The 72,089-nt window shown below is 36.8% G+C and overlaps 1 long non-coding RNA gene across 1 annotated transcript; it reads left to right on the plus strand.

Annotated features, from left to right (window-relative positions):
- Nucleotides 1-30,097: 30,097 nt before the first annotated feature.
- Nucleotides 30,098-48,706, plus strand: LOC144580018 (uncharacterized). Its single transcript, XR_013528889.1, has 3 exons — nt 30,098-30,271; nt 36,401-36,530; nt 48,588-48,706. It is a non-coding gene; the product is annotated as an uncharacterized LOC144580018 (long non-coding RNA).
- Nucleotides 48,707-72,089: the final 23,383 nt, after the last annotated feature.

Raw genomic sequence — 72,089 nt, forward strand, 5'->3', positions numbered from 1 at the left:
AGCTGTGCAGTTCTGGGTTGGTTTCTGAATTCTGAGTTCTAACTTGATTGCACTATGGTCTGAGAGGCTGTTTGTTATGATTTCAGTTGTTTTGCATTTGCTGAGCAGTGCTTTACTTCCAATTATGTGATCAATTTTAGAGTAGGTGTGATGTGGTGCTGAGAAGAATGTATATTCTGTGGATTTGGGGTGTAGAGTTCTGTAAATATCTATCAGGTTTGCTTGCTCCAGGTCTGAGTTCAAGCCCTGGATATCCTTGTTGATTTTCTGTCTGGTTGATCTGTCTAATATTGACAGTGGAGTGTTAAAGTCTCCCACTATTATTGTGTGGGAGTCTAAGTCTCTTTGTAAGTCATTAAGAACTTGCCTTATGTATCTGGGTGCTCCTGTATTGGGTCCATATATGTTTAGGATCGTTAGCTCTTCTTGTTGTATCGATCCTTTTACCATTATGTAATGGCCTTCTTTGTCTCTTTTGATCGTTGTTGCTTTAAAGTCTATTTTATCAGAGATGAGAATTGCAACTCCTGCTTTTTTTTGCTCTCCATTTGCTTGGTAAATCTTCCTCCATCCCTTTATTTTGAGCCTTTGTGTATCCTTACATGTGAGATGGGTTTCCTGGCTACAGCACACTGATGGGTTCTGGATTTTTATCCAATTTTCCAGTCTGTGTCTTTTGATTGGTGCATTTAGTCCATTTACATTAGGGTTGATATTGTTATGTGTGAATTTGATACTGCTATTTTGATGCTAGCTGGCTGTTTTGCTTATTAGTTCTTGTAGATTCTTCATTATGTTGATGATCTTTAGCATTTGGTGTGACTTTGGAATGGCTGGTACTGGTTGTTCTTTCTATGTGTAGTTACTCTTTCAGGAGGTCTTGCAAAGCAGGCCTGGTGGTGACAAAATCTCTGAGTACTTGCTTGTTCACAAAGGATTTTATTTTTTCTTCACTTATGAAGCTCAGTTTGGCTGGATATGAAATTCTGGGTTGAAAGTTCTTTTCTTTAAGGATGTTGAATATTGGTCCCCACTCTCTTCTGGCTTGTAGTGCTTCTGTCGAGAGATCTGCTGTGAGTCTGTTGGGCTTCCCTTTGTGGGTGACCCGACCTTTCTCTCTGGCTGCCCTTAGTATTTTCTCCTTTATTTCAACCTTGTTGAATCTGACGATTATGTGCCTTGGGGTTGCTCTTCTTGCAGAATATCTTTGTGGTGTTCTCTGTATTTCCTGCAATTGAGTGTTGGCGTGTCTTGCTAGGTGGGGGAAATTTTCCTGGATAATGTTCTGAAGAGTATTTTCAAGCTTGGATTTATTCTCTTTGTCACATTCTTGTACACCTATCAAACGTAGGTTAGGTCTTTTCACATAGTCCCGCATTTCTTGGAGACTTTGTTCATTCCTTTTTGCGCTTTTTTCTCTGATCTTGGTATCTCGTTTGATTTCATTGAGTTGATCTTCGACTTCTGATATTCTTTCTTCTGCTTGGTCAATTCAGCTGTTGAAACTTGTGCATGCTTTGTGAAGTTCTTTTATTGTGTTTTTCAGCTCCTTCAATTCATTCATGTTCCTCTCTATGTTACCCATTCTTGTTATCATTTCCTCCAATCTTTTTTCAAATCTTTTTTCAAGGTTCTTAGTTTCTTTGCATTGATTTACAACATGTTCTTTTAGCTCACAAAAGTTTCTCATTATCCACCTTCTGAAGTCTAATTCCGTCATTTCATCACAGTCATTCTCCATCCAGCTTTGTTCCCTTGCTGGTGAGGAGTTTTGGTCCTTTGTACAAGGCGATGTGTTCTGGTTTCGGGTGTTTTCCTCCTTTTTGTGCTGGTTTCTTCCCATCTTTGTGGATTTATCCACCTGTCATCTGCATAGTTGCTGAATTTTTGATTGGGTCTCTGAGTGGACGCCCAGATTGTTGATGATGAAGTATTTCTGTTGCTTGGTTTTCCTTCTACCAGTCTAGCCCCTCCACTGTACAACTGCTGAGGTCCACTCCAGGCCCTGCTTGTCTGGGGTACACCTATAGCAGCTGTGGAACAGTTAGGGATGCTACCAGTTTTTTTTTCTGCTATCTTTGTCCCAGAATGATGCCTGCCAAATGTCAGTCATTTGGATATAGAGGGGTCAGGGAACTGCTTGAGGAGACAGTCTGTACTTTATAGGAGCTCAAGAGCTAAGCTGTGAGCTCTGTTGTTCATTCAGGGCTGTTAGGCTGCTACATTTAATTCTGCTGCAGCAGAACTCATAAAAGAAAAAAAAACCTATTTTTCTCAGATACTCTGTCTCGGGGGGTTGGGCTTTCTTTGTGAGTGTTCGTTGTGCTCTCCTGCCCAGCTAGGAGGCAGTCTAGCCACTATTTGCCTGCCGAGGCTCCACCCTACTCGTGTGAGGTTCGCCCTGTTGCTGCAGGCTCTGCTGTGCTGCTACGGTCTCCGCCTTGCTGCCACGGGCTATGACCTGCGTTGGAGTCTCTCAGTTGTGGCAGGTTGCCTCTGCAACAGCAGGTTGTGTCAGCAATGGGCGTGTACCTCAGTAGGGGTGGATTGCCTCGGTAATGGTGGACCCCCCTCCCCCATGGAGCTGCACCATCCTGGGTTCAGCTGTGCCCGCACCCAAAGCATTTGGAATCGCCGTTTTGTTTGTCCCACTGCGCTACCCCAAATGCTGATTCCCTGGAATCTCCTGGCCTGGCTTACTGTCTAAGTCCCATTCAGTCTCAAGTTCAGCCCTCTCAAGTCTCAGATTGTTGGTTCAACAGGGCACCCGGCCCAGTGCACTTAGTGCGGAGTGCTATGGAGCGCCGCTGTGCTACAGAGCTGGCGGCTGGCTGCACCGGCCAAAACCTCTGCCTGCTGTCCCGCATCTCTTTTATACCTGGGAATTTCTTTGTTCCATGGGCAACAAAGATCCATCTGGAAATGTGGCCCTGACTCACCCTCCACGCATTCACCGAGAGCTTCAATCCTGGTTTGTTCTCACCGCGCCATTCTGAGTCCCTCCACTGATAAATATATTTTAAAGAACAAAAGACGTAATGCTTTCTTCAAGTGACACTGAAAATGCCTCTAAATTTGGCTAATCACAGATGGACTCTAAAGTGTTTAATTTTTCCTTAAACTTCCCTTTTCTCTCTTCAGAAAACATCAATGGGTTACACTAGTGTAACTAGGTCCTATTTGCTATCCATTTCTTCTTTTTGCCACAAATAGAGCATCAAAATATGTTGTTCATTAGAAGGAACACCTCCAAGTTGTTGCCAACTTATGTAGGCATCTAAAAACATTATTCATAGTTTTGTCATAAGAAAAAAAAGAAAAGAGGAAGGTTAAGAAACTAAAAGCTCAGAAACTCTGAAATAAGTCTGCACAACACTCAGGTTTTTTTTCCCCAGTTATTCTGTATGAAATGTTGTTGTAAATGTAAGTTACAGTAACTCATAACTTTAAATTATTGTTCTGAAAGATCAATCCAAAAATATTAAAAGTGTTTTCAACACACTGCACCAATAAATAAATAAATAATAAATGTGCTAGAATCTCTCTTTCCTCTGACTTCAAGTGTTCCAGAGAATCACATCAATGGGACAATGGAAGCAGTTATTTGGATGCATGGTGCAAATCTCCAATCTCCGAGGTTATGATGGACGTCAGCGAAGTTTGTGGCTGGATAACAGTAGTCCTACATCTAGAAGATTTATGGAGAGGATGCATTTAGTATTATTCATGAGCCACTTAACAAGCGTCAGCAAAGGAAACAATATAGCCTTTGTTTATAGTCCCAGGAGGTCTTTAGAGGGCTTTTGAAAATTGAAGAGATATTTTTGATAAATGGTAGAGGATCTTTAGGTGGGTCTGAAAGCTATAAGTGTATTTTCCTGTTAACTTGAAGAGTACTACATTTCATCCTAACTTCCCTGTTTCTGCAATAAAAAATTATCAGATATTCTGCTGCTTTTTTATTTTTCTATTGTTCTGCTACATTAAATAACCAAGAGGGACACATTTTTAAGAAAAATGTTCATTTCACTCTCTATTACAGGAAGTTGGAGTGTCTTAACAGGCTATCCAGACTATTTGAACAGAAATGAAGCAACATATGTTCAAAACTGTCTTTCGAATTATATTCTTTACGTTTATGACCCACATCCTTCTCAATGAATTGTTATTTGTGACAACTTATGTGTATAATAGTTTTGGCTTAACCAAGAACTTTAGTTCTGCAGCTAACTGAAAGACTTGGGAATCAGACAATTGCATTGGGTGACTTGGTTGAATTAAGACAGGAAGATTTCATTAGTGTTATTGGTATGAGAGAAAATAGTGACATAGCTGATAGAATTGTTAACTAAGGGTAATCAATGACATATTTAGATAGACTTTTTAACGATTGTTTTGTAAGATTATTGGTTCTGTAAGCAATTTGCAACCAAAGAAAGTACCTTCCGAATGTGACCACGTTAAGGAGCAAGAAATAAATATATTTTTATTTTAATAAAAGTACAGGTTATGATAAGTATTTCAACCTGCCTAATTCTTAAAAATGACTCCAGAAGCTGGGTACAGTGGCTCACGCCTGTAATTCCAGCACTTTGGGAGGATGAGGTGGATGGACCATGAGGCCAGGCGTTTTAGACCAGCCTGACCAATATGGTGAAACCCTGTCTCTACTAAAAATACAAAAATTTGCCAGGTGTGGTGGCACGTCTGTAGTCCCAGCTATTCAGGAGGCTGAGGCAGAACAATTGCTTGAACCCAGGAGGTGGAGGTTTCAGTGAATCGAGATCATGCCACTGCACTCCAGTCTGGTGACAGAGCAAGACTCTGTCTAAAAATAAATAAATAAAACATTCCAGAAACATGTGCATTCAGTCCATTTTATGGCCACTTTGTGTGCATTCTTATTGCACTGAAGTGCTTGAGGCTACAGATTTCAGTTTCAAAAATAGACATATTGTTGGAGTTATAACTCCATTGGAGACTGTGGTTTACAGGATTTATTTCATACCTGATGCCCTTTAGGCAAATTGCTTATGTCTTACCAAGTACTTCATTCTCAAGCCCATCTTTCCTTCTACTTCAATTTTGGACTTCTAGTAAAACCACAGGAGCGAGGACCTTAAATTTCCTGTCCATCAACAGTGTTTAACATGACTCCAATGTGGAAACAACTGGCAAAATCATTCGGTTCAAGTTGATAGATTTTTAGATGCAGTCATGGAAGCCCAGAGACCAAGTGACTCACAAAACATCACATAGATAGTGAGTGACATAAATCTTTCTAAGTTTCTTAATTTATCTCTTAACAACTCCAAGAAATGTTTGAGAATGGTTTAAGAGCCCTCTGACGTGGTTAGCAAAGCTACTAAACCAATGTGCCTATAGAAAATACAAATTTAGAATTATATCATCTGTCATCTGCTTGCAATTTGAACCACAGAAATATTAAAATGTAGAAATTTAAATAAGATGTGGCTTTTGGGGAATAAAAAGTAAAACCATCATAAACAATCTACTAGCTAGATACTGAAAAATATACCACTTTTAATAATTCAGCACCAAAAAAAGCATGCTAAAATAATTTGAAGGTTAATACATAAAAGCTGAGACAGAGAGAAAAGAAAATAGACTTACTAAAAAATTCGATTAATCCTCACTAATGTTCTGTTTTGCCTCCCCTCGGCACCAATTCTTCATGAGAATGCCAAAATGCTAGATGATTTTACCTTGAGTTTCTAAGTGGGGAGCTTCTTTATATAGCATGGTACAGCAATGTGTATGTCTTAAAGGCTAACAAGTTAATAAGGGCTACTGTTTACAAAGCAGAAAGTCAATCTGGAGTTCCTGAAAGGTATTTTGTTCGTACCTCACATAACCAAGTAGCTGGTCAAATAATTAACATGGTCTTCCTTAATTATTGGTATCTGTTGTCATTAATACATAAAATTAGGAATTTTGCTGGGTCAACATTCTAAATGCTAGGACAATCTCTAGGAACATATTAACCTATTAACTCCTATGACAAGCTGGTGACAGCCCTCCCTTGTGCAGAAAACAATGGTTGATTTTTTCTTCACTTTAGTTACTGGCATCTAGTTCTCTACTCTCACATTTTTGAACATCCCATTAGTTTCAAATCTTCAAACTAATAACCTATATTGTGCAAAGCAAGAGTGTTTAAAAGCAAAGCTGCTGACAGTTTGTAGACAGAAGAAGCAAATTTCTTTTTAAAGTCTTTACAGGTGCTTATCTGATTCTGTCAAGGCAGTGATTTTAACACATAAATATAACAGCATTCACTGATAAAGGCAGTGTGATAAAGGCAACAAAAGAATTGTTGCCCTGGCGTAATTAAAGATCATCTCTAGAGATGAAAAGCAGTTGGTCCTTTCTCCCTGCAAATCTTTAGCATCTTCTTTCTCCTTATGAAACAAACGATTTACTTTCCAAATGTAAAGTTTTAAAGTAACAGACTTTTCACATGGAACCAGTTCTAAGATCTTGAACACATATAGGTTTTCATATTTCAATTCATACTGAAATGTACTGGGACATATATTGCTGATGTGAACATCTTCTTATTCTTCTCTTCTATGGGGAAGGACCTATCAATTCAAAAGTTGTGTCTCAGCTTCAGATTTTGGCTGCAGACAGACTGCTGAGCTCATTCTAGGTGGAAGACAAGAAACTAAAGCCAAAAAAAAAGAAGCAGAGAAAAATTCTGACCAATTAACACAAGTTGTCAAATGACGAAACTAACCAGAGCTGTATATGCACTTTTATTCCTTCATTCAGTATTCACTTAAGGCCTAATATTTCTGGATACTGAACACGATTATTCAGAAAAAATTTTTTTAAAGGAAAAAGAAAACCTGGTCTCTGCCTTCAAGGAACTTGCATGGCAAACACTTGCATGCAAATGTCTCTAATAATAATATATTTTTACTATGTTCTATGAACTGTTTTTAGTCCATAAATTAAAAACTCTCTTATCAATCCTGTAGTGTAGATACTATTATGTTCTCCATTTTACATATGAGGAAATGAAGCATAGAGAGATTAAGTGACTTGTCTGAGTTCAAACAGCTAATAAAAGAGAGTCGAGTTTCAGACCCAAAAGTGGGAAGTCTGGCTTCAGCATCCAGGTCCTTACCCATCATACCACACTCAATTATTCTATAATAAGAAGACAAGAAAGGAAGAGATGCAGGTGGGAAGGAAGGAGGAAGGAAGAATTGGAATAGGTGGAAGAGAGGCCAGATGTGTTTAGCTGGATGCAATAGGTGGAAGAGAGGCCAGATGTGTTTCACTGGATGCAATCAAAGAACCATTTCAGAGAAAAAGGAGAATGTGAGGTTTAACTTTGAATTTGACTAATGATCTCTAGAAATAATTAAAGAAGCCTTCTAAACAGTTTGGAAATTTTTCTTTCATTTATTTTCCTTTACTTGTATATATGTGTGTGTTAACCCTCGTCTTTGCATGAGTTTTTCTGCAACCCGAACGTCACACTACATCTCTGAAAAACTAACGCTAATCTGTGATTGATTATAATTCATTTCATCAGGAAAATGTTGTTGTACTCCCCAAAATACATACACAAATTCTATGTAGCAATAATTATTTTGGATGTTAGTTAAATGCTTTGCTAAAATGGGGAAACTGCTTTGTTCCTAGTTATTTGGGTAAATTTAATTTTAAAAAGAAGTTTCTTTTTTATTCTTACTCTCTTCAGTTTGTTCAGAATTGTCTCATAGTCTAAGAGTTCTGGTTTGCATTTCGGTGGTTAGAAAAGTCTGAACTCCTTTTGCTTTCAAAAGCTGGAAAGCACAGAAAGTAAGAGGCAAGGATGTATTTCTTAAGGCATATTTCTAGAAAATTCCATGTAGACAGAGTAAAGGATGGTGTTTGATAGAACACACTATTTAAATTATTATTTTAGAGTGGGGACATTTTAAATTCAGTTACAGGCAAATGTGGCCTCTTTTCCTTTCCTTTCTTCCTCCACCACAAAATTCTACGTTGACTAGAAGCCAACTATTTTGAGAGATGCTATCTTGAATTGTAGGATAGTGAGAAAAGTCATGTAGCTGATATACTGCGACGGGAGCAGCTTAACAGCAGCTCTAACTGATAATTCCTAGTTTTCTGTAGGCTCATTAGCTCAAACAGTGTGGAATTGGTGAGCCACCGTCCTAATCAGTACAGTTGTAGGGTAGGCATTAGACGTTAGGGTTTCCAGAAATTGGACCCCTGATAGCTCTTAGAGCTGGAGTCTATGTCTTATTTCATTGTCCTAAACCACTGAAAAATATAACAGCCACAGCATGTTTAATTTCACTGAGATATAAGTGTTGAGGAAAAAATCTTTTAAAATCACTTTTAGACTTTAATTAATATGTTTAATAATCTCTTGAGAAATCGCTAGCAAAGCAGCCAATGAAAATGTAATGATCGCAAACTCTAGATTTTATAGAGCTATATTTTTGTATGCTTTTTATTCCTATAGCTGCCATGTCACAAGGAAAACATTAATAATTTATGCTCTTGTTTGTCAAATTTCGATAAAAATTATTTTATACGTCTAAATTTTATTTACTAGAAACATAATTATAATTTTCCAATTTTGTGAACTAAATGAAATTTCAGGATACAATCCGACAGTCACCTTATTCTACTTTGAAATAATGAAAATAACATTAAAAAATCCACCAGCTATTCTACAACTCAAAGAGTGTGAAAGTTTAAGTAAGTATTCTGGAGACAGTTTGCAACAAAAATAGAAAGTGGCATACCATTAATCAAGTTATTTGATATGTCATAAAAAGGTGGAATTGGTGGAAAACATAGCTATTTCCACTGCATTCTCAAGACAGTACTGTCTGCAGGTATTCTTCTGAAGACTTCGTGCTGCAGAACTTTTGTCCAAAGCATTTTAAGAAGGTCTCCCGTGAGCCCTTTTCATTAATCACCAGTGTAGTCTACACAGGAGTCTCCTGAAAGGAGTAGAGGAAAGTCTTATGTTGAGAGACCTTCAGAAACAGAAGACAAGAGCACCCCATCCCTGAGACGGGGTCATGTAGAGTGGAAATATGAGCTCCTAACCCTTGACCTCTTTGCCTCTTTATTTTGATTCCTTTAACAATACACAGTTGGCAGGCACAAGCAGTGGCAAGTCCTTCGCTCTTTTGTTAGGCTTGGGAAAAACTCAGGGCAGCTCACTGTGACTCCCACCTAAGGGCTTGCTCAGTTTTTAATTAGAATTACAACACATGTCATATTTTTTTAAAATCATGGTTTTTAAAATGACCCAAGCAATAATATATTTCTAAAATTACTATAGCCAAATGAGCATAACGTTCAAAGGGCCATCATTAGTTTTTCATGAGTTAATGGGGATTTTTTTTTTTTTGGTGGATCTGTTTAGATATTTCAAATTGTATTTGTTTTGTTCCCTACAGTTAATGTCTTTTTGAAGTGATTTCACAAATGTTAGTGGTCACAGATCATGAAAAGATGATAGGAAGGAGTGCCACAGCTTTGAAAGATCAAGATGAATATTGTCCATATGTGTTTTGACAATCTTGGAGAAATAACAATAACAACAAAATCATAACAATTTTTCATAGAACTAGCTATCCAAATAGCCTTATAGTAAAAATCTTTAAATAGTGCTTCTTCTGAAAACACACATTATTCAAATTTAATGCTTAAATGATCTGGTCCATTTACATTCGATAGTTTCTGAGATTCTAAAAGCTTGTGTATTTATTGACCCAAGTAAGTTACCATGAACTTATGTCAAAAGAAGATAATAAACATGGCATGCAAAGAAGCTGTGGAGCAAAGTCACACGGCTTTAGTTCCAAAAATTCAAAAAATATACAGAGAGTTAATAATCACCTAACATTCTGGTACACAATACCAGAAAAAGAAAAAGATGCAGAATTTTCATTTTTTCTAGAGAAATGCTTGTCCCTGGCTCCCTCCCTTTTTCCTGTTTTTCCTCTACCACTTCTTCGTGTTCTCACACAAACAACAATATTAAACTCCATTTTACCTTATTTTTCAGGTTGTCTTATTGTTTAGTAGTCACATCCCATAATCTCTTTAAACTTTTGAAAATATTACTTGGGGTTATTATGGTGCTGGGGCTGGAACATCTAGTATGAGATGCAGCCAAGACATTTGTATTTGTTTGATTTCAGCTCAAGTTCAAAGAAAAGCACCAAAGTTGAATATTTTAATTATATGGTTGAATTTTAACTACTTTACAATAGTGTTTTATGTGGTTGAATTTTAATTACAATAGTGTTGTTCTATTTTTTTGGCTACTCCGTATTGTTAAGTCACTACTTCTTTACTTAGTTATATAGCCAAAAAATAAATCTAATGTGCTATTTTTCTTCTCTTTGGGACTTACGACTGCTTGCCTCAGCCTCCGGGAAGAGCAGAAGACTGACTTACGCAGTTTCTCATTCATGGGAAACAAACCATGACTATCAAAATATTTTAAAACATGCCATGTTATCTTTCATCTCAATTAGTTATAAAAAAATGTAAAAAAGCAGATTTAGGGGAGAGGATTGTGGACTTAAGGGTGAACCATGCAAATGTAGAACTCCTGAAAACAATTTGAAATGAAGGCCTGGAACTAGAGAAATGTAGGCAGTTATCCCTCCCAAACTGAGAGCCAAAGTTAGGAGACAGGACGCTTGCTCAGGAGATATATTAGTGAAGGAAAGAATGTCTAAAACATATGACTATGTATTAATCAAGGGAAGAATTCTCGTAGTGGGCTGGGAAGCAAGGCTCATCTCTCTTTTTCACATTTTTCTGCCTATTTTATATTCACTGGAAGCTGATTAGATTATGCCCACCAGATTAAAGGTGGATCTGCCTTTCCCAGCCCACTGACTCAAATGTTAATCTCTTTTGGCAACACCCACACAGACACACTCAGGATTAATACTTTGTATCCCTCAATCTAATCAAGTTGACATACAGTATTAACAATCACAAGTCCGCCCCTTGTCAACCGGAACCCATCACATCTCCTGTAATCTTCAGATAAAGACAATGATGAGGTCATAATTATAGCGAGCATAATGCAACTATCCTTCATACAACCAGAACTGCAACAATCCCCAATCCAAATACTATTAAGTAAAGTTAACAATACTTAAATGCTGATATTAAGTCAATAAATTTTATGTCACATGATAAAAAGGAAACAAAATGAAGATATTTTCTTAGTACAAGTGTATACATGCACAAACATGTTTTCAACGAAAGGAGAAAGTACTCGTGACAATTACAGTCTTCCTGACTGTGGCTGTGGAAGTGGTTGTAGCTGGTATTGATGACTACCTTCTTCTACTATCCATTATGTATTCCCTTTGCCTTCAGCAAACACCTCAGCAGGTCGTGTTTTTTGTTTGTTTGTTTGTTTTTTCCCTGGTGGAGTGACCCAAACCCTCATTCCTAAAGAGTCTGGGTCATTTGTAGTTTTGCCTGGATTGGGCTGTTGTAGTTTCCCATTGACCTTAATCACAGGACACCGTAATACTAAGAGAAGCTCTAATGGATCTCCTGTATTCTATTCATACTCTCCTTTACCTCCGTTGTGGAGTTGTAGACTGATTTCATTTTGATAGTCAGGGTCAATAACTCCAGCCAACACTGTACCTCATTTCTTAGCCCATTGACTTAAAGGTAGGAGGATCCCAAAGTGTCCAGGTGGCAATCTTAACTTCCAGTTTAATGGGATAATTGTGTCTCCTGGTGGCAGCATTCCTCCCTCTGGAACTAAGACCTCTAGGACAGCAGAACGTAATGTTGTGGGAACAGGAAGCAAAAATTTTGCTAGTGTAGCACTAGGGATGATGATGAGTGGTGCCACTTCCACCTCCTTGATTCCTGGACGTGCGATCCTTGCTATGGGAAAAACAGTACCATATATTAGTCACTGATCAGAGCATACAGGGCCTTGTGGTGAAATTTGCCCCTGCCCTGCAAGGTATTGTCACCTAGTTGGCATGGTAATTGTGATTTCAAAAGGCCATTCCACCATTCTGTCAATCCAGCTTCTTCAGGATGATGGGGAATATGGTAAGACCAGTGAATTCCATGAGCATGAGCCCACTGCTGCACTTCTTTAGCAATAAAGTGAGTGTCTTGGTCAGAGGCAATGCTGAGTGGAACATCATGATGGCGGATAAGGCATTGTGTGAGTCCATGGTTGGTAGTGTTCACAGAAGCATTGCATGCAGGATAGGCAAACCCATATCCGGAGTAAGTGTCTATTCCAGCAAGAACAAACCTGATTAAATTGAAAAACTTTTCTTAAGAAAAACCAAAAATGTCAATAATACCATTTCAGTATTTTTTAAAAGATCTATTTTCCAGTTAAATAAGTTGAATTCAAAATTTCCCTCTTTATCTTACCTGTGCTTTCTATTCCTTCTCTCCTTCCTATCTGACCTCTCATTCTCTCAATCATTACTTCCTTGCCATTTGTCTGCAACTCTTCCTTCTCTCTTTCATCAGAGATGGGGCCCTATGAGCTTGTGAGTGCTCACATCTCTCCAATTGAAAAACAAATAGGCTAGGTGCAATGGTTCACACCTATAATTCCAACACTTTGGGAGGCTGAGGCAGGTGGAACATCTGAGACCAGGAGTTTGAGACCAGCCTGGCCAACATGGTGAAAACAAGTATCTACTAAAAAATAAAGTATCTACTAAAAATACAAAATTAGCCAGGTGCAGTGGCACACTCTTATAGTCCCAGCTACCTGGGAGCCAAAGGCAGGAGAATTGCTTGAACCTGGTGGGGGTTAAGGTTGCAATGAGCCAAGACTGAGCCACTGCACTCCAGACTGAGCAACATAGTTAGACTCTGTCTCAAAAAAAAAAAAAAGAAAAACCAAAACAAAACAAAAACAAACAAAAATAGAATAAGTCCCTTTCTTATTTCATTATTTATCATATTTCTCTTTTTTCCTTCAAGTAAAATTATGGAATTTGGTATCTATATTTCCACACACCACTTCCTTCACACCAATGACAATCAGGCTTCTGTCTTGACAAAGCCATTAAAACTAGCATCACCAGTAACTGGTTGCTAAGTCTAATCTAAACCCAAACCTTACTTACCCCTGTAGCATTCAGCACAGCTGACAACTTCTCTGGCCTCTTTTGATTGCACATCCTCCTGAACTTCCTACTCCTACTTTTTAAAAAAAATTTTACATTTTGAAATAATTTCAAACACAAAAAAGTTGCAAGAATAATACAAATATATCTCTTTACCCAGACTCACCTATTTGTTATATTTTGCTCATTTTGCATGCACACTTCTCTCTCTTTTTCTCTCTTTCCAGGTAGACCAACAGATGGATAAATCAGACAGGTAGATAGAGCTATAGAGGTAGATACAGATTTGCTAACTTTTTTCTGAATCTTTTGAGCCTAGGTTATGTACATTGTTCTTCTTTACCCCATGACACTTAGATATGTATTTCTTTTTTTTTTTTAATTTGCTTGTTATTTTTTTATTTTTTATTTTTTTATAGGAAGGGAGGAAGGCAGGAAGGGAAGAAAGGAGGAAGGGAGAGAGGGAGGAAGGAAGGGAGGAAGAGAGGGAGAGAAGGGAAGGAAGAAAATCAGGCAATGAGAGAGACATTGCTGACCTGGATCTACAGGTCTACAAGTTGATTTCTTTTTTTCTTTTTTTGAGAGAAGGAAAAAAAAAGGAGTGAAGGAGAGGAAGAAAGAGGAAGAAGAAGAGGGAGAGAGAATGGAAATGTTGCTTTATTCTAAAAAATGGGTATTAATAATGGCCAATCAATATTTCATTTAAACCTATGAGTAGGTGTGATGTGGTATTGACAAGAATGTATATTTTGTGTATTTAAAGTGGAGAGCTCTATAAATATTTATTAAGTTTACTTGTTCCGGATCTGAGTTCGAGTCCTTGATATCTTTATTAATTTTCTGTCTCATTGAGTCTAAGTCTCTATGTATCTAGGTGTTAGGATCGTTAGCTCTTGTTGTTGCATTGATCCTTTTACCACTATATCTTTGTTGCTTTAAAATATATTTTATCAGATACGAGAATTGCAACTCCTGCTTTTAATTTATTTGTTTATTTTTGCTCTCCATTTGGTGGGTAAATCTTTCTCCATCCCTTTGTTTTGAGTCTTTGTGTATCCTTGCATGTGAAATGGGTCTGGATGTAGAATACCATTAGGTTTTGGCTGTATCTTTTGATTGGGGGATTTAGTCGATTTAAATTTAGGATTACTGCCATTTGATGTTAACTGGCTCTTTTATCCATTCATTGATGTAAAGTCTTCTTTATGTTGATGCTCTTTACTTTTTGGTATATTTTTAGAAAGGTTGTTTCTTTTTATGTGTAATGCTTCTTTCAGAAGCTCTTGTAAAGCAGGCCTGGTGGTAATAAAATCTCTGAGTACTTGCTTGTTCATAAAAGATTTTATTTTTCCTTCAGTTGTGAAGCTTAGTTTGGCTGGATATGAAATTCTGGGCTAAAAGTTCTGTTCTTTAAGGATGTTGAATATTGGCCCCCACTCTCTTCTGGCTTGTAGAGTTTCTGCTGAGAGATCTGCTGTAAGTCTGATAGGCTTCCCTTTGTGGGTAACCTGACCTTTCTCTCTGGCTGCCTTTAGTATTTTCTCCTTCGTTTCAACCCTGGTAAATCTAATGATTATATACCTTTGGGTTGCGATATATATTTCTTAAGAATAGTCTCTTCCATATTCACAGTACAATTATCAATACATGATAATTAATATTTATATTAGATTATAATCTAATAAAGCACATTTTCCTAATACTTTTATAGCATATTTTTGCTGGGAAAGGATCTCCTGGTATAGTATTGGCTAATACATTTGGTTGTACATCTCTTTTAGTTTATTAATCTGGACCAGTTTCTCAGTCTTTCATTGGTTTACATTCCATTGACTTTTTTTTTTTTTCCGAGACGGAGTTTCACTCTTGTTACCCAGGCTGGAGTGCAATGGCGCAATCTCAGCTCACCGCAACCTCCGCCTCCTGGGTTCAGGCAATTCTCCTGCCTCAGCCTCCTGAGTAGCTGGGATTATAGGAACGCACCACCATGCCCAGCTACTTTTTTTTTTTTTTTTTTTTTTGTATTTTTAGTAGAGACAGGTTTTCACCGTGTTGACCAGGATGGTCTCGATCTCTTGACCTCGTGATCCACCTGCCTCGGCCTCCCAAAGTGCTGGGATTACAGGCGTGAGTCACCGTGCCCGGTCGATATTTTTAAAGAATGAGACAAGTGTTCTTTTGTGATGGAGTCTCACCCTGTTACCCAGGCTGGAATGCAATGGCACCATCTCAACTCACTGCAACCTCTGCCTCCTGGGTTCAAAGGATTCTCTTGCCTCAGCCTCCTGAGTAGCTGGGATTATAGGCACCTGCCATCAAACCAGCTAATTTTTGTATTTTAGTAGAGACAGGGTTTTACCATGTTGACCATGCTGATCTCAAACTCCTGACCTGGTGATCTGCCTGCCTCAGCCTCCTAAATTGCTGAGATAACAGGTGTAAGCCACTGTACCTGGCATATAATGTCCTTTAATTTGGGTTCTCTGGTATTTCCTCAATATTAAATTCAACTTTTAAGTTTTGGGGGCTGGCCGGGTGTGGTGGCTCACGCCTGTAATCCCAGCACTTTGGGAGGCCGAGGCAGGTGGATCATGAGGTCAAGAGATCGAGACCACCCTGGTCGAAATGGTGAAACCCTGTCTCTTCTAAAGTTACAAAAAATTAGCTGGGCATGGTGGTGTGTGCCTGTAATCCCAGCTACTCAGAAGGCTGAGGCAGGAAAATTGCCTGAACCCAGGAGGCGGAGGTTGCAGTGAGCCGAGATCACGCCATTGCACTCCAGCCTGGGTAACTAGCGAAACTCCGTCTCAAAAATAAATAAATATAAAATAAAATAAATATTTTGGGCTGGAATCCTACAAAAGAAGGTTATATGCTTTTCAGGGTATCGAGTCTCGTGGACCAGGATGTTCATTTGCCCCTTATTAGTGATATTAATTTAGATCACTTAGTTAAAGCTGTGTTCAATTTCTCCAGTGTGTATTTATTATTTATCCTTTTGTAATTACACTCAAGTGTCATTTTTCACCATACTTATGTTCTATGTAGCTTCTGTGAATACTGAACTAGCAAATACTAAAGCATTGCTCCCAAAGGAAATAGAGGTCAGGTTATTGCAAATCTCTAATCACAACATTTCCATCAGCCAATCAATGCATAGCTTTGTTCTGTATGTGTTTTTGTTTAAAAATACCTTATTTAATATAATCTACTAATTCACATTAAACTCACAACCAATAGCTTTGTAACTTGTTCCTGAAAGTTTATCTAACACATGTATTTTGACAATAAGGCACATCACAACCTTCTCACACTTAGGAACACAACAAAGAGACTTCATCATTACATTTTGGGGACATTTTAAACAGCAAAATAACCCAAAAAGGCAGAAAAATGCAAAAAATCTGACACTAAATATACCACAGAGTGCTTGTTTACAGTAAGGAGAGTTGAAATAAGACAGAAAACCATCTCGTTCCACTTCAAATGAAAACATGTGCATCAGGCAATTCAAATTTTTCACTGCTTTAGTATATTCATAAGAAATTTCAACAGTCATATTGTTTACAACTAACTTTTTTTGGGATACAGAGTCTCTCTGTCACCCAGGCTGGAGTTCAGTGGCAAGATCTCAGCTCACTGCAACCTCTGCCTCCTGGGTTCAAGCAATTCTCGTGCCTCAGCCTCCCAAATAGCTGGGATTATAGGTGCATGCCACCACACCTGGCTCTCTCTCTCTTTTTTTTTTTTTTTTTTGTATTTTTAGTTAGAGACAGGATTTTACTATGTTGGCCAGACTGGGCATGAACTCAACCTCAAATAATCTGCCTGCATCAGCCTCCCGGAGTACTGGGATTACAAGTGTGAGTCACTGCACCTGACCACAAGTAACTTTTAACAAATAGGTGAATCTGCAAGTGTGGAATCTGTGAATAATAAAAATCAACTATAATAAGTAATCTGTGGGAGATCCTTAATATTATGTAAGTATTCTTAACCTTATTTAACCTCCTGCCCACCCTGGATTTACCATAAATATCTTTCTTTTATCTATTTTTACAATGATGTTGCAAATGTGATTTCAAACTCTATCATTCTTTCTATTTTTATTACTCAGAATTTCACTGCAGGGAAAATATTTATCTTCCCTTCCTGTCTATCTATTTATCTGTTATTACCAATAGGAACTCACGAAGTCTAGCAATATTTAATGAGTTATGAGTATTCCCTTCACAATGTCTCCTGTGTCCTTGTGACATTTCCACATCAGTTTTTTAATACTTCTTTCTGGTAACACAGATACTTCAAGCTCATCTTTTATCATCCCTTTCCTTGAAGTCAGCCATTTTTCCAAGGGACTTTGGTTTATTTTGGAGGGGAATGCTCAGCTTCTTTATAGACTTGTCTTCTTCTGGTAGCAGGAATTTATATGCAGGCATCTTTAAGTATCTGTCCCAGACACCTTCTCTTAGCACTAATAATTTCTAAATAAATTTATCCCTTTCATGGCTTTATCTTTCTCTTAAGTGCCAGAGCTTCCTCACCAACTTCAAAGTGACTTTTGCTGCCCTGGTTACACTTGGAATTAGTATAGCTAGTTCCTGAAATAGCAAAAGTAGTCAATAAATGAACACTTTAATGACAATGGAATAGAGATTAAATCACCCCAAATTGTGCTTTTACTCTGCATATTCTACTTTTGATAGATATTATTTCACCTTCAGTATATCTGACATATATAATAGTTTATCATGTTAGAAAGTGTTCCTATTGTGGTATCTTCTTATTTCTAGATCTGCAGCAGATAAGCCTGACTATTAGAAGAAAAGATAACAAATAGAAAGCAATAACATCAACATCAACAAAAAGGACATCCATGCAAAAACCCCATCCTAAGGTCATCAGCATCAAAGATCAAAGGTAGGTAAATCCATGAAGATGAAGAAAAACCAGCACGAAAATGCCGAAAATTCCAAAAACCAGAATACCTCTTTGTCTCTAAAAGGTCACAACTCCTCACCAGCAGGAAAATAAAACTGGATGGAGAATGAGTTTGATGAATTGACAGAAATAGGCTTCAGAAGATGGGTACTAAAACTCCTCCAAGCTAAAGGAGCATGTTCTAACCCAATGAAAGGAAGCTAAGAACCTTTCTAAAGGTTACAGAAACTGCTAACTAGAACAACAAGTTTAGAGACGAACATAAATGACCTGATGGAGCTGAAAAGCACAGCAAGAGAACTTCATGAAGCACAAACAATTATCAATAGCCAAATTGATCAAGTGAAGAAAGAATATCACAGATTGAAAATCAACTTAATAAAGTGTGAAGACAAGATTAGAAAAAAAAGAATAAAAAGGAATAAACAAAACCTCCAAGAAATACAGGACTATGTAAAAAGACCAAACCTACATTTGATTGGTGTACCTGAAAGTGATGGAAAGAATGAAACCAAGAGAAGAAGATGAAATCTTGAACAGACCAATAACAAGGGCTGAAGTTGAGGCAGCAATTCATAGACTACTAACCAAAAAAGGTCCAGGTCCAGATGGGTTCAAAGCTGAATTCTACCAGACATACAAAGAGGAGCGGATACCATTCCTTCTGAAACTATTCCAAACAATACAAAAAGAGGGAATCCTTCCCACATCATTTTATGAGATGAACATCATCCTGATACCAAAACCTGGCAGAGACTCAAAAAAAGAAGAAAACTTTCTCTCTGGCTGCCCTTAGTATTTATTTCCTTCATTTCAACCCTGGTGAATTGATTATGTGCCTTGGGGTGGCTTTTCTCGAGGAATACCTTTGTGGTGTTCTCTGCATTTCCTGGACTTGAATATTGGCCTGGCTTCCTAGGTTGGGGAAGTTCTCCTGGATAATATCCTGAAGAGTGTTCTCCAGCTTGGATTCATTCTCTCTGTCACATTCAGGTACATCTATCAAACGTAGATTAGGTCTTTTCGCATAATCCCATATTTCTTGGAGGATTTGTTCACTTCTTTTCACTCTTTTTTCTCTACTCATGACTTCTCATTTTATTTCATTGAGTTGATCTTCAATCTCTGATTCCTTTCTTCTGCTTGGTTGATTCCACTATTGAAACTTGTATATTCTTCATAAAGTTCTCATGCTGTGTTTTTCAACTCCATCAAGTCATTTATATTCTCCTCTAAGCTGTTTATTCTAGTTAGCATCTCATCTAACCTTTTTTCTAGGTTCTTAATTCCTTTGCTTTGGGTAAGCACATGTTCTTTTAGCTCTGAGAAGTTTGTTATTACTCACCTTCTGAAGCCTGTTTCTGACAATTCATCAGATTCATTTTCCATTCATCTTTGATCTCTACCTGGTGAGGAGTTGTGATCCTTTGGAGGAGGAGAGGCGTTCTGGGTTTTGGTGTTTCTATCCTTTTTGAGCTGGTTTCTTCCCATCTTGGTGGCTTTATCTACCTGTGGTCTTTGTAGCTGGTGACTTTCAGATGAGGTCTCTGAGTGGATGTCCTTTTTGTTGATGATGAAGTTGTTTCTTTCTGTTTCTTAGTTTTCCTTCTAATAGTCAGGCCCCTCTGCTGCAGGACTGCTGGAAGTCCACTCCAGACCCTGCTTGCCTGGGGATCACCTGCGGGGGCTGCAGAACAGTAAGGGTTGCTGCCAATTTCTTCTTCTGTTATCTTTGTCCCACAGGGGCACCTGCCAGGTGTCGGCCTAAGCTCTCCTTTATGAGGTGTCTCTTTTGGTGTACAGGGTTCGGTGAACTGCTTGAGAAAACAGCCTGTCCCTTATAGGACCTCCAGTGCTGTGCTGGGAGCTCCATTGTTCCATGTAAAGCTGCTGGGCAGGTACTTTTAAGTCTGCTGCAGCAGAACACATAACTGCCTCTTTCCCCAGGTGCTCTGTCCTAGGAAGGTCAGCTTCATTGATAGGTTCCTGTCATGCTGCTACCATTTTTCATAGATGTCCTGTCCCTCACAGAGTAGTCTAGTTACAGTCTGCCAGCAGAGATGTTGCTGAGATGCCACAGGCTCTGCCCAGCTGCTGTGTGAACTGTCTCAGTAGAGGCAGACTACCTCGGTAGTGGTGGTTGCCCTTCCTCCCCCTCCCCCGCCCCCACGAGCTGGACTATCCTGGGTCCAGTTGCTCTTGTTGTGAAACTCTCAATCCAGAGCATTTCAGATTGCTTGTTTTGTGTGGCAGTACCTGCTGAGCCAGATCACCTGGCTCCCTGTCTCTGCCCCCTCCCTTTCAGTTGAATGGGTGGCTCTGTCTCCCAGGCATTCCAGGTGCCAGTTGAAATGGCTGCCCAGATTTGTGTGAGTTTCAGTGTAACAACCGGGCACTGGCTGAAACCGCCATGCTGAAAACTCACGGTGCTTTTTGACTTGTGATTCTCAAAGAAGACAAAGAAGGGCATTACATAATGGTAAAGGGATCAATGCAGCCAGAAGACTCAGTGAGCACTCACCCTCTGCATTGTTCTTGCTGGGACCTGCACTCCGGAGCTGTTCCTATTCGGCCATCTAGAATCCTTCCCCTCAATCCAGAATTTCTTATCCAGCCAAACTAAACTTCATATGTGAAGGAGAAATAAAATCCTTTACAGACAAGCAAATGCTGAGAGATTTTGTCAACACCAGGCCTGCCTTACAAGAGCTCCTGAGGAAGCACTAAATATGGAAAGGAAAAATGGGTACCAGCCACTGAAAAAACAAACCAAAATGTAAAGGGCATTGACACTATGAAGAAACTGTATCAACTAATGTGCAAAATAACCAGCTAGCATCATAATGACAGGATCAAATTCACACATAACAATATTAACCTTAAATGTAAATGGGCTAAATGCTCCAGTTAAAAGAAACAGAATGGTAAATTGGATAGTTAAGTCCAATTCATATGCTGTATTCGGAAGATCCATATCACATGCAAAGACAGATAGGGTCAAATTACAGGGATTGAGGAATATTTACCAAGCAAATGGAAAGCAAAAAAAAAAAAAAAGTAGAGTCTTACAATCCTAATCTCTGACAAAACAGACTTTACACCAACAAAGATCTAAAAAGACAAAGAAGGGCATTACATAATGGTAAAGTGATCAATGCAGCCAGAAGAGCTAACTATCCTAAATATATATATTTACCCAATACAAGAGCACCCAGATTCACAAAGTACTTAGAGGCTTTGACTTCCAAACAATAACAGTGGGAGACTTTAACACCCTACTGTCATTATTAGACAGATCAATGAGACAGAAAATCAACAAGGATATTCAGGACTTGAACTCTGCTCTGGACCAAGAGCTAAAGCACTGTTTAGAGGGAAATGTATAGCATTAAAATGCCTACAGAAGAAAGTGGGAAAGATCTAAAATCTACCCCCTAAGATCACAATTGAAAGAACTGGAGAAGCAAAAGCAAACAAATCCAAAAGCTAGCAGAAGACAAGAAATAACTAAGATCAGAGCAGAACTCAAGGAGATAGAGGCACAAAATACCCTTCAAAAAAAATCAGTGAATCCAGGATCCAGTTTTTGTTTTGAAAAGATTAATAAAATACATAGATCACTAGCCAGACTAATAAAGAAGAAAAGAGAAAAGAATTAAATAGATGCAATAAAGAATGATAAAGGGGATATCACCACTAATCCCACAGAAATACAAACTACCATCAGAGAATACTATAAACACCACTACAAAAATAAACTAAAAAAACTAGAAGCAATGGATAAATTCCTGGACACATACACCCTCCCAAGACTAAACCAGGAGGAATTCAAGTCCCTGAATAGACCAATAACATGTTCTGAAATTGAGTCAGTAATTAATAGCCTATCAACCAAAAAAAGCCCAGACCAGATGATTCATAGCCAGATACTACCAGAGGTACAAAAGGAGCTGGTAACATTCCTCCTGAAACTATTCCAAACATCAGGAAAAGCAGGACTCCTCCATAACTCATTGTATTAGGCCAGCATCACCCTGATACTAAAATCTGTCAGAGACAAACCAAAACAAAAACGTCAAGCCAATATCCTGTTGAACATCAATGCAAAAATCCTCAATAAAATACTGGCAAACTGAGTCCAGCAGCACATCAAAAAGCTCATCCATCACAATAAAGCTGGCTTCATCCCTGGGATGCAAGGCTGGTTCAACATATACAAATCAATAAATGTAATGTATCACATAAGTAGAACCATGACAAAAACCACATACTTATCTCAATAGATGCAGAAGAGGCCTTCAACAAAATTCAACACCCCTTCATGTCAAAAACACTCAATAAGCTAGGTATTGATGAAATATATCTGAAAATAGTAAGAGTTATTTCTTAAAAACCCACAACCAATATCATACTGAATGGGCAAAAGCTGGAAGCATTCCCCTTGAAAACTGGCACAATATAAGAATGCCCTCCCTCACCACTCCTATTCAGCATAGTATTGGAAGTTCTGGCCAGGCAATCAGGCAAGAAAAAGAAATAAAGTGTATTTAAATAAGAAGAGAAGAAGTCAAATCGTCTCTGTCTGCAGATGACATGATTGTATATTTTGAAAACCTCATCATCTCAGTTTAAAAACTCAATAGCAGATAAGCAACTTCAGCAAAGTCTCAGGATACAAAATCAATGTGCAAAATCACTAGCATTCCTATACAGCAATAACAGACAAACAGAGAGCCAAATCATGAGCAAACTCCCATTCACAATTGCTGCAAAGGGAATAAAATACCTAGGAATAAAACATACAAGGGATGTGAATGACCTCTTCAAGGAGAACTACAAACCACTGCTCAAAGAAATAAGAGAGGACACAAACAAATGGAAAAACATTCCATGCTCATGGATAGGAAGAACCAATATTGTAAAAAATGGCCATACTGCCCAAAGCAATTTATAGTTTCAATGGTATTACCGTCAAACTACCATTGACTTTCCTCACAGAATTAGAAAAAAAACTACTTTAATTTCATATGGAACCAAAAAGGAGCCCATATAGCCAAGACAGCTCTAAGCAAAAAGAACAAAGCTGGAGGCATCACACTACCTGATTTCAAACTATACTACAAAACCACAGTAACCAAAATAGCATGGTACTGGTACCAAAACAGATCTATAGACCAATGAAACAGAACAGAGACATCAAAAATAACACCACACTTCTACAACCATCTGATCTTTGACAAACCTGACAAAAACAATCAATGGGGAAATGATTCTCTATTTAATGAATGGTTTTGGGAAAACTGGCTAGCCATATGCAGAAAACTGAAACTGAATCCCTTCCTTACACCTTAAACAAAAATTAACTTCAGATGGATTAAAGATTAAACATAAGATATAACACAATAAAAACTCTAGAAAAAAACCTAGGCAATATCATTCAGGATATAGGCATGGGTAAGGACTTCATGAGCAAAACACCAAAAGCAATGGCAACAAAAGCCAAAATAGACAAATGAGATCTAATTAAACTTAAGAGCTTCTGCACAGCAAAAGAAACTATCAGAGTGAACCAGCAACCTACAGAATGGGAGAAAATTTTTGCAATCTATCCATCTGAGAAAGGGCTAATATCCAGAATCTACAAAGAACTTAAACAAATTTACAAGAAAAAAAAAGCCATCAAAGAGTGGGCAAAGGATATGAAGAGACACTTCTTGACAGAAGACATTTATCTGGCCAACAAACATATGATAAAAAGTTTATCATCACTGGTCATTAGAGAAATGCAAATCAAAACCACAATAAGATATTATCTCATGCCAGTTAGAATGGTGATCATTAAACAATCAGGAAACAACATAGGCTGGAGAGGGTGTGGAGAAATAAGAATGCTTTTACATTGTTGGTGGGAGTGTAAATTAGTTCAACCGTTGTGGAAAACAGTGTTGCGATTCCTCAAGGATCTAAAACCAGAGATGCCATCTGACCCAGCAATCCCATTACTGGGTAATATACTGAAAGGATTATAGGTATATACTGAAAGGATTATAAATTATTCTACTATAAAGACACTTGCACACATATATTTATTGCAGCTCTATTTACAATAGCAAAGACTTGGAACCAACCCAAATGCTTATCAATAATAGACTAAATAAAGAAAATGTAGCATACATACACAATGGAATGCTATGAAGTCATAAACTAGAAAGTTTACATCTTTTGTAGGGACATGCATGAAGCTGATAACCCTCATTCTCAGCAAACTAACACAGGAACAGGAAACCAAACACCACATGTTGTCATTCATAAGTGGGAGTTGAACAATGAGAATACATGGACACAGGAAAGGGAACACCATCACACACTGAGGCCTGTCACAGGGTGGGGGTCAATGGGAGGGATGGCATTAGAAGAAATACCTAATGTGTATGACTAGTTGATGGGTGCAGCAAACCATTGTGGCACATGTATACCTATGTAACAAACCTGCACATTCTGCACATGGATCCCAGAACTTAAAGTAGAATAAAAAAAAAGAAAGAAATCTACTAGACTACTGAATAAATAATGAGTAGACTAAAAAAAAAAAAAAAAAAAGAATTGTCTTATTACCAAGGTATTCATTCCACATAGGGTCTACAAGGCTATTTTACCTGATTTTAGTATAATGCTGAGGACATACTGTTGAATTAAAATTGACTGTCTATAGTTACAAAACATACATGTTGGGCCAGGTGCAGTGGCTCACGCCTGTAATCCCAGCACTTTGGGAGGCCAAGGCAGGTGGATCACGAGGTCCAGAGACCGAGACCATCCTGGTCAACATGGTGAAACCCCGTCTCTACTAAAAATGCAAAAAAAAATTAGCTGGCATGGTGGCGCGTGCCTGTAATCCCAGCTACTCAGGAGGCTGAAGCAGGAGAATTGCCTGAACTCAGAAGGCGGAGGTTGCAGTGAGCCGAGTTCGTGCCATTGTACTCCAGCCTGGGTAACAAGAGCGAAACTCCGTCTCAGAAAAAAACAAAAAACAAACAAAAAATACATGTTAGATCCTGTCCACAGAGCCTAATGTGTCTTTTGACTGATGTGACTTTCATCTCTATAGAAAAACCTGGTCAGAATCCAGTAAATAATAGGATTTGGCACATTTCTTGTAAACACATTCAAAACATAAGATCAATATCAAAACATAAATGCAAGTAAACTTATTTCAATTTTTAATTAATGAAAACATATTCTTCCATTTTTATCTTAATTCTCAATCCTGTGGAAATACCAAATCTCAAAATCTAGGGAATAAATAACTGAGACTGATTCAAGTAGCATTCTCAGAAAAATATAGTTCATCATTCAGAATGTAAGAATTCTTAATATATGCTTTGGCATTTCAAACTAAATACAGCCAAGAAGAGACTATCTCCCAGTAGGTAAGGAAATGACAGGTGTGTTCTACAGATCTGGGACTGAATTTTGGCTGTTTTCTTCCCTGATCATGGGAGATGGATTCTTTTCCACAGGAAATATGGTCTATGAGAGTTAGCCAGAACTTTAGAAATATTCAGTAAGTGTAAACACATGCTTTTGACAATATAGTGCTTTATTGTGTAAATTACAAAAATAATTTAGTTTCTTAAGGTGCAAACATAATTTTCGGTTAAGAAACTTTCTCAAACTTAGTTTCAGAATGTCAACAGTGACAGGAGACCTGCACAGACTTCTTTTTTTGGCATTCTCATTATTAGAGAGATTGCATTGTAGGCATGTGGTTCATATTCAATGTGACAAGTCATGTAGCGATTAAAAATTGGAATGCTTTGACAGCAGGGTGAGCATGAGGATCAGTTGCCAGTGTAACTCCTCATGACAGAGAGAGCCTGGCAAATGACTAGGATCTGGTCAGGGGGGAGTCTTCAGCATCAGTGCACAAGGCAGAGAGGACTGACAAGTCTCACCAAGACAGCACCCAGGGATGGCAGATGCACTGACCAGTTTCACGTCTTGCCAACACTCCCCTTGTGCTGATTTCCTGTAGCAACAAAACGGAAACTGAGTTTTTGCAGCCTCAGGGTGCAGATTTTAGGACTGGTTCTGGATGTCAAATAGAGGCCTGAAATACAGCTTCACATGTACACACACATACATGCACATACACACACAAAGAGAAACACAGACACATATATACACACACGTATATATATATGTACAAACATATTTACAGATATACACACAAAACTGTCTTGCAAAAGGGTATTACATTGTTAAAGCTATAATATCTCTGAGCAAAATTTAAGAGAAGGTCCACAGAAGGTTAATTTCTGTTCATTTTTATTCAACATCATTTATTAAGATTATTATTTTTTCAGTTTTCTGGGTTGAAATTTATTTTTGCTTCCATTTAATGTGTATCTATGTTAATTACATAATGTCATGTTGCTGGTGTGGATTGACTTTCATGTTCATTAGAAAGTATCTTGTTGAAAACTGCAGATTGAAAATTAATGCTATTTATAAGGGAAATAAAGTGTTCCATGAATTGTTTGTGTGCATGTGTTTGTAAAGAAATTGATCTCTAGTTAGCACTCAAATTTTTTTTCAACAGGTCTACTAATTCCTGAGTGATTGAATCCATGGAGTATAAAACAAATAAATCAAAGAAGAAAGTTCAGAGAAGGAAAGAAACATATGAAGAAAATGAAATGAATGTTATTTGCAATGTTAGAATCCATATCATAAACAAAACAAATTTTATTGACTTGTCTTTTAACTGTATACACTGTGAAGAACATTGTCAAATTTATAACCTACAACTTCTTAAATATTTTTGGCTTGGTATAAAATATTTTCAAGTTATGGCTCACTGGGATAGCATTACAAATAAATGCTGCTTAAACTAAATGGAAAATTTCACAAATATAATTTTTTATTAGTTGTTTTATAAATTTTCAGAATAGTAAGCTGGCACCTGAGCAACTGTCAATGGTAACTAATTTTGTGTGTGTGTGTGTGTGTGTGTGTGCATGTGTGCGCGCATGTGTGTGTATGTGTGTTTTAGGAATTATGAGCTCACAGATATATTTTTCCAGCTTTTACATTCAGGGATATATGTGCAGGATGTCCAGGTATGTTACATAAGTAAAATGTGTACCATGGTGGTTTGCTGCATAGATCATCCCATCACCCAGTTATTAAGCCCAGCATTCATCAGCTATTTCTCCTGAGCTTCTCCCTCCTCCCACCCCTGCCCTCCAACAGGCCCCAGTATGTTTTGTACCCCACTGTGTGTCCGTATGTTCTCAGCACTTAGCTCCTGCTTATAAGCAAGACCAGGAGGTATTTAGTTTTCTGTTCCTGCATCTGTTCGCCAAGAATAACAGCTTCCAACTCCATCTATGCTCCTGCAAAGAACATGCTCTCATTCCTTTTTGTGGATTTCATGGTGTATATGTACCACATTTTATTTATCGAGTCTATCATTGATGGGCATGTAGGTTGGCTCCATGTATTTGCTATTGTGAAGAATGCTACAATGAACATAAGCATGCATGTGTCTTTACAATGGAACAATTTGTATTTTGGGGGTATGTATCAAAAAATGGGTTTGCTGGGCCAAGTGGCATTCCTGCCTCTATGTCTTTGAGGAATTGCCACACTGTCTTCCACAATGGTTGAACTAATTTACACTCCCACCGACAGTGTAGAAGTGTTTCTTTTTCTTCACAACCTCACCAGCAACTGTTGTTTTCTGACTTAATAATAATCATTCTGACTGGTACAGGAAATACGCTTTTTAAAAGTACACAGTTCAGTGGATCCCAGTGTATTGACAGAGTTTTCAACTATTGTAATCTAACTCTAGAACAGTTTCAAAACTTTGGAAAGAAACCTGTACTCATTAGCAATCATTCCCCATCTCCCTCTCCCTACTCTCAGTCTAGGCCATGAGTAATTAACTTCCTGTCTCTATAGATTTGCCTATTCTGGACATTTCATATAAATAATATTATGCAATAGATGGTCTTTTGCAACTTGCTTCTTTTACTTAGCATAATGTTTTTGAGGCTTATCTACATTGTAGCATGTATTAGTAATTCTTTCCTTTTTATTGACAAATAATATTCTATTATATGAATATATCATATTTTTTCATTCATTCATCTGTTGATTGCCAATTTGACTCTACTTTTTGGCTATTATAAATAACGCTACTGTCACCATCCATGCACAAGTTATTGTGTTGACATATACTTTCATTTATTTTGGGTACATAACTAGTTGTGAAATTTCTGGGTCATATGGTAACTCTATGATTAATATTTTGAGGATCTACCAAAGACTTTTTTCCAAAGTGGCTGCTCATTTTACATTCCCATCAGCAATGGGTTAAGTTCTCGATTCGTACACATCCATACTAACACTTATTATTGTCTGCTTTATTATTATAGCTACTTTACTGGGTAGAAGTGTATCTCTTTGTGCTTTTAATTTACCTTTCCAAATGACTAATGATATTGAAGGTCATTTTAGGCACTGTTCGATTTTAGACCAATGGGAGCACTTTCAAACTGGCTCCTTAACCTTTTGTCGTATGTTTGCTTAATAATGTTTGAGGGTTTCCTTTCTTCCTGGTATAACCAATGTTCAGTTCTTGTTTGGACATCCCTTAGCTCAGCCCCAGAATCAGTCATTTCTCCAGGTAACTTTGTACCTTGGCTTCTTTTAGTAGCAAATTATATGTAGAGACCACAACCTGGATGCTAGGAATGCTCATTGCTATGGAGTTTTTATGGCTTGTTTTCTAGTGACAGAGCAAGGGAAAACAATACATACACACGCAGACAACACACACATACACACTAAAGACAATTTTTAACTAATACTATTGTTTTAAATTTAAAGTTATAGAAACTTACTTAACTTCCCCGTTTTATAATTTTATCTTTTTTAAACTGAAAAATATATATGACTTCCAATGTTATCAACATAATTATTTTCTTTATTTTAAAATATACATCTAAGTTGAAAATTAAAATATAACTGTATTCTCAGCACTTTGAGAAGCTGAGGCAAGAGAATCACTTGAGACCAGAAGTTCAAGACCAGTCTGGGCAATATAGTAAGACCCCACTTCTACAAAAAATACAAAAATTAACCAGGTGTGGTGGCACAAACCTATAGTCCTAGATACTTGGGAGGCTGAAGTGGGAGGATTGCTTGATCCTAGGATGTCAAGGCTGGAATGAGCCATGATCATGTCACTGCACTAGAGGCTGGGGGACGGGGAGAGACCCTGTCTTAAAATAAATATATACAATAATATTGCCATTAAAATTAAGAATATTGCATAAAGTTTACTTGCTTTTTGTCCTTTGAATATAATATGTCATGGATATCCAGTCAAAGTACAGTATTTCAGAGTATTTTCTCTTTCTGTTTATTCTTCCAGGTGAGATAAAGTTAGGTTTACTTGTTTTAGTCATTGTTAATCTTTTAGGGAAATTTGACATTTACATTTGTATTGCAAGTATGTTAAATAGTTACACAGTTCTATGATAATGTGGACTAACAGAGGTTTTACTTCCATCCCTCTTCCATCCATTCTGGTTTTTTGCTTCCCCTAAAAGTACATATTATTAATTTGGAGGTTATTTTTCTATTATTTATTTTTTAACATAAGCAAGTAGTCCATATGAATATTAATATTTTCACCACTTTCTTAGACTAAAATTGGCATCCTTGTTTTTTTAACTTTACACAGACCCTGGATAAAACTCTACATTATGAGAAAGATAGATAGTTTCCTCATTCATTTTGCATTTGTAACACTCTCAAATATGCAGACACACATTATTCTACTGATAGACATTGGAGCCTATTTCATTCTTTGGTCTAAGAGATCATACCACTATAAATAGTCTTGTCAAGGTTTTATTTTGTATTTTTGCCAGGATATTTTTAGAATAGAGACAGGATTGCTAAATACACCAGGCACAGTTTGTACTCCCTTGAGATCTGCCTTCTTCCCACTTCTGTGCATTCCTCTCTCAGCTCTGTGAGTCTTCCTTTCTAATGGCCTGCAGCTGTAACTGGAAGACTGCCCTAAAGATACTGGAGCAGTTCTCTCTTGCATGCTCAGATTGCTAGAAGTACCTAGGAATTTATATTCTTCCAGGGTAAGTGTAGAAAAAGATGGATGGGTATCAACATGTGAAAGCCCAGTACCTATGCCAGAGGCACCCTTAAGAATCAGGCACAAGCTTCTTCACGAAGACTCTGCCTGAAACTGAGTGCTTGCAAGGCATCTTCTTCCTTAGACTTACTCCCTTAGCTTTGTCTCCTTGGGGCACTTTCTTAATTACCCATTTGTACAATGCTTTGATTCTGAATAGAATTTAAGATAGTGGTAATAGTACTTACCACCAAATTGGGTGTGGAGTGAGAGGGAATGAGAGAAGTTATAAACGATTCTAAAGGCTTTTGGTTTGATCAACTGGTAGAATAGAATTGCCACAAGTAGAATGAGAAAGTTATGATTACAGCAGTTTGGAGGAAGAAGATAAGGATATCAGCTTCCAGCAAAGCCTAAACCCAATATTCACATTAAAATAGTGCGTAGACTCTGAAATTAAAGTTCAAATTTTAGCTTCCTTTAAGTCAGGTACTATGTTAGACAGCTTTTGTAATTCCACAAAATACTTGGTACTGGACACCACACACAGAATATATAAAATAAATATTTGCTAAATGAGTTAAACGGTACTCCGTTCTTCAATCTTTTTCTCTATAGTGAGTGTGAAATACATGAACATAGCTTCTCTCAAATTCATTGCTAAATACTATTCATACTCTAAGGGTTTAAAGTGATAGGAAATATTTTTAAAACTGGTAATAATTGCCAAACTGATCATACTTATTAGGGATTATCTCTTTAATATCGATTTTTAAAAATACTGTACAATGTGTGTATGTGTATATAATTCTACATTTTCTTTTAAAAGACATAGATGTAATTCATTTAAGAATACATTGTTATGAGTGCATTTGAGCAAGAAAAAACAGGTTTTAAATGTATCCTTAGGTTTTATAGCCATGTATTTTACACAGACTTCGTATTCTTCTCTTTCTGAATCAAAATGCACACACCTTTTAAGTAACTATCAATATATGTAAAATAACAAAGAGAGTCATCATAGAATGACTTATTAGAATATCTTATTTTCATATCTCATAACAAAATTTTATATTATGCAGTATTTCTTGAATTTCTTTCTCATATTGTTCTATAACACTATGGAAGGAGTTTGCATATAAATTCCAAGTATTTAAAAGTGAAGTTTATATAAGAAATTATATGGAGCATCATTTCATTTTAATAGATGACAATTAAATCTATGATAATTTGCATTTCCAAAACAATAAGTGCTGTATTATTGAACAATTTATAGATATGTTATGATGTATAAACTTAATGTTAAGATATTTATGCATTTGCTACTTTTCATATAACATCTAAAACTAACCAGTCCTTTAAAAAGAAATGAAAAATTTAGTCCTAGAAAGTTTACTGCAATATTGGCCAATAAAGAAAAAGTTAAATTGAACTTTGGATATATGTTAGTCATAACATAATCTCTTGATATATTAGTGGGTCAATAGTTCAGCCAAGAAAGGGACTCTAACTTGAGCAGACACTAATTAAAAGAATCAATTCTTATCCTACTACATATGTCCAATCATATTAACACATTTCTAGATTTCTTACTCAGTGGACTAGTCAAGATTAAAGGATTTGCTAATATGAAGGAACAGAGTATGCTTCCAAACCGACTGAGCAGATTTATGAACAAATTAGTTCATTTAAAATTGACAGTGAAAGATTGATTTTGCACTGAATGAGTTACCTCAGGTATTCATCATTTCCTCTGCCTCTGCACACAAGACAGAGATCCGTTTCCTTCACTTTCTGATTGTAATAGGGCTGCTTACTGAGCACCTTTATTTTGCAGTCCTGATTGCAGCCTGTCATTCCTTTTAATTCAGACATATTTTAGCCTCTTAGGCAGACCTTCAAAAATAACTTCCTTAAAAGCCTTGGAAAAATGACTCATTACACTTTGCTCAATTCAACCATGCTATAAATTATAATACAGGGAAAAGTTCTAATTGCACAAAAGATCCAATTACTCATAGGCTATGTGACTCCTTATTCAAAAGCAAGTACAAGCAGAAAAGAAAGATACAAAAACAATTTCCAAAGTTGAAGGTCAGTAGTCTACAACCCTAACAACGCCTAAATGTTTGACATTTCATATACATTAGCATATATTAGTGTGTATTTAGTAGATAAAAATTTTAAGTAAAGGGTTAGAAACTATATACAAAAAAATGGAATAAAATGCTGAAATAATTGAAGATTTTGTTTTTTAAGTGTAAGAAAATAAAAGCAAAACGTTGTGGAAGAGGAAAAATAGCATGACAACACAAACACATTTAGAGAACTGTAAGAATGGTGGCTCATGCCTGTAATCCCAGCACTTTTGAAGGCCCAGGCAGGTGGATCACCTGACGTCAGGAGTTTGAGATCAGCCTGGCCAAAATGGCAACACCTGGTCTCTACTGAAAATACAAATAATTGGCCAGGGGTGGTGGCATTCGCCTGTAATCCCAGTTACTCGGGAGGCTGAGTCAGGAGAATTGCTTGAACCTGGGAGGCAGAAGCTGCAGTGAGCCAAGCCTGGCACTCCGGCCTGGGTGGCAGAGTAAAACTGTCTCAAAAAAAAAAAAAAGAAAACAGTAAGGACCAAATTAAAACAAAATTCAAGGAAAAGTATATGCACTTATGTTATTTTTCTACAAAGACATAGATTTTAGACATCTAAAATATAAATTATGATAAAGTGACATATTTAGAAAATAGAATTTTCAGGAGTGGTTAGTCAATCAAACTTGAGATAGTGAAAGAGTGGAGGAGAGGTCTAAATTAAACATTGTGTGGTGAAAAAGTTAAGAAACTTGATCCATGACAGTGTCTGTCTATTCATATATGGTGGAAAAATTAGAGCAGAAACTATTTCAATTTTGAATATCTGTAATATCTATATGAAATCAAGTGATTTCAATAGATCTGTGTTCATAAGTTATAAGCAAATGTAATATTAGCTCTATTTTGCTGATAAAAATCAAGCTTGGAAGGTAAAATTTTCTGCAAGGTATTACAGTTAAAAAATACTGATCTCGGATTATCTAACTTTAGATCAAGTATTTATTTTTAATAATAAGGGCTGTGTGTGTGTGTCTGTGTGTGTGTGTGTGTGTGTGTGTGTGTGAGAGAGAGAGAGAGAGAGAGAGAGAGAGAGAGAGGGAGAGAGAGAGAGAGGGAATCTGTGATCTGTGTGTTTAAAACAATTTCGATTTCAGGTAAAGAAATCCAAAGGATTCCCCAGTGTTTCTGTGTAATCTTGGGGGAATCTCAAGTTCACTTTTGGTTCTAAGTTGCTATTTCCACCGAATTGTCAGTTTAGCTGTATTTTACGGCTCATGTACTCTTTGACTTGCTCCATTTCTGGCGAACAAGAAATTTAGACATGTCCACCAAGTCAATATACCTATATATATCAGGACCCATATATTTTGTTTTTCCTCCTGTTATAGTAGATAAGATTTTTTGTTCCAAGGTCAACTCTACCACACGTAAACTAAAACCTCTCACCTAATTAAGAACCACACTCCTTTAGTTGTCTTTTCTTTTTCCCAAATAATCGCATTTCCTATTAGACTGTTTTTAAATTAGCATAAAAATCAAGAATTAAGAATAATAATCCCTTTATTAATTGCCATAAAAAATAATTTCTAATAATGCCCATCCAAAAAAAAAGGGGGGAACCAAAGCTCTTATTCACCTTGAGCTTGCTTATTGTTGCTTGAACTCACTTCATTTAAGTTTTTGTCTTCACTGCATCCAAATTGCTTTTGTCAAGATCTTTAAAGACCTCTATATGCTAAATCCAGTAGTCAATATTTAGTACTATCCGACCTCTTTGCAGTATTTGGCACAGTTGATTACTTACTCTTTCTCGATATTCTGCCTTTCCTTAGCTTATTGGGCCTCACTCTCCTGCTTCTCCTCCTTCAGAGTTGGCCGCTTTCTCCATTTCACTTGCTGATTTCTACTCATTTCCCCAACTCCTAAATGTCACAGTGTTCCAGGGCACTATCCCCAGAACTCTTTGTCTGTACTCAGTCTCTTGCAGATCTCATGCCTCATGCCTTTAAATCCCATCTATATGCTAATGTTTCCCAAATGTTTCTCAGGAGCTAAGACACTTTCTTTTTTAAACTCCAGATTTCCTTTTTCACCCCAAATACCTGCTCTCATCTCAATTTGTTGACTAAGAGGCACCTCAAATACAATATGCCAAATTAAGCTTTTGGTATTCAAGCTTCCAAAACTGCCTCCTCTCTGACTTTTTATATACATAAATGCCACCCACATTTTCCCAAAACTCAAGCCTTAGTGCTTTTCTTACTTTTTTCTTTTTTTAATATCACACTATCGACAATTCCTATTGATTATTTTTTTTTTTTAAGTTTAAGTTACATCACCCCTAGCTCCTATCCTGTCAAAGCTGAATTATCACTCACTGGATGTGGGTGTAACCTCTGAACTGATCTCACTACTCCCATTCTGGTCCCCCAAAATAGTCTTCACCTTGCAGTCAGAATGACTTTGTAAAACAAATTAGATCATACTACTAATCGCTCAAAAATCCCTCAGTGCCTTGTGGTGTCATGCAGAGTAAAATCTACAGTTTTTAACTATGAGAAATATGAGACCTTAAATGATTTGGCTTTCTGTAAATCTCCTGACTTCATCAGTTGACTCTCCTTCTTGCTTACCCCTTTTTAACATTGTCTTCTTTGCTGTAATTGAAACTTTGTAAGCGTTATTCATTTGAGGGCCTTTGCTTTTGCTATTCCCTTAATGGGAATGCTTTTTGTCCATAAAACTTCATGATTTCTTATTTATTTCAGGCACTGCTCAGATGTTACCTTTATTCAATTGAATATAAATCTAGCTGCTGTTAAAAAAGATCAAAATAATAATAAATTAAACAAGATGAAAGTTTATTTCTCTTTGAATCTGAGCATATTAGTGGTCCAAGGCTATTGTTGCTGCTCCATAGTATCAGAGACTCAGACATCTTCAATCATGTTGCTCAGCCATCCTCAAAACACAGCTTTCATTGTGGGGTCTGGCAGCTACTACATCTCCCATCATGATGTTCACCTTCTGGACACTGGGAAAGAAGAAAAGGCAAGGAGAAAAGTACTCAGTAGCACATGTCACTTCTACTTACATCCTACTGGCTACAGCTTGATCACTAACTCTAAGGAACGTAGGGAAATGTAATCTAGGCTATATGGCTATGTGGCCAGCTGAAACTCAAAATGTCTTATGTCTAAAGGAAAATGAAAACATGGTTATTGAGAGACAATTAGCAGCTTTTGTCTAAGATAACGTGTATCACACATTACTCTATCTTTAATCTCCTTTATTTTTGCTTGTAGGACTTATAATTACTTACATACATGCTTATTTGCTGATTTATTTTTTGGCTCCCAATAGTTTAATGTAAAATTCTATAGGGCAAGAACTTTATCTGTTTTAATCATGAGATCCCTATAGATCTATGAACTCAGTCAGTGTATTATGAATGAAGAAGAACTCTCTGAATATCCCTGAACTCACTATTCTCTTTCATTCCCAAGGATTTTCACAAACTGCTTGCTCTTCTCTATTTCCTTTGAGTCACATAACCCCATTGTCTATTTAAGGTTCAGTTTCAGGCATTAGCTCATTTGTGATAACTTTGTGAATCTTTTAGGTATCTGTTCTACACCACCCAAACCCTGCATTCCAGTCCGCCTTCCTGATATCTGTCTCCATTATTATATTACAAACTCCTTGAAGATAAGAAGCCAAGTCTTATCTTTGTATCACACACTCTCCATTAGTCAGTACTCTGACTACAATTGACAAAAACTTTGAAACTATTTAAGTAAAAAAAGATTTTAAAGCCAGTTGAGCATTGAGGTGGGTTTCTCTCATGTAACACCAAGAGCAATAAGACCTCATGCTCCCTCACCTTGATCATTTCCAGTGGAAAAAAAGGAGTTCCTTCTGGTAGCCCTCATGAAAGAGTTGTTTTTTCTATCTTTTCTGAGAGATACTTGGTCATCTCCTTTGTAAGACCTGAGTCCTCTTTAAACTCAGTATTTAATAATGATTTTCTTCTCTTTAGGTTAGAAGGTGGGAGGAGAATGGAACTCTCAAGAAAGTCACCCCAAGATCTGTGGATACTTTTCTGAAAAAAAAATTAACTCATAAGCTTACAATAAACCAAACCTGTATTTCTTATCTGAAACATTCAGGTAATAATTGCCTCAATTTGCTGCTTAATGTTGGTCAGAAAAGTTAGAGAAGGACCTTATTCATTAAACCCATATCAAACTAGTAATGAAATTTTGATTAAATGTAATCCTGCCAGTCATTTTTTTCTTGTCATTATAAAGGGAGTTGAATGTCCTTCTTCCTTTGAAGTAAAAGCCCAGGCTGCCTGCCAAAAAGTGTACATGTGTGTTGAAAGGAGTAGCAAGGCCTTCTTAGAAATATTAAAAAAATTAGAAATTTCACAGGCAGCACACTGAAACTAGAGTATAATATCTTAATGTTGTGTGACATTATTTTGACTAGGCAATGTCATAAAAGTGATGTTCTAAAATCTCTGCCTTATTGCTTATTTTTGAAGAGACAAAAATCAGATCCAGTTTGGGAAAGTCCTTACCCCCGACTGCAAAGAACCTCTTACAGCTTCTCACGATTCTTGATCATGTCACCCCTCTCTCACTGGATCAGATGGGTTTAGAACTCATTTAGAAGCCAGTCACTGTGGTCTAGAGGAGACGTATGCTCATTGGGTAAACCAATTAAGGTCCACTCAAGAAGCACAGGTGGGTCAATCTTAATCAGAGAGTTGGTGGGTGGGGAGGAAAGTGGAGTGGATTCCCCAAGAGACAATTAGATTGCTTTGAACCAGGAAAACGGGAAATATATTCCAAATGTAATACTACAAGTGTTCATTGCAGATTTCATTGAGAGTTTAATAAATAGATGTGTAGTACAATTTTATGTGTGTAAGAAAAATATTTATAGAGACATAAATATATATGCCAAACAAGTCTTCAAGTTAGGCAGCATAAGGCAATGCTAGCAGTGCTAGCACTATGCATCGTGGGAAGGCAATACAAATGTAGAGTGTAAGGGGATTCCACTGAGAGGAAACGGTACACATTTAACTTTACATACAAATAAACAGCTTGGATTTTGTAATAAATATGTAGTCATAAGTAGCATGTTACTAAAAACTGTCTTTAATTGGAAAAAATACTCATTCTTTATGACAGAAAGTTTATAGCTTTATTTAATGAACAGTCACCTTGAACATGGCAAGCAATATTGGCAGAATGCCATTATATTTACACTTTGCTATTGTTAAAAATAACTTCACGGGGGGGACTCAAGATGGCATGGTGAGAACAACCCAGGATTGAAGCTCTTGGTGAATGCGCAGAGCGGGTGAGTCAGGGCCGCATTTCCAGATGATTTTTGTTGCCCACAGAATGGGGAAATTCCAGGTATAAAAGAGACGCGGGACGCCAGGCAAAGGTTTTTGCTGGTGCAGCCGGCAGCCAGTGCGGCCGGCGACCGGCACTGTAGTGCAGTGGCACTACACAGCACTCCGTAGAAAGCGCACTGGTCCAGTTGCCCTGTTGAACCGGCAATCTGAGACTTGAGAGGGCTGAACTTGAGACTGAACAGGACTTGGACAGTGAGCCAGCCCAGGAGATTCCAGGGAAACATCATTTGGTGTAGCTCAGTGGGACAAACAAAATGGCGATTCCAAATGCTCCGGGTGGAGAGGTTCCCTGAGGGCACAGCTGAACCCAGGACGGTGCAGCTCTGTGGAGGAGGGGTGTCCACCATTACCAAGGCAATCCGCCCCTACTGAGGTACCCACCCATTGCTGACGCAGCCTACCGTTGCCGAGGCAACCCGCTACAACAGAGAGACTCTGCAGCAGTGCATAGCCTGTGGCAGCAGGGCGGAGACCGCAGCAGCAGGGCAGAGCCTGCAGCAACAGGGCGAACCTCACACCAGCAGGGCGAAGCCTCGGCAGGCAAATAGTGACTAGACTGCGTAGCAGCCTAACAGCCCTGAATGAACAACAGAGCTCACAGCTCAGCACTTGAGCTCCTATAAAGTACAGACTGTCTCCTCAAGCATCTCCCTGACCCCTCTATATCCAAAAGACTTACATTTAGCAGGCATCATTCTGGGACAAAGATAGCAGAAAAAGAAACTGGTAGCATTACTCACTGTTCCGCAGCCGCTATAGGTGCACCCCAGACAAGCAGGGCCTAAAGTGGACCTCAGCAGTCATACAGTGGAGGGGCTAGACTGGTAGAAGGAAAACCAAGTAACAGAAATACTTCCTCATCAACAATCTGGGTGACCCAATCAAAAAGTCAGCAACTACACAGATGACAGGTGGATAAATCCAAAAAGATGGGAAGAAACCAGCGCAAAAAGGAGGAATACACCCGAAAACAGAACACCTCGCCTCCTAGAAAGGACCAAAACTCCTCACCAGCAAGGGAACAAAGCTGGACGGAGAATGACTGTGATGAAATGACGGAATTAGACTTCAGAAGGTGGATAATGAGAAACTTTTGTGAGCTAAAAGAACATGTATTAAATCAATGCAAAGAAACTAAGAACCTTGAAAAAAGATATGAAAAAAGATTCGAGGAAATGATAACAAGAATGGATAATTTAGAGAGGAATATAAATGAATTAAAGGAGCTGAAAAACACAATACGAGAACTTCGTGAAGCATGCACAAGTTTCAACAGCTGAATTGACCAAGCAGAAGAAAGAATATCTGAAGTCGAAGATCAACTCAATGAAATAAAACGAAAAACCAAGACCAGACAAAAAAGTGCAAAAAGGAATGAACAAAGTCTCCAAGAAATGCGGGACTATGTGAAAAGACCTAACCTACGTTTGATAGGTGTACCAGAAGGGGACAAAGAGAATGAATCCAAGGTGGAAAATGCTCTTCAGAACGTTATCCAGGAAAATTTCCCCCAGCTAGCAAGACAGGCCAACACTCAATTGCAGGAAATACAGAGAACACCACAAAGATATTCCACAAGAAGAGCAACCCCAAGGCACATAATCATCAGATTCAACAAGGTTGAAATAAAGGAGAAAATACTAAGGGCAGCCAGAGAGAAAGGTTGGGTCACCCACAAAGGGAAGCCCATCAGACTCACAGCAGATCTCTCAGCAGAAGCACTACAAGCCAGAAGAGAGTGGGGACCAATATTCAACATCCTTAAAGAAAAGAACTTTCAACCCAGAATTTCATATACAGCCAAACTGAGCTTCATAAGTGAAGGAAAAATAAAATCCTTTGCGGACAAGCAAGTACTCAGAGATTTTGTCACCACCAGGCCTGCTTTGCAAGACCTCCTGAAAGAGGCACTACACATAGAAAGGAACAACCAGTACCAGCCATTCCAAAGTCACACTAAATGCTAAAGAACATCAACATAATGAAGAATCTACAAAAACTAATGGGCAAAACAGCCAGCTAGCATCAAAATAGCAGTATCAAATTCACACATAACAATATTAACCATAAATGTAAATGGACTAAATGCACCAATCAAAAGACACAGACTGGCAAATTGGATAAAAATCCAATACCCATCAGTGTGCTTTATCCAAGAAACCCATCTCACATGTAAGGATACACAAAGTCTCAAAATAAAGGGATGGAGGAATATTTACCAAGAAAATGGAGAGCAAAAAAAAGTGGGAGTTGCAATTCACATTGCTGATGAAATAGACTTTAAAGCAACAAATATCAAAAGAGACAAAGAAGGCCATTACATAATGGTAAAAGGATTGATACAACAAGAAGAGCTAACGATCCTAAACATATATCGACCCAATACAGGAGCACCCAGATACATAAGGCAAGTTCTTTCTTTTTTTATTGCATTTTAGGTTTTGTGGTACATGTGCAGAGCATGCAATACAGTTGCATAGGTACACACAGGGCAGTGTGTTTTGTTTGCTTTCTCCCCTTCACCCATATTTGGTATTTCTCCCCTGGCAATCCCTCCCCACCTCCCCCTCCCACTGGCCCTCCCCTTTTCCTCCCAATAGACCCCAGTGTTTAGTACTCCCCTCTCTGTGTCCATGTGTTCTCATTTTTCATCACCTGCCTATGAGTGAGAATATGCGGTGTTTCATTTTCTGTTCTTGTGTCAGTTTGCTGAGAATGATGTTCTCCAGATTCATCCATGTCCCTATAAACGACACGAACTCATCATTTCTGATTGCTGCATAATATTCCATGGTGTATATGTGCCACATTTTCCCAATCCAATCTATTATTGATGGGCATGTTGGTTGATTCCAGGTCTTTGCTATTGTAAACAGTGCTGCAATGAACATTCGTGTGCATGTGTCCTTGTAGTAGAACGATTTATAGTCCTTTGTATATATACCCAGTAATGGGATTGCTGGGTCAAATGGGATTTCTATTTCTAAGGCATAAGGCAAGTTCTTAATGACTTACAAAGAGACTTAGACTCCCACACAATAATAGTGGGAGACTTTAACACTCCACTGTCAATATTAGACAGATCAACCAGACAGAAAATCAACAAGGATATCCAGGGCTTGAACTCAGACCTGGAACAAGCAAACCTGATAGACATTTACAGAACTCTCCACCCCAAATCCACAGAATATACATTCTTCTCAGTACCACACCACACCTACTCTAAAAGTGACCACATAATTGGAAGTAAAGCACTCCTCAGCAAATGCAAAACAACTGAAATCATAACAAACAGCCTCTCAGACCATAGTGCAATCAAGTTAGAACTCAGAATACAGAAACCAACCCAGAACTGCACAGCTTCATGGAAACTGAACAACTGCCTCTTGAATGTGGACTGGATAAACATGAAATGAAGGCAGAAATAAAGAAGTTCTTCAACACCAATGAGAATGAAGACACAACATGCCAGAATCTCTGGGACACATTTAAAGCAGTCTCTAGAGGAAAATATATAGCAATAAGTGCCCATATGAGGAGAATGGAGAGATCCAAAATTGACACCCTATCATTAAAATTGAAAGAGCTAGAAGAGAAAGATTAAAAAAACTCAAAACCCAGCAGAAGACAAGAAATAACTAAGATCAGAGCTGAACTGAGGGAGATTGAGACACGAAAAACCCTTCAAGAAATCAATAAATCCAAGAGCTGGTTTCGTGAAAAGATCAACAAAATAGATAAACAACTAGTCAGATTGATAAAAAAGAAAAGAGAACAACCAAATAGATGCAATAAAAAATGATAAAGGGGAAATCACCACAGATTCCACAGAATTTCAAACCATCATCAGAGAATATTACAAACAACTCTATGCACATAAACTAGTAAACCTGGAAGAAATGGATAAATCCTGGACTCCTGTGTCCTCCCAAGCCTAAACCAGGAGGAAGCTGAAACTTTAAATAGACCAATAACAAGGTCAGAAGTCGAGGCAGCAATTAAGAGCCTACCACACACAAAAAGCCCAGATCCAGATGGGTTCACAGCCGAATTCTACCAGACACACAAAGAGGAGCTGGTACTATTCCTTCTGAAACTATTCCAAATAATCCAAAAAGAGGGAATCCTTCCCAAATCATTTTATGAGACCAATATCATCCTGATACCAAAACCCGACAGAGACCCAACAAGAAAAGAAAACTTGAGGCCAATATCCATGATGAACATAGATGCAAAAGTCTTCAATAAAATATTGGCAAGCCGATTGCAACAGCAAATCAAAAAACTTATCCATCATGATCAAGTAGGATTCATCCTGGGGATGCACGGCTGGTTCAACATACGCAAGTCTATAAACGTAATTCACCACATAAACAGAACCAAAAACAAAAACCACATGATTATCTCAATTGACGCAGAGAAGGCATTCGACAAAATTCAGCAGCCCTTTATGCTAAAAACCGTCAATAAACTGGATATCGATGGAACGTATCTCAAAGTAATAAAAGCTATTTATGAAAAACCAACAGCCAATATCATACTGAATGGGCAAAAACTGGAAGCATTCCCTTTGAAATCTGGCACTACACAAGGATGCCCTCTTTCACTGCTCCAATTAAATATAGTACTGGAAGTTCTAGCCAGAGCAATCAGGCAAGAAAAAGAAATAAAGGGCATTCAAATAGGAAAGGTGGAAGCCAAATTGTCTCTATTTGCAGACGACATGATAGTACACCTAGAAGACCCCATCACCTCAGCCCCAAAACTCCTGAAACTGATAAGCAACTTCAGCAAAGTCTCAGGATATAAAATCAATGTGCAAAAATCACAAGCATTCATCTACACCAATAACAGACTTAAAGAAAGCCAAATCAAGAACGAACTGCCATTCACAATTGCTACAAAAAGAATAAAATACCTAGGAATACAACTCACAAGGAACGTAAGGGACCTCTTCAAGGAAAACTACAAACCACTGCTCAATGAAATAAGAGAGGACAAAACAGATGGAGAAACATTCCATGTTCATGGTTAGGAAGAATTAATATCGTGAAAATGGCTATACTGCCCAAAGTAATTTACAGAATCAATGTTATCCCCATCAAACTACCATTGACTTTCTTCACAAGAAGAAAAAAAACAAAAAACAAAAAAAAAACTATACTACAAGGCTACAGTAATCAAAACAGCATGGTAATGGTACCAAAACAGAGATATAGACCAATGAAACAAAACAGAAGCATCGGAGGCAACACAACATATCTACAACCATACAATCTTTGATAAACCTGACAAAAACAAGCAATGGGGAAAGGGTTCCCTGTTTAATAAATGGTGTTGGGAAAACTGGCTAGCCATGTGCAGAAAGCAGAAACTGGACCCCTTCCTGACACCTTACACTAAAATTAACCTCAGATGAATTAAAGACTTAAACATAAGACCTGCACCATAAAAACCCTAGAAGGAAATCTAGGCAAAACCATCCAGGACATAGGAGTAGGCAAGGACTTCATGAACAAAACACCAAAAGCATTGGCAACAAAAGCCAAAATACACAAATGGGACCTAATCAAACTCCACAGCTTCTGCATGGCAAAAGAAACAGTCATTAGAGTGAATTGGCAACCAACAGAATGGGAAAAAATTTTTGCAGTTTACCCATCTGACAAAGGGCTGATATCCAGAATTTACAAAGAACTCAAACAGATTTACAGGAAAAAAACAAACAAGCCCATTCAAAAGTGGGCAAAGGATATGAACAGACACTTTACAAAAGAAGACATATATGAGGCCAACAATTATATGAAAAAATGCTCATCGTCACTGGTCATCAGAGATGCAAATCAAAACCACATTGAGATACCATCTCACACCAGTTAGAATGGCGATCATTAAAAAATCTGGAGACAACAGATGCTGGAGAGGATGTGGAGAAAAAGGAACACTTTTACACTGTTGGTGGGAGTGTAAATTAGTTCAACCATTGTGGAAGACAGTGTGGCGATTCCTCAAGGCCTTAGAAATAGAAATTCCATTTGACCCAGCAATCCCATTACTGGGTATATATCCAAAGGATTATAAATCGTTCTACTATAAGGACACATGCAAATGAATGTTCATTGCAGCACTGTTTACAATAGCAAAGACCTGGAATCAACCAAAATGCCCATTGATGATAGACTGGATTGGGAAAATGTGGCACATATACACCATGGAATATTATGCAGCAATCAGAAATGATGAGTTTGTGTCGTTTGTAGGGACATGGATGAATCTGGAGAACAGCATTCTCAGCAAACTGACACAAGAACAGAAAATGAAATACCGCATATTCTCACTCATAGGCAGGTGATGAAAAATGAGAACACGTGGACACAGGGAGGGGAGTACTAAACACTGGGGTCTATTGGGGGGGAAAGGGGAGGGCCAGCAGGAGGGGGAGCTGGGGAGGAATAGCCTGGGGAGAAATGCCAAATGTGGGTGAAGGGGAGAAAGGAAGCAAAACTCACTGCCGTGTGTGTACCTGTGCAACTGTCTTGCATGTTCTGCACATGTACCCCAAAACCTAAAATGCAATAAAAAATTTAAAAAATAAAATAAAATAATAACTTTACATATACTACCAGTTTATTTGAGTCATATTTACTTTTGCAATAAGTCAAATACACCCTATTTTATTAGATAAGCATGTTTCTTCTGGAATTTAGCCTTTAGGAAACAAAAAGAAAGAAAAATATGCATCTACCTATTTTTCTATACAATACAAACGTTTAAATTTTGCTTCTGGAAGTTATATTTACTTACTTATTTTCACATGAGAAAGTCATTCATCATGTTTTGGTCTGAATACTTCTGTCTCCCCAAAATTCATGTGTTGTAACCCAATCCCCAATGTCATGGGGCCTTTGGAAAGCCATTAAGTAATAAGGTCACTGGGTTGTAGTGGGATTAGTGCCCTTATAAGAGACCCTTAAGAACCACTTTGCCTTTCTCTCCACGTGAGAACACAAGAGGCCAACATACATAGACCAGGAAATGGGCTCTCGCCAGACACCGAGTCTGCCAGTGACTTGATCTTGGATCTCCCAATTTTCAAAACTGTGAGAAATAAGTTTCTGTTATTCATAAGCAACCTAGTCTATGGTAACAGTCCAAAAGGACTAAGACAGGTCATAGTTGTCAGATATTCACAGATATTAATTAAGCTTAGAGCTTACCAAGGCATTAGAAGTATTATACTTGTGCTATCTTCATTGCAATGTCTCTTACAGAAATAATTCAATGAACCTCCATAATCCACTCTTTTTGCTTTCTGGCAACAAAAATGTGGAGCGAATGTGTGCATGTGTATAATGACAAAAATTGCTAAATACATATAAGCATGTATGTATTCATTTGTAAAAATTTTATTGTGTATCCACTATATATCATCCACTGTTCAGGATATATAAATACAGGGTTGAATGACACAGTCATTACCCTGAGAATTACAAAGACTACTGGAAATCACTAATAATAAATAAACAATTTCTTTTTATTGTGGTGCATTAATGAGGAACAGGGGAAAACTGAGAGCCGCAGAGTCAGCCTTAAGTAGTGTGAGGGGTGGGAGGAGATCCTTGTAAGCCTTTACTGGAGAAGCAGCTGCTTGGCAGACAGTGGGGTGAGAGTACATTTTAGGCTGAGGGAACAGTAAGCACAATAAATGGAGTTGTAAGCAGCAGAGTAGAACTGAGAGCCTGCAAAGAATCCAATACTGCTCATTAATGAAGTGGAAGGGAGGAGTTATTACCAAGTAGATAAGAGTCACAATTTACTATGCTATTGTAAACACTTGCTATAGATAATGCAGTGATATTAAATAGGGGAAAGCCATGACCAAATATATGTTTAGGGAGAAACATTTTGGTTTAGAAGCTATATGAAAGTGAATTAACGAAGATAAGGACTAAAGGAAGAACCAGTTACGAACACTATTAATCCAGATGACAGATGCTGGCTTGAAGTAAGTGATTCTGGAAACATGAATGAAGGACATTTAAAGATCAATTTACATGTGGGATTATGATACAGAAGGAATTAAGGATGGGCTTCAGAGAGTATGTAAACTTTCCCCCAGATAGGAAAATGTGTATGATTATGCATATTTTCTGGGGAAAAACATAGATTTTATCAGATTCCCAAATGGGTTCATAACTGAAACAAGTGTCAAATTACTGTATTGTGCTATTTTCATAATCACACTTTACTTAAAGACATACCTTTTGACAATTTTTATTTGGGTAAGGTTGCCAGTTATAACTATTAATAATAAAAAGACAGAATGGGGTGCAGGACTTAGCAAATAAAAATGTACATTTAGGCCAGGCCAGGGGACTCACGCCTGTAATCCCAGCACTTTGGGAAGCCGACGCAGGTGGATCACCTGAGATCAGGAGTTTGAGACCTGCCTGGTAACAAAAATACAAAAATTAGCCAGGCATGGTGGCATACACCAGTAGTCCCAGCTACTTGGGAGGCTGAGGCAGAAGAATTGCCTGAACCTGGGAGATGGAGGCTGCAGTAAGCTAAGATCAAATCCAACCACTGCACTCCAGCCTGGATGGCAGAGTGAGACTCCATCTTAAAAAAATAAAAATAAAAATTATATTTAACTGAGCATCCTCTGTTTTGGCATCTCTACTTAAAGATACTCAAGCTGTGAAGTGATGTTTCTCTGGAATTATATACATTATCTGGGTATTCTTCCATTTAAATTTCATTAATTAATTAGTTCACCCAACAAATATTGATTGGTTGCCTATCTGTCCACTGAGTATACATTTGTTGGATAACAGATATATATCCCTTTTTCTGAGGCACTAATGATGTATTGGGCAATATTTTTAAATTAGATTAAGAGTTAATAAATTACTATGGCTAGTGATTACTAGGTGACAAGCAGTGGGTAGCTATAGAGAACAACGTGACTTTTTACTAGGATGAGACAAAAGCCAAGTCAGGTGAAGGGCCAGAAGGAACATGTTCCAAGGAGAGAAAAGAGTTTGATGGAAAGACTGGAGGTGGGAAGGAACTGCTGAGTTGAAAGAAGAAAAGAAAAGAAAGAAAGAAAAAGATAGAGAAAGAAAGAAAGAGAGAGAAAGGGAGGGAGGAAGAAAGGGAGGGAAAGAGAAGGAAGGAAGGAAGGAAGGAAGGAAGGAAGGAAGGAAGGAAGGAAGGAAGGAAGGAAGGAAGGAAGGAAGGAAGGAAAAAAGGAAGGAAGGAAGGAAAGGAGGGAGGGAGGGAGGGAGGAATGGGGAGTGGCCAGGCGCTGTGACTCACACCTGCAATCCCAGCACTTTGGGAGGCCGAGGTGGGTGAATCATGAGGTCAGGAGTTCGAGACTAGCCTGGCTAACATGGTGAAACTTGGTCTCTACTAAAAATACAAAAATTAACTAGGCATGGTGACGTACACCTGTAATCCCAACTACTCAGAAGGCTGAGGCAGGAGAATTGCTTGAACCCAGAAGGCAGAGAGGTTGCAGTGAGCCAAGATTTTGCCACTGTACCCCAGCTTGGGTGACAGAGTGAGACTCTGTCTCAAAATTAAAAACAAGATTTCATGTAGTGTTGAAAGGCGAGACAGGATACAGAATCAGCTAGGTAAGTTATAGTTTGCAGGGCCCAGGGCTTAATGAAAATGTGTCCCCTTGTGCAAAAAGCAGAAAAAAAATGTACCATTACAGGTCCTAAAATACACAGTATTTTCTTTTTTGTTGTTTCTCTTTGGATTTGTCATGGTGTTTTTTACTTGATATTTAATATTATATGTTAAAAAAAAGTTAAAATTCAAATTATTACTATGAATTTTAATATTTATTTTTATATTAGGCAATTCAATATTTAAATGCAAATATAAGAATGTCTTATATGCAAATCACTGAAATTATTCAATTTGTATTTCATAGCTCATATATATCTATGTATTACATTCTTAGAACAGCAAAAATGCTACACAAAACTAACTGAAATATTTTTATTTCACTTCCAATACAATCACATTCTCTACCTTCAGCTAAATGATAAAGAGAAAGAATCAACTAGAAAAAGAACTACAGGCTGCCCTGTCTTTCCCTTTCCTTCTATATCATCCCTTTCAGTGTATGTGATTGGCAAATACAGAGAACTTTGGGTAAAAAAGGATATGATAGAGCTTAATGGTTCTTTGAGTTTCTTAGAATGTGATTAACTTCTTTTGTCACTAGAAGCAAGATCTGATTGAACAGGAAAAGATGGCCTCCAAGAGCTGTCAGCAGACCCTACCCCCACCTACTAATTGGAGACATTACATTTCACTTGTACTTGCTTTGAGTCTCAAATGGGCATCCACACAATGGTGAATCCACCACAATTTTGTGCTTATGGGGCACAGCAAACTGGAACACCAAAAACAATGGACCCACACATGACATGTATTTCTTCTGTTCATTGGCATGCTTCATTTTTTCCTTGGACTTAACTTACAAAACACAAATTCAAAGATAAAAGAATAATACAAGATGAGAATTTCGAATTATAATGTCAGAACATTAAACCACCCATGGAGCCCTCTATGACTGCTATGGACTGAATGTTTAGTTCCCTCAAATTTATATGTAGGAGCCCTAATGACCAAAGTGATAGTATTTGGAGATAGGGTCTATGAGAGGTAATTATGTTGTGAAGATGGAGCTCTCATGATAGAATTAATGCCCTTATTAGAAGAGACAGGGAAGTACTTATTTTTTCTCTCTCTCTCTTCTCTCCTCCAGGCAAGGCTACAATGACAAAGCAGCCATCTACTCACCAGAAATCAGAGCTCCCAGCACCTTCATCTTGGACATTCCAGCCTCCAGATCTGTGAAAAATAAATGTTTGTTGTTTAAGTCACCCAGGCTATTTTAATTTGTTATAGCAGCCTAATGTGGGTTGGCTGTGACCCCACCCAAATCTCACCTTGAATTGTAATAATCTTCAGGTATCCTGGGAAGGACCCAGTGGGTGGTAATTGAATCATGGGATGGGTTTTTCCATGGTGTTCTCATGATAGTGAATAAGTCTCATGAGATCTGATGGCTTTATAAAGGGTAGTTCCCCTGCACACACTCTCTTGAGGGCCACCATGTAAAATGTGCCTTTGCTTCTTCTTCACCTTCCACCATGATTGTGAGACCTCCCCAGCCATGTGGAACTGTGAGTCCATTAAATCTCTTTTTCTTTATAAATTACCCACTCTCAGGTATTTCTTCAGAGCAGTATGAAAATGGACTAACACACAGCCCAAACTAACTAGGTCATCTCCTCTACAAGTTGCAGTCTTATAAAGGCAGCCCTGTGGTGGGGGAGATGAAGATGGAGAAGTGGGTAGGGACCTGAGCATGCAATTTATGGTGGTGTCTGGATTTCATTCAGTGTCTGTAATTTTTCCATATTTCTCCTGGCCTCTGCCTTCTTTTTCTACTGTTTGGAAAACATATATATAATATATATTTAATGTGTCTTTGTTAAACAGATTCAATTTATTTTAATATCATTTATTCCTTCCAACTACAAATCAAGCCTTGAACTTAAAGGAGGAACAATAAAAAATGAAATTTTTCTTTATCTCAGTTTTCTGGATCTATCACAAATAATAATAACAACAATTACACATTCAGCATTAAAAAAGCAGGAATGATGCCAAGTATTTTATGTAGTAGTTTGCAATTAAAAGAAATATTGAGAAGCAGACACCATAAGTCTAGAAGAACTATCTTTCACAGTTGAATTTTGCCATTTCACAGGATTGTTGGCTCTGGAGTGATGCCCTAGTAATCTGTTTTCTGACACCCATTAATGCATTTCCTCACTTCCTTGATTGAAGTACTGCATACACTGATCATTGATTTGTAAAGTCGGGTGTGAATGCCCAATGAATTTTAAAAAGAAACCTTTAACACTTCATTCTGTTCTAGCTGCACTTCACTTCTCCGTGCAGTCCATGGTGTCACTTGCTGCCTGTGTCCAGCTTCAACAGACGTGGCAAAAGAAAGAAGAGAGTAGGAGCAGGAAAAAAGATACCGAGGTAAATTTGTAGACAAAGTACACTGATACTTCTAGTATCATCTTGTACATTATCATTAAGTAAAACCCTGAAAGTCTTCTTACTGATACTTTTGCCTGCTTTTTATTCTGTTCTTATAAAAATATTTCATTTTTTATAAGAATAGAATAAAATCTTTCATAAGAACAAAATTTTTAAAAAAGCAAATAAGTTTTTAAAAGGTGCAATTCATGACACCAGTGAATTTCATTATATTTCTATATGGTCTTTTCTTTTCCTGCTTTTGGGGAAGCTGGCTGTCATTAAGGGCTCATGAGACACCTGTATATTGTTCACAGACTCCCCTAAATGATTGCAGCTCACGGCTTTTGGCAAGGATGTGAATACAGTGGCTTAGAAACTGGCATCAGTTGAGAATAGTAACAAAATATTATACATTGGCATTTTTTCTGATACTTCCTCCATGTAAAGAGAAAAGGAACCTCATTGTAGAATATATTTCTAAAACTTGCATTTTTATCACACTTTCTTTTTAAAGATGATCTATAAATATACTTTATATTATAAAAGTTTTTGTTGAAAGGGCAAATATTACCAAGCCAACATAACAAAACAGACATTATAGTTCTCTTTGGTGACTTATGAAAAGTTCCAGTGATACCAAGGAAAAGTTTAGTCCTAAAGGGAGAGTTTAATTAATTAAAATATTTTTAATTAATTAAACTTTTGGTGCATCTACCACATTTCAGGGACTGTGCTATGTACTAAAGTCTACATACACACCTCTGTTCAATATAAAGTCCTATTGATGTAAACAAAATATGGTGGCATTATTTTCTTTGCATGGGGTTAAATAAACTGAGATACCACCAAGATTGTCTTCCCAGCATACTCCCTCCATTGGAGCTAACTTGCTTTATTTAACATACTTTTCTCCTCTGGATCAAAGCCCTAGATTCATGACTACCTGACATTTTTCTTTCTCTGTCATCTTTCCATTCTTCCAAAGTAGATTAGTTCTCAAGGTGTGCTAAATCACAGTCTTCTACAGCCCAGCTGCAGCAAGCCTAACGAGAACATTTTCTATACCAAATATTTCAGGAGCTCAATGCTAAGCTTTTAATATGCTGAAGGAAGAGAATAAGAAATTTGAAAAATCCTTTCTCCAGGTAATAGCCTGGTTTATGAAGCTATTGTGTTGATACATAATCTTACTTTGCTTTTGTTCTTTCTATTTAAATACCTTCTGTAACATGTCTAATCTCTACACATACATGCTGTCTCGCAGATTAATGCATAACCGACTAGAGTGATGGCATGAATTTAGAAAAAGTAAAAGAGAAAATAATAGTTTATAATTTTCAAGTGCTCCTCCAATAGTATAGTAAATATTCAATACATGGGAATTCACCTTGTTTATCCTCAACTTATTTTTCCTATTTATTTCTTCATCTTCTCCCAAATCTACCTTTTTTACTAAAATTGCTAACAGAAAACACACACACACACACACACGCACACACTAAACACTATGCCTCCTTCAAGTTCATGCACATGCACATACTTGACCCTTCTACTATAATGGTAAGATGGCAGCACTAAGGCAGTATGGAAAAGATGATAGGCAAACAAACCGAATTACAGGCTCCTCAAAATGAAACTGTATTGTTAGTAATAATATTAGTTGCATTGATATTTATAACAAATAATATGTAGTAAATAATCAAAACTATATAGACCCAAATTGATAAAAATTGAATTTAAAAATTACCATAATTCATATGGAAAGTGCCTGTATGTACTACCTTCCGGACTACTGTGAAAAATCAATCTCAGTTTTACAAGCTTTCCTATTAATATATTTGAAAACATTGCAGTTGCTGAAATAAGTAGTTTTATTTTGAAAGATTTCCGTTTCCTTTAGCTTTTCTTCCATAATTACATTATTTTTATGGTTTGTGATGTTTGCTATTTCTAGTCCATGATAGGGCAATAGTCTATCTACCATCATTTGGTTTAATTTGTTAAATATTATATTAATTATGATTTATGTTTAATCAAACAGAACACTTCAGCTAATTGACAGTTGAAATGAGAAGGGTTTAGTCTACAGTGACATGTCAATGCCAGTGAAGGATCTAGAATAAATATCAAGACATTTTAAAGGAAAATTCAAGAGTATTTAATGACTAACTGGTTGTGGAGAGAAAATAAAACATAAATTAGAAATTTTGCTGATGTTTTGAACCATGGTTCAAATAAGAGAAAACATAGGATAATTGCAGAAAATGGGAGCAGGTATCTTGTTTCAAGACTCCTAGCAAATTTCAGGTTAGGTGCTGGGTATCTTGATTTGAAGACTGGGAAATGAACATATCTTCTGTTGTTACCTAAAATTCAAGGTGACCTTTAAGTAATAAAATGTATTTACCTGCATTACTTGTGGGATTGCTCTCATTATTTTACTCCCAAATTAAATTTTTCCCTGTGTCTCAAGGGAAAGTAATAGCCACCTCTCCATTTACTTTACAGAGGGAAAAATTATAAGGCTCTATGAAAGAAAATGTCTTTTGTTTATTCCAATATCATTAAGACCTATGGTAGTTTTAATCTCAGAAATGAACAGAATTTGAGGTAAATCTTGAAGTGAAAATGTAAGGAGACTGACATAGGCCACGAAATGAGGCTAAAATGCATAAGCAAATTTTCTATTCTAGATGTTTTAAAAATTACACAGTTGATATATGTGCCTTTGTTGGCTTCCTTTAGAAGGCGAAGAAGGAGATTATCACTTCAGGAAATTCAAAACTCTTCCCCAACTAATATTGCCCTTTACTAACCTTATGACCTGGTTGCCCAAGGCCAATTTAACACATCATTAGAAATGTAACCAACATGTCACTAAAATAGGCTCATCATTTGGCCAGAGGATGACAGGTTCTTTCTTCTTCTATGTATGCATTCTAGCAGCCACTAGTTTCCTGTAATTTCTGTAAGAAACATAAATATGCAAGTAATTATTTTCAAGTGTCTATGCCCTACTAATAAGATGATGCCTTTTCCAGATGGGATGGCAGTGTGATTTTAAAAATGTTGAGAGTATAGAGAATGTCCATGTCATGGCCAATGTTTTATTTCTTTGAGACAGAGTCTCACTCTGTCACCCAGGCTGGAGTGTGTTGGCATAATCTTAGCTTACTAAAATCTCAACTTCCCAGGTTCTAGCAATTCTCCTGCCTCAGCCTCCCAAGTAGCTGGAACTTCAGGCATGTGCCACCATGCCTGGCTAATTTTTTGTGTTTTTAGTAGAGACAAGGTTTCACTGTGTTAGTCAGGATGGTCTCGATCCCCTGACCTCATGAACCACCCGCCTCGGCCTCCCCAAGTGCTGGAATTACAGACATGAGCCACCGTGCCCTGCCGTCATGGGCAACTTAAGGAAAGAATTGGTGCTATAATCCCCAGGAAAAGGCTGGATATCAACCACTGAAGGGATTAACTATTTGTTGGGCTGGAAAGCAAGTTCTTAGAAGAAGAGGCATCTCCTATTTTCTGTTCTTTCACTTTTTAATGGCCAAAACAAAACTAATACAGGAAGCCTAACATGTGCTAGAATCATGTTACTCTACTTGGTAAAGAGTTCATCATCTCAAAAGAAGACATTGTTGATGCTTTTCCTTAGCCTCTCAAACACCCAATTGTCCCATTGCTGCAGCTGATTCCTAAATTACACTGGAATGAGGAGACAATACAAGTATCCGAATAACAAGAAACATGCTATTATAATAGATTGTTTTGAGAGTGTGGTTAGGATTCAAAAGAATGTGCTGGCACATATTTATTTCTCAATCCTTTAGAAATAAACGTACCTCATGCTGGGGTTCTACTCTCTGCATATTTGTAACCAAGTTGCCCTTTCCAGCTGCCATTAATTATTGCTTTTTTGATTTGCCAGTAAACACTCTGTAGAACATTTTTGTACCACATGTAGGTACAGCTTTTAAAAAAATAGAATGTGTTGGTTGTTTTATATCAAATAAGTAGTGTATGTTTATTGCTAAAAACTGTAAACAGATAACAAAGCTGAAGAACACCTAAACCTGTGAAATATATTTTATGCTCATTATATAAATTTATTCCTTATGATTAAGGCAAGATATGGCATATTGTCTATTTAGCTATTATAGAAAATGAGAATGAAGTGAGTTGCCTTTAGTTCATGACTGCCTCTGGGTCCCATCTAATTCCTAGGCCAAAAATCTTTCTGTATTCTACTGTCACCCACAAATAGTAGAAAAGAAATAGGCGTCCCCTGGGGCTTGGAGCCAAACCCAGAAAGGGAAACACACTCATGTGACCAGTCTTGAGCTAGGCAAGGCCAGCCTGCCCTGTGTATGACGTCTCCCAGCTGCATCTTCACTGACAGATATCTCAGCAGTTTTGAAAGCTGCTTGGGAAACTGCTCCAGTCAGTGAACGTGGAGGCTGACAGCTCTGGCTGAGTGATTCTCAGACCTAATTTCAAATAAACCTCTGATTTTAGGAAGAGTTTGGAGGGACAGTGTTTAGTCCCTGCACATCTAAAGAGACTGTATTATGTTGTGGGCCTGATAATGAATCAGAAGAGCACTCAGATTAGCATAACTTATTCATTTATCAGATAAAAGGTGTGCTCTAGTCCACATTATAGTCAAGGGCTCAGTGTCTCCATTTTTGTGTATGAATACATCCACCCTCCATTTGCCTTCTGTCCGGAGACACTCTAGGCAAAGCTGCTTTAATAAATGGATTTGTAAAGTGCTTTGTAACTCTTACATCGTTGATTATCCATGTGTTTTTTTTTTTTGAAATAACAAACAGCTAATAGCAAATGAGAATATGTGATACTACTTGATGTCTAGGTGAGTAACACATTTTAAATAGATTGTTTCCCCACTGATTGAATTCTTGTCTTTAAAGCCTATATTTAAAGTTAAAATATTTATGACATATGGTTTAGGAGGAATTAGCCCTCTGCGGTCCTGAAATATATTGAAAACATCATTATTTTTCTGTAAAACAAATTCATGAATGGAAAACATTTATATTAAACATTCTTAGTGGTAAATAATATGAAAGAGAACGGCTGTATACAGAACAGTGGGAAAAAGAAACAAATGGAGTAAATAAAGAAAGTATTTCATAAGCTGGACCAGGGGCATGTGGAATACATTAATGAAAACAACTTAGGTAACATATACCACATGTTCATGAGACAATATGTTAACTGGGCTCTTAAGAGCATTTGGCCAAAAAGGCACCATGGATGAGCTTTTGCTTAATTTATTTTCTAATATCACAAAGTAATAGCATACACTAGTTTTCAAGGGAAAAATATGTCATGATTAATCTTTCATTTCCACAATCATTTATTCACATATATTTACTATTCTCCCACTTCTACTCCCAGAAGAAATACACATCCATATACACACATCCATGCAGTTTGGCCCTAAATGCCATTATTACAAGCAGACTTCTTCTGAGATATTTGCTTTCTTTGTAGACAATCACTAATGATAACATACTTACGCCCAGTTGCACTTGTGACCAACTTTTAAATTGTCTGCCTATAGAATATTATCAAGAAAAATAAGGACAACAAAATGTCTGAAGGGGACTGATGATTCCCTTGTACTAGGAAAGGACATAAACAAAAAAGAAAATTTCTAAAACAAATTAGTTAATTGTAAGGCTAGAATGTAATCATAGATGAATTTTTAACAACTAGGGAACCAGCACATTAAAATAATCATATTGAGAGTTTTTTGGTCACATTAAGAAATGAGAAATCTTGGCCAGGCACAGTGGCCTATACCTATTACCCAACACTTTGGGATGCCAAGAAGAATGATTGCTTGAGGCCAGGAGTTTGAGATTAACCTGGGCAACATAAAGAGACCCCCATCTGTACAAAAAGGTTTAAAAAATGGGCCGGGTGCAGTGGCTCAAGCCTGTAATCCCAGCACTTTGGGAGGCCGAGGCGGGTGGATCACGAGATCAAGAGATCGAGACCATCCTGGTCAACATGGTGAAACCCTGTCTCTACTAAAAATACAAAAAATTAGCTGGGCTTGGTGGTGCGTGCCTGTAATCCCAGCTACTCAGGAGGCTGAGACAGGAGAATTGCCTGGACCCAGGAGGCGGAGGTTGCGGTGAGCCGAGATCGCGCCATTGCACTCCAGCCTGGGTAACAAGAGCGAAACTCCATCTCAAAAATAAAATAAAATAAAATAAAATAAAATAAAATAAAATAAAATAAAATAAAATAAAAAAGGTTTAAAAAATTAGCTGAGCATGGTGAGGCACACCTTTAGTCCCAGCTACTTGAGAAGCTGAGGTGGGAGAATTACTTGAGCCCAAGAGCTAGAGGTTGCAGTGAGCTATGATTGTACCAGTGCACTCTAGCCTGGGAAATAGAGCAAGATCCTAGCTTGAAAGAAAGAAAAGAAAAGAGAAGAAAAAATGAAAAGAAGAAAAAGAAAAAAGAAAGAAGGAAAGAAAAAAAGGAAGAAGGAAAGAAAGAAAGAGAGAAGGAAGGAAGGGTCAATGAACTGTCCTGGTATTAAGGGATAATTCAACAATGTAGAAAATACAATTATTATTTAGAAAAAGCATTGCTCATCTTGTAGCTTAGGATATTCTGGTTCATTTTCTGGGAGATACTGAGTTTTGATGAGCACTATTCTACATACAAAGCTTATGTCTATCAAATTCCCAAAAATACTCTTAAGGCACTATAGGTAGGGAGATGGAGAAATAGGAAATCATATATTGCTGGAGAAAGGGCAAAATGGTAAAAGTTTTATGAAGGATATTTTTAAAAATATTTTTAAACCCCTCTGATTTTTTAATGTCTTTGATACAAAAATTCTATTTCTAGGACTTATTCTAGACAGCAGTTGTAGTACTGCTTATGATCAGAAAGAAAAAGAAAGGATGGAAGAAAGAAAGAAAAAGGAAAGAAGAAATGGAGGGAGGAAGGAAGGGAAGGAGGGAGAGAGGGAGGGAGGGAGAAAAAATGAAGGGAAATAAAGAGAATAAATGAAAGAAAAAATTAAAAGCTTAAACACCCAAATCAGGTAATTTATTTTGTATCAAGAAAAAAAATCAGTGAAAGTTATTATTTTATATAAAACTTAACCTTTTTGCTGAGTTGTTACCATTGTTGCATCACACATTTGGATATCTGCCAAATGATCACCTCTCTGATTTAGGGAGGCTTTAGACAGTTCCTCCTAGCTTGCCTGGCTGCAGAATGTCTCTATCAAATCTCACCACCCAGTGCCCTTACCTCTTCAGGCCAGTACCTATCCTGGCCCAACCCTCACTGCCAAACCCACAATGACCAACTCCATTTTCAATGCACTGATGTTCAGGTCCAGAGAAAACATCTACCAACTCTTCAGTGTTCTGCCTGCTTTCTTCTCAGTGTCTTAGTGTACACATCTTATCTCCTAGGAGGAGTTTTCCAGTGTTGACTCAAGAGAACATCCCAGAGGTGCTCTTTTCCTTAAAATACAAGAACAGGAACAATACTCCTGAAGATTTGGCAGGGAGTAATCTAGGGAAACAAAAAGACAAGAAGAATGATTTACAGCATAAAGGTAGGCATTGTGTAGGAAGAGCTCATTTCAGTGATGACTGTGAGATCCTATCCAATAATACAACCATATCTTCAGAGTGAGTTTAAGCCTTTCAGACTGCCTTCTGGGTGGTTCTGACACTTTTCCCACCAATACCTGATATGCCAAGGCTATAGGAGGAGGCACATATGATCTACCAAACTCTTTTCAACAATCAAAAGTTGCTTTGGGAATAAAACCCCTCAATATGAAAAAACATACCAATGTGTACTTACTTCAGCACAGACAAATAATTCGATATCAATAAATTTTATCCTTGTACTACTTTCTTACCTTTGAAAACTAGGTTGGTTGAGTTGCCATTGTTTGGATATTATTTAAGAGATCTAATTTTTGCAACTCAGGAACCAACTCCTATGCACAAAACATACAGTGAATTATTAAATATAACAAATATGTTTATTCTTGCTCTCCTTATGTTTATTTCAGGCATATGTACATGCACCGTGTATTAGCAATACATATTCAATTATACAAGGTATTTTGTAAATTATTTTGTGTGGAGCAAACACCTTTTTTCAAATATGAGTGTACTTTAGTATTATCTGACATCAATTATCAGGCAAAGTCAACCTCACAGAAACTCAGAGTAGGCCACTAGTTGTATGGAGTAATTGAAAGACACCTATAATAACAATGAGGAAAATATAGTACCTTCTTCACTAGCCTCCCACCATGCCTGAATTTACTATGTTCAGTGTTATACAAGAGTGCATGAAGAAACAGGCATTTAACCATCTGCAAATTGTAGTCTATCTGCTAGTTAGTACTTAAGTATGTATTAGTTATACTTACTTTGACCTACTGTGATTTAGCAAAGAATGTGCCACAGGGAGTAGTGTAACACAGTAAAGTATTGATTTGAAGACAGGCAGAGGGTAAAAGAAGGTAAGAAATGTCCAACAGACAGAGTAACAGTCAGCACAGATAATACAACAACGGACCTTGCACAACCATTGTTTGGCAGCAGGGCAATTTGGACACTAAATGGGGTTATGAAAGGCTGTGTGGTCAGGTTGATAAAATCAGGAGACAGTGGGCACCTACCTTACAAGTTTATCTAAATCTTGTACTGGTTCTAAGATGGCATATATGTAGAATTTTACAGTAACCACTCTAATTTAAATTATTTTTTTTGTATTCCAAGGTTGAATAAAAGTTAAGATTAAAATAAGTTATTGTGTGTGTGGGGGGGAGGGGCTATGTATATACACGTGTATGTTTGTACCTTACATATTATAATTTGAAGTGGTGAGTGGAGACTCTTATTATAAATACAATTTAGATTAGGTTTATAAAGGGATTTATTTTTCACATTACTTATTCATCCATTTACCTTTTGCTTCACTTGTTCTTAATAAATCATCACCATTTCAGTATAGAAAGTATCTCAGCAATTAATATGATATTTCAGCAGTTTGTCTTTTGTCTTTGAGGAGAAAAATGCAGACATGTTTTTCCTAAATTATCCCTAACTGTTCCGAACAAGATGCTGGCAGATGGACATTCTGGATTTATTATCTTCTCCCCAAATTATTTTTGCTCTAGAATGTATAATTTTCTAGAATTTTTTATGTGAATTTCAAAGACTACCTGGTCATGCTGTAAAAAAGTGTGCGATTATGGAAATAAAGTATTTTCTCATTCTTTTGTCTTCACTTCCTGCAACCAATAGCTGAAAAGGGAGTCAAATCTTCCCAAAATGACTATGCACTGTCAAAATGAGATGCTTTAATTTAAATAATAAATAAGCTACATGGTTACCTTTTGCTCTGATCCATGCTAAATATTAGTACCTGATCTGGTTTCCAGCATTATTGCAACAACATTTAAGTGTACAGTATAAGATTGTACTTGATTTATTAAAGTAATAAATTAGTTTTATTGTAGGTGATTAAATGTATTTTACTTTTTAAAGCACAAGAACCAGAAAAGAAAAGCATCGTTACAATCTGAAAATAACTAGAAAGATAAGTTCATTAACTTGCCTACACTTGCGCATCATAAAAACCTTGTTAAAAATTATTCCCCAGCCTGCTGTATTAGCTTCTTTATGAGGTAATTTCTCCATACAGTAATAAGATTTTTCTTTTACTCTCCAGTGCATATTAAACCCACTAATCTTCTTTTATAAACTATAGTTTCAGCCACTTTCTGAATTTACTCACTTTAAAGATACACTCCTATTAATATTAAAGGTAGCAAATGCAGATATGAACTTTGTAAAACATGCTTTCGGATTTATGACACAATCTTTTAACAGTGTACTGCAATAGCACAAAAGGGAAAAAGCTGTAAATGTCGAGTATGTCTCATGACAAACCAATCTTAGTCTCCATAGAATTAATTTCCCACCCATTCATTGTGTGAATTAACTGTAAACATATTTTCTACTGACAGCAAATAAACACGGAGTAGAAAGACTCAATTCATTGAAAGAAATCAAACAAAATGTTGCAGAGGAATCACACAGATGCCAACCATCTGATTGATATGCATAGTGGGTGTTCTGGGGAAAGGATACTGGTAACCATTTCCACTTGCCGGTAGCTCTTTAAGTATCAAGGTTTCTTTCTATATCCAAGATCAGACAGGGTACAACAGGAAGTTAAAAATTGAGTTTTTCAAAGGTTAAATTTCAGTTATTTCTGTTACATCTTTTATTTCAATGATTCTTCTAAAACATTTAATATTTTAAGTTTATTATTTAATAATGGCAGAAGTAATTAATACTGCACTTTAAACCTCCTAAGTGGGTAATATATCTTAGAAATAATAAATTAACTCAAAATATTATAGAAATTTATTTTAAAAGAGAATGCAGAAACAGCTTCCCCAACATTTTTCCTTTTACTTTCACTTAAAGTAAAAGATAACAGTTCCCTTATTATCCTGTGCTTAGACTTATTTTGTTCATTAAAAAAAACAAAAATTTTTAATTGTTCTTTTCTGAACTGGGGGAAAACATTTGAAATATATGTGAGATAAAATTCCTAATATGTAAAAGTTCTTGCAAGTCAACAAAAACTAGGTAAACAGCTCAATTAAAAAAAAAGGGGGGGGGATAGAATTGAAGAAAACTATGCAAAAGAAAAGATGTAACAGGCCTATCAATACATGAAAAATGTTTAACCTCTACACTAGTTAAAAATACAATGTGGAATTTTAATGGAAAATATCATTTTGTTCAAATCAGGTTGATAAAGATTAAAAATAATGGAAATAAATATAATTGTCCAAAGTTTACAAAAGTAAATCTCTTCTATATTTATTGTGAGCTCATAAATTAGTATCATCTTTTAACCAACCTTTAGCAATGTTTAAAATCTTAAACGTGCATAATATTGACTCAACATGCCTAACAATGCATATACATATAAAGGGATGTATATAGAAGATGTATGTGGGAGAGAAGAAAATTGGTAACAACATAATGCTCATTAATGCCTTAGAAAATTATGATATATTTAAAAGTATAGAATATATTCAGTCATTATTTTATTTGGTAATGTTGGAAAATGTTCATAATATACCAAATAGAATAAAAAAGCAAATTACCAGACAACGTACATTGTAGAGTGGTTTTCTTAAAGTACAATTATATAAATACATATCTTCATTGAAAAAAATAATACAAATAAAGAATATACACTGAAAGGCTATCAATAGCTGCTGCTATAAAATAGTATAAGTAGTAAATAACCTGTGCTTATTTCTTTTTTTACATTCTAATATCCTTCCTTTCTACCCATCTAACACATTGAATAAATAAATGCTTACAGGCTGATTTCATTCATCAGTAGAAGCATATGCTTACCATTACACGAAATTAAAGAGTAGACAATTTTTAACTTTTCTAAGTGACATAAATTATTCAAGTATATGCAAGTGCATATAAAAGAATAGTGATATCATAGATTATTACTAGAAGTCATGTCAATAAGTTCTCTGACATTTAATAGACAATAAATGTCCATAATATTAAAAGTAAATAAATTTATCATGACATATTTGTGACATTATTAATAGCAGATTTAAAATAATAAGTAACTATTTTCTTTTTCAGAATTTTAAATGCTATTACAGATTTGAATTCATAACATTTTAGCCATATCTATTAAGCTAATGTTTCAGAAATTAGCCAAAAACCAAAATACATTTTAAAGAGGCTTTCTTCAAATTTTCTTTTTCTATGATAGTAAGGTTTATTTTCTCCTTTTCCTCACTCTTGCTTTACATTTTTATATCTCCTTTATCCTAATCAAGTGTTCATTTCTTTAATTACATTAGCTTTCCTCCCTGGTATATTTCTTTAAAGAGAGAGAGAGAGAAAGACAGGGAGGGGGATATTGCGGGTGATATGTGTACGTATATGACTTTTCTTGTGGTTGCTGTTATCTTTCTTAGCTGAGGTATTAAATTTCTCAATCATTTTCATAAGTCTATGTTCTGCTTTAGAATTCCTCTTTCCATGTATCTTCTGTATTCTGAATGATTAACTTTTGCTATGGCTCCACTTCTCCTTTGATTTCCTTGTTGAGAAAATTGAAAGTCATTTCAAACATTTCTGGTCCCCACTGTCCCTTTAACATAATGTTAACTTTTTGCCTAACAAAGCTTTCTTCATCCCATCATAAACATTCCAACACAATTTCTCGGGCCTGTTCATTTTGCCAGGGGTAACTATTATGGCTAGGGCTTCATATGATCCTTTCTGCAAAAATCATTGTCTCTGAGATGGTACTATATCTTGTAGAGTCCTTTATATCAAAGGCAGAAGGTCGTTTGGCCAAAGATAAACTAAAAATAGAAGCCAGATTTATACAAAACATAAATTCATTAGTGTGGAGAGTTTTAGACCCTTGATCTACTTCTAGAACCTAGCACCTCTCACATAGTAGATTATCAGTATTTGCTGAATGAATAAATAAGTGATGGAGAATGACTAGCTGACCTGATTCAGAAGTTTAAACACTGAAAGAAAGAATCAGCCTTTCTTTTATCATTTTTAAGATAAATCTAACATTATTTTATCAGAGTCACTGCTCTTATATCCAAACTTAATAAAATATGTATTTTGTAGTAGTCTCAGACCCCGTTGCATTTAGCAGTCATGAGCTGTGTTCACCTGCAGCCTTTACATAGGCTGTAAATGAGACTTTTCTGACTAAAGAAGGACAGAGCAGGTTGGCATCATTAATATGAGCTGTTCCTCCCTTCTGAGTACATATGTTGCTCCTAATGACAGATGGGAGCATTGGCTGGTTACACAGACTGCAAAGACTGAGGATTATAGGGCAAAAGGGATGCTACAATAATAAAAGACCAGCTCCAGGATTGTAAGCATGGAAGTTTCTTCATATTTGCTCGCCCCTAGCCCTGCACAAGGGAATTGTAGGGAGTTCTGTGGCAAATTTGTTGACCAGTGCACATTATAAGCAGCCTGTACTAATGGGTTTAGCCTTATTTGTCTAAGACATTAAAGTTATCCTTTTTAGTTAAATGTTTTATTCTGGCATTTTGGAAAGATACATGATGCCAAACAGAATATTTATAACAAACCTTTTAAGGTTTATTCTCATCTATTTTTGCCCTCAAAGGTCATTTCATAAAAGAGATCAAAAGGCAGCTTCTTCCAGGGCAGCTCAGTGGGTGGCCAGCAGCAGATTAGTACTGACAGAGCCCTAAAGAAGTACAAATCTCTATGACTTGTTTTACAACAGTTCTGTAATATATTTTCTCCATTACCATGCCACATAATTACATATATGAAGTAGTTTAATTATAACCGATATAATGAAAAAGCATTAAAATGGTCTTGAAACAAGCTTACCAAATGGGATTCCTGTGAGTATCCAACCCTTTACTGGTAGTAGCCTGTTTCTTCAGTAATTTAAAAATCTTCAGGAGCCCCGGTATTATTTGGTGGATAAAGCTTATCCAAAAAAATAGATTCTATCTTTTCAATTTCTAAGCTTCTAGTGTTAGAAATAACTAAATTTTTGGATTTTTTTTTGTGTTCTGGGCCAACACTGATTTTATATTAAAAATCTGAAGCATGTACATTAGGAATTTGTTTTGTATGTATTTTCCTTTTGGTAGGTCAATTCGGTCAGCATTGTTGTGTGTTGTCTGTGTGTAAGGCACAATGCTAGGCTCTTTGGTATCCAAAGATGAAAGAAATGTTATGGTGACTGACTTCAAGGAGGCAAAATCCAAAAGGAAAAGTCAAACATGTAAAAACATAGTCAAATATCTGCTGCAGTATTAAGAATTTCAAAAAGAGGTACCTACAAAATACAGTGATAGCTTGGAAGACGTGAGCAACGCTGGCAAGAAATGCGGAGAAAGTTTATGTGAACTCTTAACAAGTGAACAGCAGTTTAGTAAGCAAATGGCAGAGTCTCAGAAGGGAGAAGAAGGAAAACATAATAATTTGAAGGGAAAAGGAACACTATGTGCACAGGTGAAATAGAGAACTGCAAGAGGTGGATATGAATAGGTTGAGAATGTGAGAAAAGAACAGACAATATGAGGATAAACATAGAGCGGCCAGGTCATAGACAACTCTGTTTATAAAGAGCTATGAAAATATATGTAGGAAGAAGAAAGAAGAACCAGAATTTCATTCAAGAAAAATAGCTGGGGATGTATTAAAGAACGACAGGAAAGAACTGAGGCTGAGGGGATGACAATGGATGTTTCAGTATTTCTGGGGAGAGGTGATGAGGGTACTAATTCAGAGAGCATGAAAGGGGAAGAACCAGTGAGAAAGAAATGGTACATGAAAAATCAAAAGGACTTACCAAGTTTTAAATAGAAAATAACAGTGAGGGTGAAGCCAAAGATGATCTCTAGGTTGGGTAAATGGGTAGATTTTGGTGCCAATTGCCATTGTTGAAAACACAGAAAGAGGGGCAGACACAGAGTCAGTTAGAGTAATTTTGGTGGGGGGCTGAGCAAGTGGTGCATTTGTCATCAGTAGACCACCATGACTGATTATAATTAGACTCTTACATATGTATGGCTGAAATAGAAAAAAGCATTCACACTATTACCCATATATATATAAGAAGATTGAAACTCGATTACCAGTATAACAGAATAATGCCCCCCTGACCAAAGATGTCTCTGCCGAAGTCTCTAGAACCTGTGAATATACTTCTTTACGTAGCAGCAGGAATTTTACAGATGTAATTAAGGTTAAAGTCCTTGACATGGGTCATGGCTCACACCTGTAATTCCAACAATTTGGGAGGCTGAGGCAGGAGGATTGCTTGAGCCCAGGCATTTGAGACCAGCCTGGGCAACATGAAAAAAAAAAACCATTTCTACAAAACATAGAAAAATTCATCAGGCATAGTGGTAAGCACCTGTCTGTATTCCTGGCTACTTGGGAGGCTGAGGCAGGAGGATCTACTGAGCCCAGAAATCCAAGGCTGCAGTGAGCCATGAACATGCCATGAACGTGCCACTGCACTCCAGCCCGGATGACAGAGCAAGACCATGTCTCAAAAAAAACAAAAACCAAAACCAAACAAAACCACAAAAATCCCTTGGTATGGGAAGATCCCAGGCTGCCTGAATCTAACCACACACATCTTCAAAACATAGAAGAGGAAGGTAGGAGAGGGGGTCAGAGAGATGTGACATAAGGACTCCAACGGTCATTGCTTGCTTTAAAGATGGAAGAAAGGGGCCATAGGCCAAAGAATGCAGATGGCCTAGGAGCTGGAAACACTCCTCAACAGACAGCCTACCAGGAAACTCGGATTTCAGGCCTATTTCTATGAGAAACTGAATTTTGCCAACTGAAAGGACAGGAAACAGACCCTCTTCTTAGGGTCCCCGGAAAGGAACTGAACTTACCAACACCTCGATTTTGGTCTGGTGGAATCTGTAATAGACTTCAGACTCATGGAACTTTAATCATAAATTCTGTTGTTTTAACTTGGCAGTAATTTGAAAATGACAGTGATAGACAACTAATACACCAAGTTAGAACACAGACTGGATAACAAGATGTGGAGGGGAATTAGGTATGTATGTTAAAAGTTTGCACAGTTTTTATTATAATGGCCAATGGGAAAGAAGATCTATGCAGTTAGAATGAAGAAGAACAAGCAAAGGAAGAAATAAAAAATATAGGAAGAATCATGGGAAGAAGGCCTGTGGTGTAGGTAGTAAAATTTTGAGCCACAAAACAAAATTTCAAAATGGTTTTCTTCTTCCTTGTAAGCAGTACAATATAGAATTTGTTTTTATGTACTTGAGAAGTACCTAGGTTCACCTTTATAAGGCATTTATTAACACTCGTAAAACTTTGTTAATATAAAATATTCAAACAATATAGCACTGATTATTTTATTTATTTACATCTGCCTCATTTCCAGTAGACAGTTATTTAATAAAAATATTCACAATGGAATACAATTTAGTGTGGTTGCCAGGAATCTTTTGCTTGCAAGTAACAGAAAGAAACCAGAAGTAACAACCTAAAAGAGAACTTATTATAACAATTTGAGGATCAAATCCAAGCACAGAGAATCAAGGACAGGAAAGCAGCTCTACCTCATGACCAAGTGGATAGAGAATCAAATGTGGTCAGCACTTTTCCTAAGTTTTTCTTAGCTGTGCCCAACATCTGTTCCATCCTGCTCTGTTACTACTGAGTGCCTTCCTTTGTTCTTGGTCCAAAAGGTAGCAAGAGGTCACCAAGAGCACAAGTTTTAATTTTATTAGAGATGCCTGAAGAGAGATTGACTTGCCTCTCTCTGCCTTAAGTCCAAACTAAAGAAAAGAGTTTCATTTGGCCCAAGTTAGGTCAGGACCCAATCACCTGTGGCCAAGAGTCAGGTTAAGTCAGGTTAAGTAGATCCATCAGGCTGTGGGGAAGGGGGAATTCCCAAATAAGAAATACTGACCAGACAGTTTGATGTATATTAACTATAAATAAATAAAGCACACAAAACAGAAGATATATATAGATCAGTAAAATAAAGCTAGTGCTAAAGTTGTTGCAGAAAAATGCATATCAGAATGTCCTACACAATTGGTAATGGGTGTGGCATCTTTATCTCTGAGCTTAACAGTCAAACTAAACATGAGACATAATCCGTTACAAGATGCAACACTTCTATGAGATAAAACTGTCTGATAGCTAGGGAAAAGCAAATTATATCCAGTGTTTACATCTGAGAGTAAGTTTTCTAGACCCATTTGGTCCTCTAAAATAGGTTCTTTATGTGATTTAATGAGCAATATCTTAAAAAGCATACTGTCATACAACTGGAGACTGCCATACAGCTGTTTCTATGCAATCAGTATCACTGGAGCTTGGAAATATTTGCTGACTGGCCACCTATTCATTGATTGATGAAAGCATTCAGTTTATTGATTAATTCTAAATATAGTTTCCGATTTTAAAAAGAAAAAATTTATTTATCATGAAGTCCAACTTTTTGGGAATATTTATAATGAATGATGAAAATACCAATTTCTTACTGAAGTAAAATCTCATTAGATTGAGGAGACTTCTACTAAAGCTAGAGCTATGCTGGCTAATGTTTAACAACCAGTTCTAGATGATAGTGGGTGAGAAAATTGGAGGGTTTTAATTTGTATAGTTCTTCCATTTCTGCGGTGTAAGTCTTCCTTCCTTAGGCAATTGCATGCTAGCAACGTGATATGCCTAAATGAGGAGTGAAGAGGTATGCTATTGCACACGGTCATATAGCATTTCCACCAAACAGCGACATAAATAATGTCAAAAACAAAGATATTAGTAAAAATGTAGTAAATTGTTGTGAAGTAATGAACTTTTAGGATTTGTACCATATCAGTGTTCTCTAGAGAAACAAAACAAGAAGGATATATAAAGATATATAAAAGGTGATCTATTATGGGAATTGGCTCATGTGATTATGGAGACAACAGCAGGCTGGCTGCAAGCTGGAGAAACAGAAAAACTGGTGGTGTAGTTCAGTCTAAGTCAAAGGCCTGAGGATTGATGGTTGGGAGACGGGTGCTATGGTTTGAATGTATCTTCTAAAAATTCATGTGTTGGAAAATTAATAGCCAGTGCAATAGTGTTGCAAATTGGGGCCTAATGGGAAGTGTTGAGGTGATGCCAGCTCTGCCCTCACCAATGGATTAATGACTTTTCTAAAAGGCCTTGAGGCTGTGAGTTCTCTTTTTCTCTCTTGTCCTTCCACCTTCTGCTATGTAAAGACAAAGCAAGAAGGTCCTTGACAGGTGCTAGCTCCTTGATCTCAGAATTCCCAGCTTCCAGAATGATGAGGAAGTAAATCTCTCTTGTTTATAAATTTCCCAGTCTCTGGTATGCTTTTGTAGTAGAACAAATAAATTAAGATGGGGTCCCTGGTGTAAGTCCGAGAGCCCAAAAGGAGAAGAACCTGAGGTTCAGATGCTGAAGGACAGGAGAGCCCTAGCTCAAAAAGAGATCATTTTTCCTCTGTCTTTTTGTTCTATGTGGGCCCCACTGGATTGGATGATATCAGCCACACTGGTGAGAATGGCTCTACTTTACTCAGTCTAAAGATGCAAACATTAATATCTTCTGGAATCACCCTCATAAACACACCTAGAAATAATGTTTTACCAGCTATCTAGGCAGCCCTTAACCCAATGGCTATATGTAATAAATGACTCTTAAAGTCTCCGAAATTGTAGCAATCAATCCTTATAAACTAGTACAAGCTAGCTGTATTATACTACTAAAAAGCCAACACCAGTCTTTTATTATTTCTAAGTTTTATCAATTAATTGTAAAATGAATATGAATCACAATCAGTTATAAAATAGTAAGAATCAGCAAATTTTTTAAAAGCTATTTTGCTTCACTATAGGAGCAGATATCTGTTTTTTTATAGTAGGTGTCTTCTCAGCTCTGTCTTTCTTGGTTTACTGGTGACAGTTGTGAGGTATGCAGGAGTTGGCTTTGACATCTATAAACCCATTCCATTTGGCCAGCTTCAAATTCAGTGTTGCCACATTTAACTTTTCGATCATTGCTTGAGCTTTCAATTAAAAAAATAATAATATTACAACCTTAAGTTATGCAGGAAATATAAACTTCTTATTCTAGGCCTGAAGCCCTCAATTTTCTAACTTATTTTCCTTGACTGAATAAATATTTATGATATAATTTTTTAAATGTGAGATTTCTCAGGATTGCAGCTATTTTCTAATAGCTTATCATCCTGTATTTAAAACTTTTATTTTTACCAATGTTATAGGCTTAAATTTCTGAAATATGATAAATGAAAACAATGACATAAAGTATAAAGACAAGTAAATTTTAAAGAAAGGAGCATAAAGAAAGTTACTTGAAGACAAATAGCTTTTAAAGAAAAGAGTCATTTCATCATTGGCTGATGAAACAACTCTATAAAATACTAAAAAATGCCAATAAGTAAAGCTTCTTACATTTATATACTACACTAATAGGCAGTATAAGAAATTTTGGAGATTTAGCATCTGGTTCAGAGTTCTAAAAGTAGAAGTAAAGTATACTATGCTAGAACCAAGAATGGAAAGATAAAACTAAAACACGAGAACATTTCTGAATGTCGGATATGAATCCAATCAGAAATTTGAGGTATGTTATCTTGAAGGAACTATTTTGCACAGGTATAAACAGCTCGTTTCCAAAGTATTACGTTCACTTTCCAAAGAAAATATTCACAAACTTGCTTTCAATTTTGTTGTAAAATGAAATGAAGTATAAGCAAGATAAAGAAGAAGAACCCAATGAATGGTACAGAAATGGAAACATGGTTGCCACCAAATGGTAGGAAACATCATGAATATCATGAGTCTCTTCCCTCCATTCTATTTGTATGATCAAAAGACAAGAAAGCAGTGCAACATGGGTTATGGGTGGGAAGGAGATATTACGGTTAAAAAAAAATGGTTTTGCATGAATTTCTCAACTGCTAGAGACCTCATCACAGCAGTTATTTTGTAATAACCTCATTTCTCCTATGATTCAACTATGTTATAAAATAGAAAGTAATTCATACTTAGTTAGAATATGTATGGCAAAATAAAGGTGAACACTCTGAAGAAAGACGGCCTATGTGCAAATCCTCACTCTTTTACTTACTAGTTACATAAAATTAGGCAAGATATTTAAACTAGCATCAGTTTCTCTATGTATATAATGGGAATAATAACTAACTCATAAGGTTGTTGTAAAAATTTTAATAAATTAATTTATGCAAATACATTGGTAATGTCAGAAATCTCCAACAAGCTACAGATTTTTCTTTAGACAAAGTATTTTTATTTAAAGATTTATTATAAAATAATAGATGATAATTATTACTATTATTGTTATATAATTATTATGAAAAGATCATAAGTTTACATATATAGACCACCTAAAGTGTTGACAGGATATTAGTTTAAAATGTTCTAAAATTGAAGCCTATAATGACTGCTTAGATAGTTCCCAGAAGAAAATTGTCTGCTATATTAGGAACTATTTATCAAAATAAGTAGTTGATGGAGTGATCCTACAATACAGAGGCAGAAGATGAAATTGTACAGCTGGACCTAACAGCCCAAGCTTCTGGCAGGGCTCCCACATCGTAACCTTGTCTGACCTGGTTGGAAAAAGATCTGAGCAAACTCCCCATAACTGTGAGAAAACTACCCATAGATGGCGAAGTTTAATTGAAATTTCCCAAATTCGAGGATGATCATGTCATTCTTATCCAAAAAGCCAAAAGCTGTTTTCTGCCACCCAGGGGATATTTTTTCTCTTCACTCTGCTTCGAGCAACTGGGTTTGAACCTCTTTTTACCTTTCCCTCAAAGGAGAAGCAATGGCGTTATTTAGAAAACTGTCACCTTTTTTAAAAATTCTGTATCAGACTAGACTAAAGGAAAAATTTGATATCCTCATTAAAGGACTAATATTCTATTCACATCCAAAACAGAACATGGTGTGCATATGTGCTTGTATATATGTGTGTACCTGTAGGATGTGTGTGGGGTGTGTGTGTGTGTGTGTGTGTGTGTGTACACAAATGTAAGAAAACTTTTGCGGACAGACACCTGGATCAATGCTTACAGAGAACAGGGCAACACCCATGGTGCATTTCAACATATGCTAGAAAATTCACAGACATTTGGAGAAAGAATGAAAAATATGACTTATCAGAGATCCCATCTAGATTTTGCTTAAAGAATGGGGCTGAATCTTAATAAAGTCCTAAAGATAGAATATGATTGGCTTCAAATTTAAGAATAATCCTGGAAAGTGATTTGAGGTGTTTGAAAGAAAATTTATTGGATAAATTAAATAGCTTGAGAAGAAAATAATCTCATTAAAAATAAAAATGAACAGATATATTTATTGATATGAAAATCTGAAGTGAGAGTAATAAGGTACTGTTTAAGACACTAACTTCACATAAAGACAGTCTTAATAACAAGTTATTTACATAGACTCAGAGAAAATAGTCAACGGGCTTATACTTTTTGGCTAGCCTTCCACAGAGAAAAAATGGCAGAAAGAAAACTAGCCAATGCCATGTGTTACTTAGTATAATTAAATATAATTCCCCAGAAAGTATATCATTTTTTCCATGTAATTATATTTTTTCTTTTTTTTGTTCAAAATGCATTCAATACCTGTGCCTGCCCCCAAAGTAACAATTTTTTGGACTTTTATGTAAAGAAAACTCTAGAGCTTGTTGGATTTAAACTAGTTTCGAGTTTTATTTTTACTGTTTTGATAAGCTCAGCCCCATGAACAGATTGTCATCTGTTTCTTTGATTTATAGGAACAGATGAAACATACTTCTTTATTTACCAAAGAAATTACAATGTGTGCTACTCTTGTCATCGGATCATGCAACATTCTAATGGCTCATCAAAAACCAAAATTTATGTGGTCTGGCAAGCAGTACCACTGCTGTATAGCTCAAAATTGATCTCCCTCACAGACAAAGTAGGAATTACATTAAACTTATATTGTAATGATTCCTTGAATATTTTACTAGCAAAACTGCCACCTGTTTTGAAACAAGTTTTAGGACCTCACTTGTAGATGTAATCATTTACAAATTTGTGGTCTGAAGCCATGGGAGCAGGATGACAAATACCAGTGATAATAGTAATTTTTAAAAAAATCAAAATATGTTGCCCATTGTCAGATTATAAGAAAGGTATTTTTAATTATATATTTTCTTCCTATAAACCTCAAAAAAAGTTAAGTACTTCATTATATATAAATGTTTTTTACTTTAAAATAGGAAATAAGTTGTTTAATTACAAAAAAAAAAAAAAAAAGGAAAACATCTGGCCATAAAATGAAGCTAAGCTAATTTTTAAGTATTATCTAAACTATTTATAAGCATTTTATATGTACTAATAATCTTAATTTTGTACACATATGTTTACGTATAAAGTGGGTACTCAAGCAATATTTGAGAAATTTAACTGAAATTGAGTAGTAGCCCAGCTTTGTGGATTCACTTTATTCACTTACATAAACTACATCAAGGAAATGATTATA

This window comes from Callithrix jacchus, chromosome 17, assembly GCF_049354715.1.
Source record: "Callithrix jacchus isolate 240 chromosome 17, calJac240_pri, whole genome shotgun sequence".
Lineage (NCBI taxonomy): Eukaryota > Metazoa > Chordata > Mammalia > Primates > Cebidae > Callithrix > Callithrix jacchus.